The sequence below is a fragment of the Malus domestica genome, chromosome 04 (assembly GCF_042453785.1).
Source record: "Malus domestica chromosome 04, GDT2T_hap1".
NCBI lineage: Eukaryota > Viridiplantae > Streptophyta > Magnoliopsida > Rosales > Rosaceae > Malus > Malus domestica.
In genome coordinates, this window is record NC_091664.1 from 10157158 (window position 1) to 10229246 (window position 72089).

The 72089-nt window shown below is 36.1% G+C and overlaps 2 protein-coding genes and 1 long non-coding RNA gene across 3 annotated transcripts; 1 reads left to right on the forward strand and 2 right to left on the reverse strand.

Annotated features, from left to right (window-relative positions):
• Positions 1-7709: 7709 nt before the first annotated feature.
• LOC139195142 (uncharacterized) lies at positions 7710-9052 on the reverse strand. Its single transcript, XR_011579776.1, has 2 exons — positions 8550-9052; positions 7710-8421 (listed from the first exon to the last, which is right to left on the reverse strand). It is a non-coding gene; the product is annotated as an uncharacterized lncRNA (long non-coding RNA).
• A 17184-nt stretch (positions 9053-26236) lies between these two features.
• Positions 26237-36432, forward strand: LOC103437193 (kinesin-like protein KIN-UA). Its single transcript, XM_008375652.4, has 19 exons — positions 26237-26447; positions 27287-27387; positions 27478-27600; positions 28773-28958; positions 29058-29279; positions 29417-29573; positions 29890-30039; positions 31101-31189; positions 31420-31623; positions 31853-31999; positions 32581-32712; positions 32803-32934; positions 33293-33428; positions 33532-33624; positions 34435-34560; positions 34659-34784; positions 35420-35563; positions 35783-35911; positions 35997-36432. Exons 1-19 carry the CDS (start codon positions 26237-26239, stop codon positions 36155-36157), a joined length of 2769 nt encoding a protein of 922 aa, XP_008373874.2. The 3' UTR covers positions 36158-36432.
• Positions 36433-44430: 7998 nt separating this feature from the next.
• Positions 44431-46175, reverse strand: LOC103437192 (AT-hook motif nuclear-localized protein 24). The gene is made up of 2 exons (XM_070820485.1): positions 45898-46175; positions 44431-45690 (listed from the first exon to the last, which is right to left on the reverse strand). The coding sequence occupies exon 2, from the start codon at positions 45634-45636 to the stop codon at positions 44704-44706; it is 933 nt and encodes a 310-aa protein (XP_070676586.1). The 5' UTR covers positions 45637-45690; positions 45898-46175; the 3' UTR covers positions 44431-44703.
• Between the last annotated feature and the right edge of the window lie 25914 nt (positions 46176-72089).

Sequence of the window (72089 nt, forward strand, 5' to 3'; positions counted from 1 at the left end):
AGCAATACCAAACAAGCCCCTTACTCTACTTCCCAAACCCCACTTCCCCTCACAAGCCCCTTTTCCCTCCACGCCCGAAACCTCCAACCCAACCACCAAATTCCCTCCATTACCCGAAAAACTTGGTGGGTCTACTCGGGGCGGGTCTGACCCTGACCCTGACCCTTGTCCAAGCCGCCTCAGCTTCTGAGCTGCTGCCCTTGAATGAACCCTCCAATGCCCTCTCGTTGCCCACCTGGGCCATTCACGTGTCCAGCGTCGTCGAATGGTGAGAGAGAGTCATCATGTTCTACTTTTGCAAATGGGGTTTTGTGAATTTGTTTTAATATTTGCCTTTTGTTGTTAAATTTGGTTGGATATTTCACACTAGTGGTTTGTTGCTTTGGTAATTTGAATTTGGTTTGTTTGGTTGCAAGGATAACAGCAATGACGTTGGTGTGGCAGTACGGGGAGAAGTCCGGGTTCGAATCTTGGAAAGGGCTGTCGTGGGGATGGTGAGTTTTGAGTGCAGTCTTTCAAATTCTCGCGATGAATTTCGGTTCGAAATTGGTTGGTTTCGTGATCAACGGTCGAATTGATTAAACCAGAGAGCAGATTTTGTGTCTGTTAAACTTAGTTATCATGAATAATGTGGAACCTAATACTCCATTAACCTACTTTAAGAGATTGTTCCCTTTGTTTCCACTAGTTTTTCGGCTGAAAATCATACTAGTCGCATCAAATAACTAATCTTTTTCAAACATAAGCGGGGAGATTTAGTAAAAGTGGGGAGATGAATATCTCTGCCTATTGTCGAATATCCTACCATTCCACTCCATCCCCACAATCCGAATAGAGGCCCGAATTGCAGAAAACCATCTTGTTTTCCCAAATCTCCACAAACTCAGCAAGAAGTAACAGTTTATACCCAACGTTAGGAACAATCTACTCAAAAATTTACTAGTGAAGAACCAACGTAAACACATATGCTCAGCTGACTCTTCCTCGTCTTTACACAACACACTCTACTGAGGAGATAAGCAAAAGCACAGGGCTTCCACTTTTTCAGAGCATAGCACATGTATTGGTATTATCATGAGCCAGCAAGCAAGATTTGAACTTAATGGGTCACCAGTTTTCCAGATAATTTTATTGATTTGTCCTTTGTGCTTCACTTGTGTAGTTACCAATACTGGGTAAATGTCTCCAATATATCTTCGTGATGGCATATCCATGAGTTGACTATAAGGTCAAAAACTGTACTACGGAATGGTAGATTTCTGTTACCATGGTACTTCTGTGTTAACCATTGTTTTCCTGGAAAAAAAAAAATATCTCCTTAATGCTCATCTAACTTGAATAAATATCGTCCTTGAATTTCTTATTTTGTTAAGTTACTTGGAAGTTAGAATATAAGGGCACTAACAAACAAGCTCACAAGTTACGACTTAAGTTGGCAGCCTCATGTCTAACTAACCGACTTTACAATTCAAACGGATTAGGGTCTCATATTTTAGAACTTGGCTTTCAACATGGTGTTGATATCATATTTAGTCTTAAGTTAAAAGTTTAATTTCCAAGTTACTATATATCCCTTAAGAAAGAAACTGGGGGTTGGGGGCTGGCTGGTTGAGGAGCTTTATGTAGAGCTTGCTTTGGTGTTTTACAACTATTCAAATGTCTACTGCCTCAGTTTAACTTTTAGTTTATTGGTGTAGGTTCCCCTGCTTGGTGGAGCACTATGTGCATGCACATGGCATTTCTTTTATAACTCCGAGTCTCTTGAGGTAAGAAGGGTGGCCTTTTTTCAATGTTATTTTTTTCTCTTTTTAAATTGGACATTTTAAGAGGCAGGAAAATGAAATGGTTCAAACAAAAAACAATTTATTGATCATGATTGTAAATTGCAACAACCAGTCACTAGATTCTTATGAATTTGTCCCTTCAATTACAACAGGAACTGAGTTTTTAGGCAAAATACCTACAGTGACTTTGTTCCTCCTCCTCAATGAGTTGTAGGTATTGGTGGCCCTTCAAGCAGCTCTGACAGTTATAGGCAATGCCACAATGTGTATTGCTGCATATCGTATTTACAGATCATCCGAACGCTCCAAGAATCTTTGAAATTTGTATATATGGAAACACAAATCTCATTCCTACAAGGTAATATATCTCCTTGTCAGACCAGTGAAGTTGACATGTTAAGAAAGAAGGTATTGATCTTTATGTGTGTGCAGGTATCTGGAAGCAGAATTACCGAAGCTTCACTTAAGTGATGGTAGAAACTTAAGCATTGATTTGATGTCATTGTCATTTGGAAGCTTTCATTCAAATTGTTGAAAGGAGTCCGACGGTCAGGTGCCCCCATGTTTCGAACGGTAGCTTTAGTTCTTCAAATTGGTTTGATGATCTATATCCTTTTCCTGATTTGTGAGTTTTTCAACCAAGTGAATTTACTGAAAACTTCGTTGTACAATAGCCATTGCGTTGCTTGCACCTGAATTAGTGAATTAATACACTCTTTGCATTTTTTATGCGTAGAATTTTATTCCTCGTTCTGTTTCCTTTATGCTTCGCTTGTCTACCTATGATTTCTTTGACCGATATGATCCAAAACTGAGAAAGCTGAACATTTTTGAAGCTTTTTAATGTTATTTACACTAGTTGAACCGCTTCCTAATCCCTCTGTAGCTAGCTCCATAAAGACAATGCCAGTATTCTCATCACTAGTTGAACCTCTTGCTAATCTTATTCAAATTCACTCTGGAGGTAATGCAAGTTATGACACTGTTTATTTAGTCCGAACCTATGCGAAAATTTTTTCATTTTTCAGGTTGTATGCTAATTCTCTCATCATAAACGATGGGAATTTTCTTGATTCAAATACTGATAAGATAGCTTAGATGTATTATTAATTTGTCATCCTTTTCAAATGAAAGCTAGAAGTCAATTTTATGGTATGGTACAGCTTCCAAATTGCTTTGAATTGTGGCATAGTAAAACCCATTAACTTGCCGGTCCTTTCGAAAGCTACATGTCCTTTTTATGTGATGCCGCAATGTCTCCAACTTGCTTTAAACTTGTGGCCTAAAGTATCACACAGCATTACTCTGTGTATGTTCTTCCTCTTTGCAGTACATGTCAATAAAGATGACCTATCCATATCTCTCTGGCTTCGCACTGTGTTCTCACTAGTGAAAGCAATCCCTATTTAAGAGAGGAGAAGGTCCGGGGTTTACAGCTTTAATGTTGCTGAAAGAAATAAAACTTGGAAAATCAATAGTATCACATTGGGCTTGTGTTTGATTTCCGACACGCTCCGCTTGTAGTTCAAGTAAGTAAGAGTATTGGCAGTCCACCCTTTAGCGGGCCAAGAAGACTCGCATAAGCATTTCAGCCTCCCTTTGGCCACCATCGTGCGATTCACCAGGCCAAGAATAGAACCTAAGACGTGCCGTGTGAAATACGTTCCCAACCACTAGGGCACTCTGTGATGGTTTAGATCTTCTATTTCTAGTCTTAGTCATTCATTCTCGTTTTATTCAATGTTGCATAATATTGAGAATTTTTCATATTAAAAATATTGAATATTATACACCCCATATACGTACGTATATAACTAGGCCACATGAGTTGTTTGCTACTCACCCTATTTACAGATCTGTGATTGACTGGGGTGACTTAATAATTAGAGTCTATTGAAAGCAACATTGATGTCATGCCAACAATTCATGTGACTTTCTGGGTGAGCAACTCAACTCTCCCAGTGGCATAACTAATATACTACGTGCATTACTTAACCATATGTTCATGATCACATGCCCTAAATTTTAAGCCTTTAAATTGATCAGCCCAACATAATTTAAGTCAGTTGGTTAAGGTAGTGTACTAGTACTTTGCATCTAAATTCAAATTTTTCCTGCATAAATTAGAGTAGTTTAGAATATCTCTAGTTGAAAATAAAATAGAGAGAAAAATGATGAGCCCTCAACCATCTTAATCAGCACATGAATCAAGATGTGGGAAAGAGATACAAAAGGCTGCCTTGTACCTGAGGTGGTGGAGCAACTGGGAATATGGCTATACATGTTGCTTTGGTGATGAGATGTTTCACCATACTAAGAATATAAGTAATGTATCTTTCTCCCTTTTAGAACTAAAAAGAAAGATATGAACATATATATCACTTTAAAGTTATGCCAAGAACATTGAAATCATGTCATAAGTCTGAAAGATTCGACTAATCAATGTGTGTATTATAGCCATGCATGATTATTTCATTGGGACCATTTAGTGGTGCATGTTAGTCTCTAGGATTGTGACCCTTTACATGTCATTACCACAATTTTATTGGCGTATTAATATTGTTTATGTTGTCAAACAATTTAGCGTGTTATGTTACGATATTGGCAATCTAATAATTCTAAACCACACAACACATGTAATGCAGGTTTCTTTCAAACGTGTAATCCAAGTTAGGCAATTTGACATGCATGACATACTTTTTTTTTTGATAAAATACAATATGATTTAATTAAAAGCTAAGAATAGGCTAGCAAGGGATGGAGAGATCCTCCTCAATTAAATCACGAATCATTGAGGGGGTTTCATCAAACCAAGTACAACCACCTCCGTAGAGGGCAAAACGAGCAAGCCTATGGGCAACAAAGTTAGCTTGATGACGAACGTTGTACGCGGTAGCTTCAGTGACCAAGAGCAATAAGGATATGGTGTCTTCAATGATAGGTTCGATAGTAGACACATTCAAAGAAGACTCCTTTAAAGCAGAAATGATCTGAAGTGAATCACTTTCCAACGAAATGCTTTGTACACCCCTTTCGATCGCCATCAAAAGACCCTCTCTAATTGCAAGTGCTTCAATGTGAATAGGAGAGAAGATGTCCCCAAATCTCCTACTCGTAGCAGCCACAAAAGTTCCATTTGAATCCCAGAATATCAACCCTACACCGCCCAGATTAGTTTCCTTGCACCAGGCACCATCCACATTAAGTTTGAGCCTTCCAGGTGGAGGACAAGACCATTTCTGAATGGGAGCATGCCTTTGGGCAGAGGTGGCCTGAAGTTGATCCTAAGGTATTCCTGTCACCAATCAATGGCGCGTCTCACAACAACACTTGGAGAGGGAGAGGTTGCCTCACCCCAAAATAACTTCTCTAGTGGCACAAATGCTACGCCACGCATAGGAAGCATTAGGTCGAACACTGCCTCAAGGAAGGAGGAGTGAGGGAAATAATAGGCTCCTGGATGATCCTCCACCCTTTTTTGGCCAGAAGTGCAAGATTAAAAGCGTATAAATTACGAAACCCGAGCTCCCCCCCCCCCCCCCTCTTTTTTGAGCAAACACAGATTATCCCAAGCCGCCCAATGGATTTTCCTAGAGTTCTTAGACTCATTCCACCAATAAGAAGAAAATAATTGGTGCAGTTCGTCACATAAATACTAGGGCAATAGATTGCAGCTCATGGAATAAAGCGGGATCGATTGCGCCACCACTTTGACTAGCAATTCCTTTGTCGCTGCAGTGATAGTTTTACCTTTCCATCCCTGCAGTTTCTTCCATAGACTATCCTTGATATGACTAAAACATGCCCCTCTATTTTGATCGACGAAAGTAGAGAGCCCCAAGTACTTCTCGTGTCGATCCACTCTTACAACCCCAAGCAGCGCAGCTAGGTACTCCTGATCAGATCGCTTTCCTGATTTGTGAGCTTGTCAACCAAGTGAATTTACTGGAAACTTGGTTGTACAATAGCCACACGGTTTCTTGCAACTGAATTAGTGAATAATAATACAATCTTTGCGTATATTATGCATCGAATTTTATTTGTCATTCTGTTTCGTTTATGATTCGCTCTTCTACCTGTGATTGCTTTAACTGATATGATCCAAAACGGAGAAAGCTGAACTTTTTTGAAGCTTTTTAATGTTATTTACACTAGTTGAACCGCTTCATCAATCCCGCTATAGCTAGCTCCTTAAGGACAATCTCAGTATTCTCGCCACTAGTTGAACCTCTTGTTAATCTTGTTCCAATTCGCTCTGGAGGCAATGCAAGTTCTGACAGTGTTTATTTAGTCCGAACCTAGGCAAAAAATTTATCATTTTTCAGATTATATGCTCGTGCTCTCTTAATAAACGATCGGAGTTTTCTTGATTCAAATACTGATAAGATAGCTTAGATGTAGTATTTACTTGCCATCCTTTTCAAATGAAAGCTAGAAGTCAATTTTATGGTATGGTACAGCTTCCAAATTTCTTTGAACCGTGGCATAGTAAAACCCATTAATTTGCCGGTCCTTTCCAAAGCTAGATGTCCTTTTTATGTTATGGTGCAATGTCTCCAAATTACTTTAAACTTGTGGCCTAAAATATCACACAGCATTACTCTGTGTATGTTCTTCCTCTTTGCAGTACATGTCAATAAAGATGACCTATCCAAATCTCTCTGCCTTTGCACTGTTTTCTCACTAGTGAAAGCAATCCCTATTTAAGAGAGAGGAGGTGGTCTGGGGTTTACAGCTTTAAAGTTGCTCTGACTAAAAGTTGCTGAAAGAAATAAAACTTAGAAAATCAATAATACCACTTTGGGCTTGTGTTTGATTTTCGACATGCTCCGTTTGTAGTTCAAGTGGTTAAAAGTATTTGATTGTGTTATTAGGTCATATGTCCATTTCCAGCTCCTCCCTGGATATGGGTCATAATAAGAGGGTGTGGCTTCAATGCTGTGTATCATAGGTGTGGCTTCATTGGTACAGGTGTCTTAGCTGTTTAGCTCTTCTATCTCTATTTTTTTTTCCTGAAATGGAAACAGCTAGTGGCTTTGTCACGGCAATCCACCCTTCCGGGGGCCATGAAGACTCAAAGAAGCATTTCAGCCTCCCCCTGAGCACTATCGTGCAATTCACCAAGCCAGGAACCAAACCCATTACGTGCCAGGTGGAATATGTCTCCAATCACTGGACCACCCCGTGATGATTTAGATCTTCTATTTCTAATTTTAATCGTTCATTCTCATATCATTCAATGCTACATAGTATTGAAGAAATTTTCATATTAAAAATATTGAATATTACACACCCCATAAACATACGTATATAACTTGGTCACATGAGTTGTTTGCTACTCACCATAAATACAGATCTGTGATTGACTGGGGTGACTTAATAATTAAGAGTATATTGAAAGCAACATTGATGTCATGCCAACAATTCATGTGATTTTTGGGTGAGCAACTCAACTCTCCAAGAGGCATAAACTAGTATACTGTGTGCTTTTATTTTCAATCACATGTTCATGAACACATGCCCCAAATTTTAAGCTTTTAAATTGATCAGCCCAACATAATCTAGATCATCTAGTCAAGGTAGTGTACTCGTTTTTTACATCTAAATTTGATCTTCTCCCGCATAAATTAAAGTAATTTAGAATACCTCTTGTTGAAAATAAAAGAGAGAAAAATAAAGAGCCCTCAACCATCTTAATCAATACATGAATGAAGGTGTGGGAAAGAGATACAAATGCGGTGGTGGAACAACTAGCTAAGGCCATCTCCAACCGAGGGCTGGCCAGATGGCTCGTTTTAGACCTCTGGCTCTCCAAGATTTTCCAAGATATTAATATTTTAATGAACAGTACAGGGTCATATTTGTCTCCGTCTCCAACCGAGGGCCAGATGGCTCGTTTTAGCCCTGTCACAAAAAACCGTCTCCTACCGAGGGTCAAAGGGCTAAACATAATTTATTATTTAAATTTAAAAACTACAACTTAAATTTAAAAACTACAACTTATATTTAAAAACTACAACTAAAATTTAAAAATGACAAATTAAATTTAAAAACTACAACAACTTAAATTTAATATCCATAATCATTATTATCTTCATCATCCACCATCGTAGGAGTATAGTCTGTCACAAACAACTACCGTCAGCTCATAATTTCTTTTTTTTTTCCTATTAAAATAGGCCTTACTCATTGGAGTGTAATTTGAAGTGTTCCTTTCCATATTCTTATCATCCATCTCTTCTTGTATTTGCTTGGCCCGTTCTTCATGCCTACACTTCCTTTCTTCCGCCTCAAGGGAATTTTGCTCCGCCAATAATCGCAATGAGGCCGCCACTTCATGTTGAGCGGCGTAATCATCATTTGCCTTGCCCTTTTCCCTCAACCTTCGGGCCTTGTTTCGTCCCATAGCCCTAGATAAAGAACTTTCGGACAGAGTCGGATTTTCTACCCTTGTTTGTTGAATGGTAGGAGATCCATCTTCATTCATATCTATAGATGGGGATGCAACTCCCAAAGGATCCACTCTATGTTGAGGTGGATCTTCAAATAACATCAACCCTTTACAAATTTCCCAACAATTGTGAAACTGAAAGGGTTTGGAGCTGCCCTCCATATACAATTCCTCCACTTGACGTACCTAGAAAATATAATTACAAAAATTTTAAGAAATTAATTCATGAAATTAAATATAATATAATGACATATAATTACAAAAATTATATGTAATATAATTAAACATTTAAAATAAACTGTGAAAACACTAACTTCGTCATAGTAATTGGCGCCGCTTTCATGTCTACTTGCGGCTGCTAATAGTGCTTGATGCCATTTATTCAAACTTGGATGAAGATGTTTCTTCCATCTTGAAGAACAACTTTCATGGTTTCGAGTATTCGGTGGAATGGTGTCTTCGTAGAACTCTAAGTATTTTTTGGACACACGAGTCCAAACACCTTCACTTGTTTGAGAAATCCCCCTCACACTATCTTCTGAGACCCATCTATATAAGCCTTGCAAAGAGCTTCATCTTCTTTTCAGGTCCAAGCCGTACCTTTCATTGCAGATGAGACCATTTTTTTTAAAAAAAAAAAAAAGAAGAAGGAAATATTGAAGGAAATTATTGAAAAAATATTGAAGGAAATTATTGAAAAATTGAAACAAATATTATAGATGAAGGAAATATTGGAAAATATATTGAAGGAAATATTCAGAAATATATTGAAGGAAACATTGAAAAATATTGAAGAAGGAAATATTGCAAATGAAGTGAATAATTGAAAGAACTTCATCATATTTATAGAAGAAAAGAAATGTTTAAATTGAAAAATAAAGAGGTATTCATCAATTTCCCCCCTGAACTTGTGACTATTGGCCAATTCCCCCCCTCAACTTTAATTTTGGCCAATTTCCCCCCTCAACTCTCATAATTAGTCAATTTCCCCCCTTAACTTTAATTTGGCCAATTTCCCCCCTCAACTCTCATAATTTGTCAATTTGCACCCTACTGTTAATTTTTTAATTTGTGTAAGAAACTAAATAAGATGTATGTTAATCATTTTCCTATGTCTTTATCCTATTACAAATAGATTAAAATTTAGAATTTTACAATTTATCATAGATAGTATTATTAGTCATAATAAATCAGTATGAAGTAATTTTATTTGATTTTTTACTATACAAAATTGATAACGAAAATTATTGATGTGTACATTTTTGTATGTGAATACAATTTTCTTTATAAAAGTGAAAGCTAAGTTCAAGTAAATTGCGGAGAATTGAGCTTTAGTGCAAAAATGGCTAGTCAATTCATAATTTTCGACTCCTGATTAAGAATAACCCATTTTATTGAAATAGGTTTGATTCATGAGTTTAGGATTATTATTTCTTCTTCTACATGCTTTAAACCCAATTCATAACTTTTTCTTATAATCAACCCATATCACATACTAATTGTATTATGTTTTTGTACATTTTACCCTATATTATGCAGGTGAGTTTATGTTAATTTTAGTACTTTGTTGGAAGTTATTAGAAAGATTGAAAGAAAAAAAAAAGAATAGATGGAAAATTAAAAAAAATTAACAGAAGGGGGCAAATTGACTAATTATGATAGTTGAGGGGGGAAATTGGCCAAATTAAAGTTGATGGGGGAAATTGACTAATTATGAGAGTTGAGGGGGGAAATTGGCCAAAATTAAAGTTGAGGGGAGAAATTGGCCAATGTTCACAAGTTTAGGGGGGGAATTGATGAATACCTCAAAAATAAATAAAAAATAAACCCCACGGCTAGCTGAGTCAGCTAGCCGTTATATTCAAAAAAATTCAAACTATTAGTGTCGGTTATAACCGACACTAATAGTAAATAAAAAAAAAATTTGCCTATGAATACCTATTACTGTCGGTTATAACCGACAGTATTAAAAAATCCTTCTTTAATGCTGTCAATTATAACCAACAACAATAGGAAAACTAAAAAAAAAAAATAGCCAACCCTTTGGCCCTTTGAAATTTCGTGGGGCCCTCCCAAATTCTCAAGCCCTCTGGCCTAGCCCTCGGTTGGAGACAATTTTAGGGCTATTTTCGGCCCTCTGGCCCTCTGGACCCTTAGGTTGGAGATGGCCTAACAATATCCTCTCTCTTTTCCTCTCTTTCTTACATAACGAGTTTTGATTAGGGATAAGAAACGGTTATGGCGGACAGGTAACCGTGGTTATTTACCCATAACCGTTTATGCTTATACCCGCATAACTGTTTATCTGTTGGGTAATTGTATAAACGGTTATACCCATACCCATAATCGTTTATAAGCGGTTAACCATACCCATAACCATGTACCCATTTAACCATAACCATTTACCCATTTAACCATAATCATTTACCCATTTATCTTTTTTTTTTTTTACCCATTTACCCCCTTTTCACTCATCTACATGTTTTTTTTTTAACAACTTGAAAATTACAAAAGAAAAATTTGTCATAATTTTCGTTTTCTGACAATTAAACACCGTTATAGGTACATTTTAGCAGCATTTCCTTATTTTAATCATTTAAGTACTCATACAATTCCAATAATTGAAATAATAGTTTACGAACGATATTTTTCTGCTACACCCAAACAAGTATTTAATTATAATCCATATGATTACAAAGTAAAACTTCTAAAAACAAAAAGTTGTCATTATAAACCATATGGATGCCCGTTATAATTGCAGGTAGTTCATTTGATCATCCTCCTTTCAATGTGTTTTAAATTTCCTCTAAGTTTTTGAAAGACCAATTCTTTTATACAGATACAGAGTGTTTTATTCGAACAATTATCTGTTTTCTTCCTCTCATGCAAAACAAAAAAAGCCCAATTTAATTTCCGTTGCAGGTTCAAGAGAATATTATTGAAGCAAAGTAACCCTTGAAAGAATTTTTTTCAATAGAAATAGAGTACCTGGTGAATCAGGACCGAAGGATACCCGTTATAATCGCAGGTAATACCCAAAACTGTCCATTTAAATTTCACGGATAAACGGTTATACACTTAACCGTTTGTTTATCTAAACGGTTACCCATAACCATAACCGTGAACTTTAAATGAACCCATGGGTATTTTGTCCATCCCTAGTTCTGATATGGCTACAAATGTTGCTTTGGTGATGAAACGTTTCATCGAACTAAGAATATAATTACTTTATCTTTTTCCCCAAGGCCCTTCCCCTTTTAGACCAAAAAAGAAAGGTATGAAACATATACATAACTTTAATATTATGCCGAGAAGCTTGAACTCTTGTCATAACTCTGAAAAATTCGACTATTCGATGTGTGTATGCAGGATTATTTCCTTGGACCATTTAGTGGTGCATGTTGGTCTCTGGGATTATGACTTTTGCATGTCATTGCCACAATTTTATTGATGCATTAATAATGTATGTATTATCAGATAATTTAGCGTGTTATGTTACGATATTGGCAACCTAATGATTCTAAACCACTCATGTACTGTATGTAGGTTTCTTTCAAATGTGCAATCCAAGTTAGGCAAGTTGACATGCATGATATACTAGACTATGCAGTTAGAGAAAATATATTTCAATTGAATTTGTTTATATTCATTTATGTAGTGGCTTACATGATACAATCATCTGTGAACCAATGTAGTAAATAATCCACATTAGTATAATTTAGAATATATATTTTAAGAGAATGGATCCCCAGTTTTTATTTTGGGATGTGATATCCACACTCATTTTTATTTCTTCCACACCTTTTTAGTTTTCGGCTGTCGGATCGGAAGAATTGAAGAAGATCAACGGATATAAATTAACAAGAGGTGTGTGAGAAGTTCCGCACACCCCTTTATTTATTTATTATTATTTTTTATAATGGAATTAGTTGTGGGGTCTAAACGATATCGAACTTCAAAGTAACTCCACACCTAGCAATCCCCCTAGGGTATTGGGCAATCCAACCCCCCAACCCCCAAAAATATGGTGAAGCCCTTCCCAATAAGGTCATCTCTAATGGAGAGGTTAAAGGTCCAAAAGCCCAAAAAGGGCATGATTTGTCTAAAAATTCATCGTCAACTGATGATTGAGCTATAATTCTATGGAGCTCACCAAACCATTATTGGGCCAAATGGCCACCAGGCTAACCAAATGTAGCCCCTCTCTTAGCGCTTTTTTTTTCAGGCCCAGTTCCTCAGTTGCAATTTGTCACGCCTCGACCCGCGAATAAGGACTATTCATGAGCTAAGATGTGAGCCATATCTTAGCTATAGAAATAAATTCTATAACCAAGACATGATAAAAAAAAAATTAATACTTATAACTAACATACAATACATCTTATAACGAAATTTTACATAAAAAATGCATAAGTCTACTACTACATGAAATTTATTAAATACACAGCCGAATAAAAATTTGCAATGATCACTGGTTCACAGATTAGTTCTCAAAATGAAATAGGTATGTACCAAATAATAATGAAAATGTGACAATTCTTGCAAATGCATAAAGTATATACAAATGAGGTGCATGAATGCACTCACTCCCTTCTAATCCCGCCAACGCATACCTAAGGCACCCAAGCCTGCACATCTCATACCATGCTTATACCACTTAGCTCCGAATACCTTAGAATATGAGTTAACTCCCGTTCATCCTTTAAACACAACTTTGAGAATTAAATTCTCAATTTTCACTTTATTATATAGGCACTTCCCCTGACGCCCAATTGTATATTCAAGCCACTCTCTCGACGCTTGACATATACAAGATTTTATTATTTTATATTCAAGGCATTCTCCAGTCCTTAAATATCTGCACAAGTCAAACACTTAATACAAGTGAGCACTTGACACACACACAACTCTTTTTCTTGCATGGATGCTTATGTATATGTATAGTAATATGGATATCAATAATCCCATGTTCTATAACAAACAATCTGCAAAACTAATAAAAAATAGTTAGTAGCCAAAATTGTATTATGTTATCAATAATAAAGTGTTGATAACACACAATAATATAATTGAGAAATAGTACTTTACCATTTTACTCCATCTCTCTCTAGGTGATATTGATGCATAACCCTATTTGGGTTACATAGAGCAATTATGTTGAAACATAGCTTGCTCGGTTGTACTAGTCTTAATCACGACATTGTCTTCGTCCGCCATGATTCCCATTGGTGAGCTTGACGGGCCAAGGCAACGTTGTCATTGCTGTTTGGTGGTAGCGTTCGAACACCGGTGAGGAGATGGAGAAAAACGGTTGATTGCCTTGATCAATTTGGTGTGAAATTATGGTTGCCTCCAAATTAAAAATCCAGCTTTCTATGAATAATAGTTTATGTAACTGAATTTGATTTGGGGTTCATGTGAGGGAGGAAATATAGATTCATGGTGATTATTGGGATTTCATTTCTTTGGCTTTAGGTTTTCTGGGGAGATTTCCATTGTTGGTTGAAGGTGTTTTTCATGGTAATGATCTCAAAATATAAGTACACAAACACATGATTTAAGTGGTTTGCCAATTTGGCTACGTCCACTAGGATTGTGTTTGTATTTGTGGTTCACTAAAAATGAGATTTACAAAATACAAAGAAAGTAGCTTGAAAAGCCATTACATAATCTACACAAATTGGATAATAAAGGAGGGATATGAGAAAAGGAGGACTTTCTTCTTTGCTGTCGTGGTGCTGTTCTTTCTCTTCTCTTCTCATTCATTTATATAGAACAGAATCATATCAAGGATGCTACTATGTTAAAGATCTTCAAACACGTCTACACTTGCATTTCAAATCCACATGTTCTCACTGCATTGGAACATTTGGAAGTTTGATAGAGTTGCATTTGAGTGAGAATATTGCCTAAATAATTAAGATTCCTTTAGATTGATGAGTAAGCACTTATTTGGGCTCACTAAGTTTCAATGGACTAGATTGGACTACTTATTAGTGTAGTCCAGTGTTTGTTTCGCATGGGGATTAAGTTTAATGGGATTAGCCGGTACTCGCTTTGACTAACCTCTTCGCTAAAAGTTTTTAGCGAGAACCCCCAATTCTCACGGGATTGCTAAGCCCGTCTTTGAGAGCGTTGCTCGCTCCTCATTCTTGGTCGTCTTTCTCGTCGGTCTTCCTTCTCGCTCATCCTACTCCCTCGTCTTGCTCGTCCTCATCTAGTAAATTCCAAATCCGACGACCTATGTCTATGATTTTGTTTTGTAGATTGTGAAATTATTATTGGGTTCTGATCGATTTTGTTGTTTTGGGTTCAAAATCTATGACATTATTAATGGATTCTGATTGAATCCTCGTATAATCCTTTTATTTATGATATACCTTCTTATAATTTGAAGAAATCAAAATCAGTTATGATTTCAATGTTCGATCTTTTGATCTACCTTTATTTTCTATATATTGAGTGAATTCTCCAGCCCCTTTGCCTATTTGGACAGTCTAGTTTGAGATGATATAGTAGTTGATAGCTGTGAGTGCATCAGTCATTTTTAATGTCCACTGGGATTGCAATTTTGTTGTAGCTTTGTATAATCGTGATACAATATGATGCTTTTACCATTGTCATTGCATAAGTTTCATCTGGTCCCATAAGGTCACAGGGTTAACCTAGTTGTTTGGTTGATGTTTGCGAGAAAATGGTGTTATCCTTGTTGTTCATAAATAATTTTTAATTTTGATCAGAAAGATTGTCAATTTTTGTGGATAATTTTAGTTTTTTTTCTTCAATTTTATGGTTTTGAGCACAGTATCAGCATCCTTTCCTTTCACCATATAGTATATACTTGTGGCACAAGAGAAGTACCAAGTATCGTGTAGGTCCTTACCGATGCTTGTTCCCTCAGCTAACACAACTATATATATATATATATATTTGGTGGTGAGGATTTACTTCTATGAGGTATTTTGTTATCTAATTTCTTCAAAGTGGTGGTGTTACTAGGTTTGCCAGATCCTCATGGATGAATCCACTAGTTACAGCATGATTATAGTTTTCTATTGAGTAGAATCATCATTTCTAGGTGTAGGGCCTTTTTGAGCTTTGATTGTGAAAGAGGAAAATTTCCTCTGTAACTTGTTAGAAATGGTCTAGTTGTGATTATGACTATGTATTGTATCTAACACTTGTGACTTTTACTTGTTCGTTCACACTTCATTTTGTTATTTTATTGTGTTGGATTGGCAGTCCATTTTTTACTGGTACCATGCATGTAGAGGCTTTCTTATTGGTAATGTAAGTAGGAATTGGTATGCTGAGGTTGGGGCTCTTGTCTTGTTTCGTTATGTGTCTAAAATTCGTGAGTGAGTGTGAGATGAGTCAGTGGGTGTGAAATGGCTAGCCATTCATGTTTGATCTTGGTTTTCAACACCTCTAGGCATTCGAACTCAGATTTCTATCTTTAAGTATATGCATTCTTTAGATGATTACTTAAAACCAACTTAGTGAAAAGGATTCAATGTTAATGGTTGATCTCATTTTCTTTTAAACAGTTTAATTCGAATTTGATTTAATGAGGAAATAACGTTTTTGAGCATTTCGTCTCTTGACTTCCTAAGGTTAATGGTTTCTTGTTATCAGACATACTAGAAAGGTCGACATATAAAAGATAAATACAATAAGGGTCATCAACGGTTTAGAAACTTTCCCAATACTGGACAATCTCAGTGTTGACTTGTTGTGAAGTGACCTAGAACAAGACAATGATCGGTACTCTTGTGTTCGCATGGGGTAAGCTTTTGTTTGTGCCTTTTGATATTGTTAGGAAATAGAAAGGAATTAGAAATATGCAAATTAAAAAGGAATATATTCTATTGAATAAGTTTACAACTAAATGAATCCAAAGCCTTTGCTCTAAAAATATTGTGCTATTGTTGAGACCCCTACTGATTCTATTGATGGAGTTTCAGTTACATATATTCACATAAAGCAATATACTTCAGACTAGGACAACATGAAGTTTTGCATCTTTGTTTATTTCTTTGAGTTTACTTCTTTTGATATAGTTGCCTTGTTTCATGCTTACTTCTTTTGTCTAAAGCTTAATTATGATGTCCAGTGGAAGTGTTAAGCTTTCTAGGCATGTGCTTTCACCTTCTATGTATGTAACAAAGACTTTTGTTGGTATACATGGAAAGGAGACTCATTAGCATTCCTGAATTTTGTGAGACGGGAGTTGTTGTTGTGTTAAACTTGGAGAATCTTGAATGCCATACACTCAGTTTTGGGACTCAATTTAGCTCATAACAACAAGACTTCCGAAGACATCCTTTAACAACATTTGTGTATGAAGATTATTGTATTTATTTCTTATTGTAAACATTTGCTTGTAGAATATCTTATATATGTTCTACACATAGCCTTTGGTGTAATATTTATTGTATTTATTTTCAAGTAGGCCTTGGAGTTTCAAACATTGGATGTAAATTTTATCAACTAATACAATTTTTCACGACGTGGTATTCAACATTATTTAGGCATTAGATTTCTTTAGTTGAAAAAAATAAGATCCATTTTTCACTTATTTATATTATTCTGTTTCTTAGTCCAACACTGCATCAAACGCTTCACTAAGTTAGTCCAGCTTAGTCTATTCTAAGCCAGTCCAGCTTAGTCTCTGAAGCTAGTCTAGTCTGAGATAGTCCAGTGCAACAAACACACCCCTAATACCTCTAAGTGTTGCCACCAACATGCAAATAGACTAACATATACAGGCTATAAACTCCACCTTTTCACCTTAATTATTAGTTTCTATTAATAACTAACTTCCACCTCATCCTTGGGAGAAAAATGAATCAAGCAAAAACTACTCAATTAGTCCTTCCTCAAGCTCTCGGCTCTTTATAAGAAAAATATCAAACTCTACTGACAAAATTCCCACCTCTCACTCTCTAGTAATTAGGTACATTTGTCCAATGATCTTAAACCAAAATAAAGGAAATACAATTACAGACGGATACAACACTTTTGTAATATAGAAATAATACGTATACATACACTTTAGTTTTTTTTTTAATACAGGATATTACACAATGATTAATTCAAACTCAACGACTATATTTGAAAACGTCCAAAGGTAGTTTAACTAAAATAACTAAAAAATTTGAAGTAAAAACTTAAAACTAATAAATTATTGAGGGGGCTATATTTAGCCCCTTGGGTTAGAGATGGTATATGAGTATGACCAAACACTGTTTATTTAAAAATAATTTTTTAGAGGGCTATTATTCTGAATGGGGCTATATTTAGCCATTTTGATTGGAGATAGCCTAACCTGGGTTCCAAGGGAGTCCAACATACACCCCCAGGCCCTAATCGCCTGGCCCAGTGATTGGATGGAGTGACATCAGGCTAACGTCACGATGACATCAACCACGATTTTGATTTTTTTTTTTTTTTTTTTTTTTTTTTTTTTGCCAGGTGCACCCAATTCACATGAGAGGAAGGGCACGTCCCCCACTAGGATTTCAAGGGTTCCACATGTAGGCGCACTAAGTGGCTCCGAATTAGGGTCTACGTGCCGTTGGAAATCTGAATGGTAAAAAAAAATTGAAGCCAACCCTAACGGATATATGACCTGACACACTCTGGACTGTTGAATTTCAATTTTTTAGTAATCCAACGGTCCAGATTGATTAAGTTAATGAAAATTATAACCAATTATAATTATAAAAAAAATTATTTAGTGTGTTTTTGTAAGTTTATTTGTTAAAAGTCTACTCGAAAATCTATCATGGCGTGACAAAATTAGTTAAAAATCCTATCAGAAATTAAAAATAATTTTATTATTTTATAAAGTAAAAATAATATTTTAATATGAATTGCTTGGGCTATTCAGTTTAGGAATGGAGATGCACTTGGACAGTTATTGTTCACTAAGGGTAGTAATTACCTTGCTCAATAGCCTGTGGGGTAATAGCTTATGATATATTTTTTGGGTGGAGTTGCTCTTAACGATGTGAATTGTCTATTTTTTGAGTTGCATCTCATAGATCATCCTTGCAAAATATTAGCCAAATCGAAAATATTTGAGGCATCTAATTGAGTTCAAAGAAATTAACGAGGGTCTGAGAGATATTGAAATTTCACATGACAATTAAATGGGCAAATGGTTTCGGATTGAACTGAATTTTTGTAAGGATGATCCATGAATCAAGAAGATTTACAACATAGGCAAGTCAGATCGTTGAAGTTCGATGTGCAATGGCTCCCATAACTAATTCTCATTTTTTTTCTAAAAATGGCGATCCCTTCATATGAAGGGCCTGGCTAAATATATGACTTGTTAAGGCATCTCCTATGTAGAGGGCTAAAGGTCCAAAAACCAAAAAATGACCTGATTTGTCTGAAAATTCATCTCCAACCAATGATTAGGCTATAATTATATGGTGTCCACCAAGTTATTATTTGGTTAAATGGGCATTAGGCTAGCCAAATGTAGCCCCCCTCTTAGCTCTTTTTTGAGGCTCAGCTCCTCAATTGAAATAATTGATTCAAATTCAACGGATAGAATTGAAAACATCAAACGGTAGTTTAACTAAATTCACCAATAACTTTAAAGTATAAACTTAAATAAATTACAACGGGGCTATGTTTAGCCCCGAGATGGTATATGAGTATGGTCTGATACTGTTCATTTAAAAATAATTTTTTGTAGGGCTATAATTCTAGGTAGGTCTATGTTTAGCCATTTCGGTTGGAGATGACCTTAAAGTTTATTGAAAGCAACATTGATGTCATGCCAACAATTCATGTGAATTTCTGGGTGAGCAACTCAACCATCCAAGAGGCATGAACTAATATACTATGTGAGTAAACCACATGTTCATGATCGCATGCCCTAAGTTTAAATTGATCAACCCAACGTAATTTAGGTAAGCTGCTCATGGAAGTGTGCTTGTTTCTCGCATCTAAATTTAATCTTATCCCCTATAAATTAGAGTAATTTAAAATATCTCTCATTGAAAATAAAAGAGAGAGAACAATGATGAGCCCTTAACCATCTTAATCAGTACATGAATGAAGATGTGGGAAAGAGATACAAAAGGCTGCCTTGTACCTCGGTGGTGGAGCAACTAAATATGGCTATACATGTTGCTTTGGTGATGAAATGTTTCATCAAGCTAAGAATAGAATTACTTTATCTTTTTCCCTAAGGCCCCCTACCCTTTTAGAACTCAAAATAAAGATATGAAACATATATATGACTTTAAAATTATGCCAAGAACATTGAACTCATGTCACAACTCTGAAAAATTCGACTAGTCAATGTGTGGTTACTTCCATGGACCATTTAGTGGTGCATGTTGGTGTGTAGGATTGTGACTCTTTACCTGCCATTGCCACAATTTTATTGATGCATTTATAGTGTTTGTGTTGTCAGACAATTTAGCGTATTATGTTATGATATAGTCAATCTAATGATTCTAAACCGCACATGTAATGTAGATTCTTTTCAATTGTTTAACCATGTTAGGAAATTTGACATGCATGACATACTAGACTCATGTTAGGAAATTTGACATGCATGACATACTAGACTATGTAGTTAGAGAAAATATACTTCAACTTATTTTATTTATCTAAACTATCTACCTCAACTATCTATTAATAAAACATTTTTTGTCAACCAAAAGAGGGTGAAAAGACTATTTAGTCCTTTTTTGTCAACCAAAAGAGGGTGAAAAGACTATTTAGTCCTTTTTTGTCAACCAAAAGAGGGTGAAAAGACTATTTAGTCTTTTATTACAACAAAAAGTTTGGGCAGTAATGTAATTTCAAAAAAAAATTTGTTGTTTTTATGTAAGCCTCACCTACATGTGATTTTAGTATATATCTAATATTTAAAAATAAAAAACAAAAACTTCTCTCCCCACTCCCACTTCCATGTTCTCTCTCCCTCTATTGTCCCATTTTTTTTTTAAATAAATAAATTCAAGCATACAAAGTGTGTAGACATATGCTAGTATTCATTTATGTAATGACTTCCTTATTGCAATCATTTGTGAACCAATGTATTAAATAACAATCCACATTATACTAATTCAGGATATATATTTTAAGGGAAGGGATCCTGATTATTATTTTTTAAAATGGAGATTAGTTGCAGGGTTCAAACAACATTGAACTTCAACGATGCAAACCGTATACTTTTCAAGTTACACCTCATAGATCATCCTTACAAAATATTAGCCAAATCGAAAATATTTGAGGCATCTAATTGCGTTCAAAGAAATTGACGAACACTATGGTCTAAGAAACATTGAAATTTCATCGTGACAATTGAATGGGCAAATGGTTTCAGATTGAATACTCGGGGGACTCAAATGTAATTATGTAATAAATGAAGGGGCAAATATGTAATAAGTGAGGAGCCCTTATTCTATAAAAGGACTCCTCACTCTCCTCATTAGGGGAGGTGAAGGTTTAGGCCATGGGAAGAGAGAAAACATCTTAGAGAGGGCAAACACAGACAACAGGCTAGAGAGCACACTGTCTCTAGCCTTCTTGTATATTCACCATTTAGAGTAAAACAATATCAACATCAATGTGGACGTAGCCCAAACATTGGGGTGAACCACGATACATCTTTGTGTTCTTGGGCATTTGCATGATTCACAGTCGGATTTACGTTGTTTTAAGACCTTCCGGTTTTGTGCATCAACAATATTAATTATTATATATATATATATATTTATACATATATTATATATATTATTCTTTTATAATTGATGCTAGTAGTTTCTAATTCATGCTTTGCAACTTGGAATGCCCTACACCTTGCATATTTTTCATGTTTTGTTTGATATTCATTTGGATTTTATTATTGCTGCTGCCATGACTGATGATTTCAGAAGACTTGATTCTTTTGTCTCTCAACAAATTGCAAAAAGGGTTTAATTAATTTGAATTTTGACTCTGATAAAAACAATCAAACATGCCAGTGTTCGATTAAATGGTAGTGTGAATGAAATGACATTCCTAGTTCATGAATGTGTTCTTGAATTATATATTTGAAGAACAATTCATAATTTCATATTTCAATTTGGGATTCCCGATTTGTCCCGAAATCTTGAAAAAATTTCGGGATTCTTGAAAATTTGGTTTGGGATTGGTCTTCAAATTCCCGTCCCAAAAAATTTCGGTTTGGGATTTGGGATACTAGTTTCGGTATGGTATCCCATACCGAACCACCCCTACTTGTTTCCCATGTTTTCATTATATTCCAATAATTCATAATATATATGTCATTCTAGTTTGTAGTTTATGATGAAATTATATATATTTTAAGTATAAATAGACACTTATTTAGACAAAATATAATAGATTTGATTAAATCCGCCTAGTCTGCCTAAGCGCTAAGCCTCAGCCCATCACCCGACTAGTGCTTAACGTCTTTTAGAACCTTGTCACATTATATCACTAAAGAAATGATTCAGCAGACTCATTTTCTTCCCATGCATATTCTTTTTTTTTATTTTTTTTTGTTATCAAATTATTCTTACATACCCCTGTTTGTTTCTAAGTTTGAATTGAACGAAAAAAGAAAAAAAATCAATAGACAAAAAATAAATAAAAATGTGCAAAAGAAGAAAAGGAGTGTGTGTAATAATTTTCCTTATCACCAAAATGGTTTTATTTTATTCTTCAATATATGACTTAGTTTAATTTTTTTTTTCTTTTGTTTTAATTTAGAAAAGGCTTCATCTCTTCTTGGTATTTTCCCTTTATAGTAGCATTAACCTTGGAAGTCATCATCCGATTAAAGTGCAGTTCTGTGTCACGAAAGCTCGACCAAATATGGAGCTGCAAACTAATTGATTGGTAGAGCAAAGCTCATGCGTTAAAATCAACTTCAGACCACTTGAAATATACACTTTATCATTGAAGCTTGACATCTCATAAATAGCCTGCAAAATTAACTCGCATACAAAATTAAATATCTTTTATTTTGTACTGTTCTTAAAGGTAGCTGAAATGGGATGTTTACTTCACCAGAAACCATAAGGTTATGTGAGTCCAACACAAAATTCGGAAGAGAAGTGTTAACAACTTTCTCATTTAGACATTCTTAGTTCTCATTCTCATCATACAATGTTGTATGATGATTGGAACAGTTTGCTTTCTAGGTTGCTCTTTAAAGATCATATGTGCAAAAAATTAAGTAAATTCGAAATAGTTTAACCATCTAATGGTTAATCAATAAATAAGCAAACCATGTTTCTCACTTAAACGTTGATATTGTGACAACGTTAATCAAATGGTTAAATGATTTCTGATTTGGGTCTTTGCAGGGTTAATCTATATAGGGCGATCTAAAAAGTAAGTTTCGATCATCAAACAACATTGTAGAATGAAAAGGAGAGGTGAACCAAAAAAGTAGAATGAGAAGATTCAAGCGAGAAGGTTGCTAGTATCCTCTATTTATTATTATTTTTTTGAACAAAAGATATTATTTACATTAAGGGATTGAGGAATAGGTTAAACCACATAATGGGCTAGCAATGTGGTTCAAATTTGCATTTGGCGAGAATTGAAACCTCTCACTTATAAAAGAAAATGAATACCATTAGACCATAGTACTAAGTGGCTGCTTCAAATTAGAGCTCTAATTAGAGGGAATGTCATTCCTAGTTAATAAGGGATGGGTTTCCTAAGATTTAAGATGAAACGTAAAGTTTATTTTGTACAAGGTTATTTCAATAATCAATTTTTTTGTTATTCTATCGATTCATGTTAGTTAATATACACTTTAAATTGAAATCTCTATTTCCATTTCATCACTCCAATTCCTTCGTAACTCAATTCCTGCTCATTTGGATTCCTTCTTATTCCGATTCAAAGTCATTGCTAGTTAGAGGATGACAATTTCTTCACTGCTCCCACCACTTACATCATTCCATCATTGATCTTCAAAGAAAGTAAGAAAAATGAACTTCACTTTGTAGATATGTGTGTGAAATGAGGGGATTCTATCACTGTCAATGGGACCATTTTATTTTTCTCCTTTTGCAAAAGCATAACTTTATAAAACTCAAGGGTGCATGAAAGTTGGATTCTTTATTAAAAAAAAAAAAGGACAATGTTCAAATGGTTAATGCACTTTTTGGCACCATTGAATTTGAAAATTTGTTCATGATTGTACATTTCAAGGATTGATTGCTTTCCTCTCACTTGGGCTATTTTTTATGCAAAACTTATATTTCTCTTCCTTCTTCTTTGCTCATTCATCGATCCTTCATCATTTTGCTAATCGGTGTTCCTACTCTTTGTATTCAAGTAAGTTTTTCAAACTTTTGGCGCTAATATGAAACAACAAATGATATTAAGAAGTGATTTTATTAGTGTGCCTATTGAATCTTGGTTTAAGAATTCTACAATCAATCATGTGTCTTGTGGATGCAACGGGTTCGCTCATAGATTTGCTTGGTTCGAGGAACCTTTGATGTAATTTAAGATAAGATGTTTTGTTTGATAACAAATCTATTGTTTAATCATTGGTGTGTGGTATACACTTCTTCGACTATGCTCAAAGCTCTGAAAAAGTTGTAATATGACCACATTATGCACCATCTCCTCTCATACGGTTACATTACATGAATGCATATTGTATTTGCGTCAAAATAAGTTTCTGGATTTGTGTATAAAAAGTTTGGAAAATGAGAGTAAAACAATCAATTTTTGCACCATATCGGTTTGAGGCAGGTAACAATTTGATATCTGTTTTTTGAAAATTGACACTTTTATTTGTGATTGATATGACTTCTTGCAAGCAAAAGATGGGTTGATTGAGTGTAATGTTGGAAAAATAAAGTTAAGTTAATTGATATGATTTCTTGCAAGCAAAAGATGGGTTGATTGATTGTAATGTTGGAAAAATAAAGTTAGACTAATGAAGGGTCAATACTCTAAGAATTTGTACACGTAGTAAATTGTTAAATTCCAAAAGACATGAGTCAAAATATGGTTGATGTGAAACAAAAGGGGTGCAAGGGATAGCCGTCCCTTTAATTAGCTATCACTAGCAATTGGCACACATGTGCGATGATGTGAGGAGTTGAAATGATGGTTATAAGTTTTTCACTCAAACGTGAAATATATATATATATATATTTTTTTTTTTGTGCAAAATATACATACTTACCACTCTATCCTTATTTTATTAGTTCTAATTTTCTTTATTGTGATATGAAAATGGTACAACCAGAATTTAAAAGAAAGGTTGAAATGTAGCTTTTTCTTAATTATTAGTATAGAAATATAAAGAGGGTGTTCCAGCAAGAAAAATTATAATATGAAATCTAGTGGGTGTTGGTAGGGTTTTTTTTTTTTTTTTTTTTTTTTTTTTTTTTTGGGTTAAAGGAGAGTTTTATTACCACAAAACACAACTTACAACATGGGCCCAGAAACTTCCACAACCATCACCCCCTCGGAAACAGGTCTTGCAGCTGCTTCCCATTCTCCATCCAGTAGCGCCTCCCCTGATGGCACCTCCAACCCCGCAATTGCTCAACAACCGGAGCACAACCACAAACTAGGAATAATCAGCAACCAAGTGAACGGAGCCGATTATCGAAAGGAAGTTCGTGGATACCCAGGAACAACATTGTCGGAACCGACAGACAACCCGGAGAAAGTGGCGGTGGTTGTAACACCCGAGCCGGTGAAGACATCGGAGCTCTACACACAATCTCCCAAAGAAACATGTCTAACGAACGGATCAAGGGTGAACAGAGAAGAGGTTTACCTTCAAGAGAAAAGGAACTGGGAAGGCCAAAGTGAAAACTGGGGAGAGATAGCAGTAGAGGCAGAGAGAGAAGAAGGAGAAGAAAAAAGGGAACACACGGCAACCGACCCCAGCCAAAGCTAGGGTCGGTGCCACCGGAAAAATCCAAGATCGAAAGACTCACAGTCAGTGAGAAACACTCTCAAGACAGAGAGAACGAACTCTCACCAAGGAGATAATTCGGCTATTTTAGTCAGTTCAGTGATAAGTAGTAGATGCACAACTTGGTTCAAAGGGTGTTTTTATTCTTTCATCTTAAACTCCAACTGTAATGACTAGAAGCTATTTTGAATGTATTTTTAAAACAACAATGTTAGAGAAATTAAATTTGTAGGTTAAATTTTGTGAACTAAATGACATGAAAGTTGATGATTGGATTATTATTTAATCGTTGATAAACGTGCTCATTTTCTATTGATGACATTTTATTTGGTTTGTTAATTTAATTTATAAATTTAATCTCCCTAACCTTACTCTTTTAAAATTACTGAAAATACTTGTGGTAAAAATATTTTTAAAAATAATTATTAGTAAAAATACAAATAAACTCTAAAAAAATACTTAAAATACTTCGTAGCATTTCTTGTATTTAAAATTTAAAAATATTTATTTTAAAAACACGCTTAAACGAGCTCTTAATACTTGACCTTCCCATCACTCTCCCTTTTTTTCACAAGTAAACCAGATCAAATACGCTCTCTCTCTCTCTAAAACCCCTCTCTCCCCCTCCCCCCACTCACTGTCCCCAGTACGCTTCGATTGAGGAAGCAAAAGCAAATCAAAAGGGAAAAATCCCCGGATTTATCTGACTCACATCCCGCACGATTTAGCTCCACTACCACTTGAAAAAAACACTCACTAAAACTACTACTAATCTCCCACAAAAACTGCATTCTTCAAACTTCAAATTTGAAAACTAGCACCTGGGTTTCTCCGGGAACTGTTCAAATTTGAAAACTGGCACCTGGGCTTCTTCTGGGAATTGTTCAAATTTGAAACTGGCACCTGGGCTTCTTCTGGGAATTGTTCAAATTTGAAACTGGCACTTGGGTTTTTCTGGATTTTTTTTTCCTGGGATTTCAAAGATAGCACATTTTTTTGTGTTCCTGCCCTGCCCATTTGTGAGCTGAAAGATCCATTTTTGAAGTTTCGTGGATTACAATGGCGGCGTCGGGCGGGTATAATTACCGAGATGGCGGTCAGAGGGGAGCTTTGAGGGTGGATAGGCCTCTCTCTGTAAATTCCAACCCCAAGTCTTCTGTCAAATCCAAGTCTTTGCCTGGTTCTGGGCCCCGCCGGAACAGCACCGGCTCCACCGGCGGCGGCGGCGGTTCTGCTGGAGCTGCTGCTGCTAAAAATGATAATACAGGAGGTGAGGAATTTTGGGTTCCGGTGCATTTTGTGGTTTGAGATATTGAGGAACTTATTTCATGTTTTTTATTGTAGTGGTTTTGATAGGTATTGTGTGTGAAAAATATGTCATTTAATTATGCACTAGTTAGATATGTGTTAAGGAAATTAGATTTGGGGCTTTTTTGGCTAGTACTGGCAACCTGTATTTGCATACCTATACAAGCAGGAAAAGTAGTTCCACAAAGTTAAAAAAATAAAGTTGCCGAATTCGAAATTTCACTTTCTGAGGATGGATAATTTTTCTACATTTTTGGAGCCAAATTCTTTTCAAATTAGGGAGCATTTGTCGACCAAAAAATAAAGGGAGCATTTGATTGTTTTTTAATAAATTGGGGCAGACTAAGTTATGCAATCATGTAATAGTATGTCTGTACAAATGGTATTCCACATGAATCAAGTATACAGAAATACTTTGGTGATTGAAAAAATGAGAAATAAATTATGTGGTCTTGTGTGGATTCTATTTTGTGCATGCTTTATGTGTAGAAAGCTCAAGCCTTTTTATGGTCCTTTATAATTAAGTTGTAAATTCATTTTAAATGCTAGGTTAGTGGGAGATTTCACCTGTAAAGTTTTGCCGTTGTTGGTGAAACTTAATCGTTCTTTTCTTTTGTTATTGTAAATGCTAATCAGCAAACTCCTCCATCCCTACTAGCATTACTTTTCCCAAATTGTAATTTTTGTTAATCAAAAGAGGTTCCTAGTATGAATTCCTTTTCCTTTCCCATACTTTAATAATATATATTCTGAGTTCATAGTTGTTCATTACTTCATTTGACCTTCTTTTATTGGGTTTAGTTCTTGGAAGAGTCCGAGTAGCTGTAAGATTGCGACCACATAATGATGAGGAAATGGTTGCAGATGCTGATTTTGCGGACTGCGTAGAATTGCAACCAGAGGTATCCTGCTTGTACCTAATTTAGTTACATCTTACTATCTTACTGTTGTTTTATGGTCACGGAAATTAAATCTGTTTTGCTCTATTTCAGCTAAAAAGGTTGAAACTTCGGAAGAACAATTGGGACACAGATACTTATGAATTCGATGAAGTGCTCACTGAGTTTGCATCCCAAAAGCGTGTTTATGAAGTAGTGGCAAAGCCTGTGGTTGAGGTGCATATGCGTAAAACATTAGTTTCCTTCTTATAGTCATTTAAAGCTCTATTTTTTCCACTTTCAAACTGTACTTTTGGAAGTTTATTAATATCGGGAAAATTTTTGCTAGACATTTACTCTGTTCCAAGGGTCCACATAATCTGCAACATGCATCTTACCGAAAGTTTTTCTTCTTCATCTACTTATGTTTTGAATCGCACCATGTTTCAATGACTGTCTACTTTTAGTTGTCGCTGCTAGATTTTTTCGTTGGAAAATATTATGCTTTTGCAGTTAAGAATATTATACTCTACTTGTAACTGGTAGAATTTAACGTAACAAAATTTTATGTTGGAAACTATACCTCCCAACCCTTAGAGATTGGAGTTAAGAATTTGCATAAGCTTGTTTTTTTTTTTTTTTTTGTTTGTTTGTTTGTTTAGGCATGCTTGAGTTGAATTCGTACAATGACGATAATGGAATTTGTTCTCTTAAAGAAACCGAATTATACTAGGAGAAACTCAAAGGTAGCACCAAAGTGCCACTTGACTGCGTGCATTAGATATAATCAAAGTGTCTCTTAAGTTTTGGGATATCATGGGCATATATGTAGGTCTAGACAACAATTCCTAACTTGTGGCTAGCTCATTTGGGTGCGTATCCATGTCGTCACACATGCTATCAGAGGGGACTGAGCCTATTGGTTCATGCGGTTTTGAAGCTTTTTAGGGCTGTAGACTGTACACGAATTGGTCATCTTGTGTGGGATTTTAGCCTGCTTTGTCTTAGTATGTAATGGGTTTCTCCCTTAGCAAGGACACCAGCTAAGGACTAAAGGGGGAAATTTGTGCTCTAAATGTCAATTGGCCGTCAGTTGGGAAAATTTCAAGTATGTATGCAGGTCTAAATAACCAAAATTACCAATTTTTGCTAGACATTTTGGGTAAGGATTTGTGGTCTTACAACTTACAACTATTGTCCCAAAAATCTTAAATTTATCGGTTGTGAGGCAATAAATACTTTATATCTTAACACTCCTTTCATATGTTGGAAATGTATAAGCATTTTTATGTTTATATATCTATATTTATAAATATACCTATTCATACTATTAAGAAGCTCCTGTTTTGCTTCTATGTTTTGTGGAAGTTCCTTCAAGTGACATGCCATCTTGTAATTTCCTTCACCAGAGTGTTTTGGACGGTTACAATGGAACGGTCATGGCATATGGCCAGACCGGTACAGGGAAAACATATACTCTTGGACGACTTGGAGAGGAAGACACTGCTGCTCGTGGAATTATGGTTCGTGCTATGGAGGATATTTTAGCAGATGTATCTCTGGAGTCTGATTCTTTGTCCGTCTCGTATTTGCAGGTAGTTTTCCTCTGAATCTGGTATTAATGATAGGCTTATATATCAGTATTATTGTTGGTTTAAAGATTTCTCATACTGGTTCTTTATGCATGTATGCAGCTTTACATGGAAACCATACAGGACCTACTTGATCCTGCGAACGATAACATTTCGATTGTGGAAGACCCAAAGACTGGTGATGTTTCAGTACCAGGGGCTAGCCTAGTCGAAATCAGGGACCAGCAGAGTTTTGTAGAACTACTAAGATTAGGGGAAGCTCACCGCTTTGCTACAAATACAAAATTAAATACTGAATCTTCCCGTAGTCATGCTATTCTGATGGTAAGTAATTTGTTTTTCCTGTTGTTCTATGCTTATGTTTGTGAAAGTGAATGGAATCCATTGTAGATTGTATTATTGATTCTGTTTTAGCATTAAGAGATATGTTTCTCAAAGAAATGGGATATCAAGTGCTACAGGTAAACGTAAAGAAGTCTGTCAAGGGAAGAGATTCGGCTCTTTCAAGCCAAAATGGGAACAATTCTCACGTGGTTAAAAGTCTAAAGGCTCCTGTTGTTCGAAAGAGCAAGTTGGTTGTGGTGGATCTTGCTGGTTCAGAGCGCATTGACAAATCAGGTTGGGGCATGTTATGAATGGAGATAAAAACTGTTTCCCAACTTATGCTTGACTGACTATTCCTTATTTTCTTCCCTAATACAGTATTTTGTTCTTGAGAACTGATAAACCTCGTTTTAAATCCTGAACTAATTATCTCAGAAAATTTAGTCCTTTCTTTCCATAAGCTTAGGGTTTCTATATCAGCCATTATTCAGGAATGGGGTATTATGGTAGAGGTGCAGCTGCCTTACATACTCATTTTTCTCTATCGTAAGCATTTTGTTTATCATGGCGGGGTCTGATTTTGGTTGTTTGTTAATCTTTCATATGGCAGGAAGTGAAGGACATACACTAGAAGAAGCCAAATCAATTAATCTCTCCTTAAGTGCACTGGGAAAGTGTATTAATGCATTGGCAGAGAATAGTTCACATGTTCCAGTCCGAGATTCAAAACTCACAAGATTGCTTAGGGATTCATTTGGAGGTAACATGCGTTAAAATTTGCATTTATCTTTTTCTTGTTACACATTAAATTTTAGGAGGAAAGTATAGCAGTGGGCCCTAGACTAAAAATCTGTATCCATTGATCCTTGAACTCGTCAAAACTTTGAGCTATGGTCATTTTCATCAACTTTGTTATAACTTCCATCAGAGTGAGTCATGTGCGTGGCACGTGAGCTTGAATTAAGGGGCAAATAAGGAAAACCAAATTTTTCTACCCAAGTTAAAACACTAGTGATCAAAATTTAGCAAAACTCAAATAAAAAAACTTCAATTCCAGAGCAAAGTTCAAAACAAAATCATGTGAAATCAAAAGGGGCGGAGATGAAATTAAGTTTAACTCCACAGCAATAACAACAGAAGTGGCAAGAGAGAAGCATTGGAGCCTCTCTGCAGAGTCCAGTGACGCCGACCACTCCCTCTCTTCTACAAGTCTTTGAATTGGTCAATTCTGCCGCTTTCCTGTTGACTTCACCTTGTGGGCTACCCAACTGTTTGGCAGGTCCGCCGTCTTGGCCGTCCAGCAGCTTCTGATTGACTGAATTTTGTGATTCCTTTTTGTTTTTCATCCTCTGGAGGTTCCATTTGAGCTTACTCAGGTGAGGGAGCTTAAAGGAGTGTCTGATCCTTTCGATTTGGTTTTCCTTAGCTGCACGTTTTCAGGACCAATGGCCACAGATTTTTAGTTTAGGGACCATTGCTATAATTGAGTTAAAGTTTATGGACCATTGCTACAATTTCTTCTAAATCTTAGTAGAATATGCTATCTTCATTCAGGTGTTTGCATTTAGATTTTTTGCATGGGTATCTCTCGAGTATGATTCTGGACCTTCTCAAATAGTTGGTGACGTCTTTTTTTTTAATAGATTAAAGGACACGCAATAAATTAAAAGACATTTTTCTGTCATAGATGAATAAATAAATAATAAGTAAAATGTTGCATCGTTCTATGCTAATTTTTTAAATACTAAAAAAAACCCTTACATGAAGCAGGATTTGCAGTGCATCTTTCTTTTGACATTACTAACCTGTAAATTCCAACAGGCACAGCAAGAACTTCACTGGTTATTACTATTGGTCCATCCCCACGTCATCGAGGAGAGACAGCTAGCACCATCATGTTTGGACAGCGGGTGGGTTTCTAAGTCACTTCCTTGTTTCTTTATCCTTTGAATTTTCCTCTCTGGACGAGATGGTAACTTAGTATAGTCATAATAGGTAAATTTCTGCCAAATAGTTGGTTTTATCTGTATGACCAAATATCACTGGCAGCGAAAAAAAAATCATGGAAATACTTTGCGCAAAATATATGTCTTATGCATATCTGTTATTTGGAAGATGCTGAAACTCTTTTCCTACGTAGGCTATGAAAGTGGAAAATATGTTGAAATTGAAGGAAGAATTTGACTACAAAAGTTTGGCCAGGAGGCTAGATATACAATTAGACAAAATCATTGCAGAACATGAAAGGCAGCAGAAAGTATTTGAGGATGAGATGGAAAGAATAAGCATACAAGCACAAAATCGGATCTCAGATGTTGAAAGGAACTATGCAGACGCACTAGAGGTAAATTTTTGTAAAGCTAGTTGCCTTTCATACAGTATACACTTTAACATGTTTTAGCCAAAGAATGTTTTTGCAAATGAAAATATAGCTGGTGATATTTGTTTGCAAAGCAAAAAGAAAGAGTTTATTGTATTGTCTTGTCAGCCAGCCTTGAGCGTACTGGTGCTCATTTTTTTTTTCCCCAAAGAATGTAAAGACTTTATTTAAATCCATGTTTTTTCCCTAGTAGAAGGAAAGATTGAAATATCAGAAAGACTATATGGAATCAATAAAGAAGCTTGAAGAGCAGTTGGTGATTACTCAGAAAAAGCATGGCAGTGAAAAAATCACAAATGGACACGAGGACAATGGCTCTAACGTGACGTCAAGCAAGGAGGTACTATGGTCTAAACTCTAGAAAACAATGATATATATGTTTTGCATTTATTGTCATATAATTAAATCATTAATGTTGAACATCATGCCCCAACAATTTTTTCTTAAAAAACAGGCAACAACAAAGCCTTATCCCACTAAGTTGGGTCGGCTATATGAATCCTAGAACGCCACAACACTCGGTTTTGTGCCATGTCTTCCGTTAGATCCAAGTAGTCCGTGTCTTTTTCTAGAGTCTCTTTCCAAGTCTTCCTAGGTCTTCCTCTACCTCTTTGGCCTTGAGCCTCTATCTTGTAATCACATCTTCTAACTGGAGCATCTGTAGGTGTTCGTTTGACATGTCCCTTAAAAAACAGATCATACAACATATTTACACAGGACTTGCATGCTATCCATTATGTATATCATGGTCGTTTGCTTCTTTTAACCTGTCAAATTGTAGCACAAAGTTGTCTTAATAGTGCTCCCTTGATTTTAGTTGATATTATCTCACCTGCCCCTGCCAAATTGATTTTTTTTTTTGCTCTCTTTTTCCTCTACGTATTGTGTGTTGAAGAGTATTAACAGTTTTATTGTACATAGAGTTGCAGGCTGCATGTTGAGGAAATTGACGACCTAACAAAGTTGCTCCAGAAAGAGACCATGCTTAGGAAGGCTGCTGAAGAGGAAGTGCAAAATCTTAAAAGTCAATTGACTCAGTGGAAAAGGTCAGAGGTGCGTTATCACTGACATAATAATTTTATCTCATATAGTCAGTCTTTGACATCTTTTTGGTGTTACATAGAAATTATTTTGATGTTCTAGGCAGCTGGAAACTCCGAGATCTTAAAACTTCGTAAGATGTTGGAAGATGAGGAACATCAGAAAGAGAAACTTGAAGGAGAAATAGCAAGACTACACAGTCAATTGTTGCAACTAAGTTTTGAAGCTGATGAGGTACGCTGCACTTAAAATTATCAAGTATTTTATGAATCTGAAATTTTGAGATGTCAACTCTTACAATGATAGTGATGCTGTGAGCTGTTAATTTTTTAAACTGAATTAGAACTCTCGGCATATGAGGAGGCCCAATGGATCCCTCTGCCCATTTACTTCTGCACATGTCTATTTCATTTTGCATCAAATGGGCCCATTTCATGCAAGTATCACTCAAGTTAGGCAACATCTCATTAGAGGAGTTTGTCCAACAAATGAAATAGACAACATCTCACTACAAAAGAATATCCAACAAATGGGCCTATCTCATGATGAATCATGAAATATTCCTGGATTTCTAATGGATATGCTTTTGTAGACAAGTCAACAACTAGACAGGAGTGGGCCGGGAAAAATTGGTGGTCTTGAGTCCCTTATGACTCAAGTTAGGCAACCGCAGCTTAAAGATTCAGGAAATGGGGAGAAAGCCTCGATAGCAAAACTCTTTGAACAAGGTTACTGTTCCTAAGCAACTTATTCTCTCTTCACGGTAGATTTTTTTTTTAAGTGCATCCATCTTTCCTCTTGTTTATTACTAACAAAAGGCAATATTATCAGTGGGATTGCATAAGATCTTGTCGTTGCTTGAAGCAGAAGATAATGATGTGCGGATTCATGCTGTTAAAGTTGTAGCAAATCTTGCTGCTGAAGGTGACCATTTTTTGTCTTCCTTACACAGATACTGTAGTATCACATGCTTATTAGTTTTTCAAACCATTCCTGATCTTCATTTATAATTATTTGCGTATACTTGGAAAATATGGTTGGGTGTTAGCTGCGGAACAATGCTTCATATTGAGGCTATACAGTTCTTTCTTTTTTTAGTTTCTATTGTTTGTTGTGTTTTGTTTAGAATCAGTGGCAAGTGCAAAGGAAATTATATGATACTTCATGAAATAATTGTGCAAAGAAAAAAAAATGCATAAAATAATATAAGGGAATTAATGCTTGGATCAGGAATCCAATTTTCAGTCCTGTATTGATAGAAGATCCTCTTATGTTAATTTAAAAGAAAAGTATGGTAAGCTACCAAGAGGGTGTATGAAAAGCTTGGATGAGATAGGGATCTCCTTTCACGTGGTAACATTTGATTTCGTACATTCTTTATCTATATTTGTACTGATTGCATATTGTATACAATTTATCTCCTTGTCTTTTGGTCGACATGTCTCCACCGATTCCTTCTAGTTGAGCCCTTCGGTCTGTCATTATACCTCGAGAAGTAGAAAGAATTACAACCCCCATTCCGCCTAAAATTCTAGGAATTCGTTGATAGTTAAAATATATTCGTAGACCGGGTCGACTGATCCGTTTTCTCCCTTGTGATATGATTCGCGTGGGTAAGGATTGTCATGTTGAATAAAGCTCTACCTACATATCTGATGTTTCCACTTCATAATATCAAAAATTTTAGTGCTCACTGCATCAGCAAGCAATAACAGGTGTTCTCCTAATATTCAGAAACAAATCAGGAGAGAATAGTAGAAGCTGGTGGTCTTACATCCTTGTTGATGCTACTTGAAAACTCTGAGGATGAAACCATACATAGAGTTGCTGCTGGTGCAATCGCAAATCTAGCGATGAATGGTATAAACTTGAAGTCCACGTTCATAATTACAATATTGGCTGAGAAAGTCGCCACTCTCTAATTTGCACTTTAATTCTTCTTTGGTGTTTTAAATCAGAAACCAACCAGGAGCTGATAATGACTCAAGGGGGAATTAGTTTGTTATCTATGACAGCAGCCCACGGTAAAGATCCCCAAACCCTTCGAATGGTTGCTGGTGCCATTGCTAATCTATGTGGAAACGGTAAACTTTCTGACCTCTTAATCTTCAATTCCTTAATGATATCCTTAATCACACCAAATAAGCCCATCAAGTTGCTAAAATACCTAAAGTAATCATATGTTTTAATGCATCACTAATTCACTAAGGGTCCGTTTGGGTGAAGGTCTGGTTTTGGAAATCCCAAATCCTATCCACTTTGTTTGGATACAATTTTGAAAGGGTCCTGAAAAGCCTGGGATTAAATTGGAGCTTTGGAAGGGTCTTTCCCAAACAAGGAACCTAAAAACCCCTTCATTTGCTACTCCCAACATTAGTAAATTCCTTGGTCCACCAAAACCCCCATCCAAACGGACCATAAGTGCTTGTGGTTGGGTTAGTCAGATTAACTCAAATAAGTAAAGGACTCATGAGAAGATTGATGTAGTAGTTAAGGCTTAACTTTTAAGAGGTTATAATTACATCAAACTTCATCCAAACTAGGTATTTGGATTGTGGCAAGTCCATCTGGTACGAAAGGTGTATTGAGTTCGGAAATGCAGTTTTTACAATTGCATTAGTTCCTTTTTGAAGTGCTTGTAGTGGCGTCATGAAATAAAAGTTTAATACAAGTTAGTCTACTCTGCTGTTACTGACAAAAATGAAATTGCATTGCTCAGATAAATTACAGAATAAGCTACGGGGTGAAGGTGGCATCAAGGCGTTGCTAGGAATGGTCAGATGTGGACATCCTGATGTTCTTGCACAAGTTGCTCGAGGAATAGCAAACTTTGCAAAATGCGAGTCTAGAGCATCTACACAAGGTAAAGAGGCTATGTGTTCATGGAAAAGTTATTCCTGTGCGTGTCTTAGAAAAGTATTCTGTGCTTAGTTTCAATCACAGGTTATCACTGTCCAGCATTACTTAATAAATTTGTTTTCATCTTTTGATAAAAAATTGTTTTATGAAGAATTCATGAAAGCATATATAGTTTAATCATGTGGACATAGTTAAAGTGGTTATTACCATTATTTCATTATAGGTACCAAGACTGGAAAGTCTCTTCTGATTGAAGATGGCGCGCTTGCATGGATTGTGCAGAATGCTAGCAATGACGCCTCACCAATCAAACGCCACATTGAACTTGCACTCTGTCACTTAGCGCAACATGGTAAGCTTTCCACTTCCCCAATCACTATGAAACAAACTAATCTTCTTTCAGAACGTTTGCTCACGCTGTTTAGTTTCTTTTTCAGAAGTGAATGCTAAAGACATGATCACTAGTGGTGCCCTGTGGGAGCTGGTCCGCATTTCTCGAGATTGTTCACACGAAGACATAAGAAATCTTGCATATCGAACACTAACTTCGAGCCCTACCTTCCAAGCTGAACTGCGGCGGCTACGGATTGATAACTGAAAAATCATGGCATTATGGAAACAATGTGAAGGTGTGGGAGATGCAGCAACAAGTACCTGCGTGTATTAATCTCAAAATGCAGCGGCAACAAGCATGAACACTTCGGCCAGTTAATAGTCCGAATATTTAGTTAATTACACACAAAACTCTAATTTGTGGATCCATTTATTGTCTATTAGTTCATGTTTCAGCCGGACATCCCACTGTGGCTTCTAACTAGTTTGTATATTGATTTGTGTATGAAACAAATTGGAAATAGAAACTAACTTCTTTTATGTTTGCGGGAGGTAAATGATTTCCGCTTTGTTTCTTGATTTTTCTTTAATTCATTCATTCAAGACCAGAATTTTTTTTTTTTTTTTATCAAATGATATTATCTACACTAAGAGGGGAGATCATGATATAGTTTCATAATGAGTTAGTAATAATATGGTTCAAACCTGTCTTCTGTGAGAATCGAACTTAAAACTTCTCACTTATAAGTAAAGAAGAATACCATTAAATTGTAAAATTAAGTGATTCAAGACCAAAAATAATTAGATGAGTAGAAAAAATAATGTACGAAAATCATTTCTCCTAAATTGGTGCACTTTCATACACGACAGACGGCCCCTCACCTCCAAATATATAGATAAAATGGAATAAAATAAAATGGATATTCGGTAATAAGGACAAACAAAAGATTACCTTTTGTATTCATGTGTACAATCTCGTATCGACAATTCCAAAAGACACTTTCGAGGAGTAAGGTTGCTCAGTTGCAACAAAAAAACTGCCAAATATAAGAGAGTTCATACGGAGTACGATTATATCTCATCATTTTTTTTCCTCTCTTTCTCTTCTCTTTTATTTGAATGATCACGATTACGTCATGTCGACATTTTATTTTAAATTTTTTTATAGAAAAAGTAAGACAATGAAAAGTGTGAGAAGAGGAAACGGAAGAGGAGAGAAATATGAGGGGAAAATCCTACTCCGTTTTATGTGGCGCATAGAAATGACACATTTCTTTCTTGAGACTTGTGACATACCCAGTGTTATTGTTATATTGAAAAATTACTAATTGAACTTTTAGAGGTATCTTAGTACTTTGTAATTGCACCAAAACAATTGCTGTAATTGACCGAACATATCATCGGTGGCTTCACTTGATCGTGCATGCAAGTTAAGACTGCATGCAATATTTTTTGTTTTATACAAAAATTCATGCAAGTTAAGATTCTTTTAAATTAAAGATGTTGTGGTCTAAGTTCAACTGAAAAAGAGAGACAGAGAAAAGATAGGTGTAGGGAAAATTTTTGTGTCTTTTTGCGTTTATTGTGTTTTTATTTATAGTAAACATAATGGGCTTACTTGCTCTGCAAGTAACAAGGCCTAAGATCTTCTAGATTACATAGGAAACCTAAATACAATATACTAGGATTTATACAATTACACATGCGGTATAATTCTTACTACAATAATTCTAGATATGAATAAATGATGTTGTGATGAATTAGCACTTAGGTCTCGTTTGGTAACTCGAACTGTACTGACTATTTCCATTGGATAGACTAATCTTTGCACTAATAGTATTGACTAAATAATCGAGCTTTTGGTGAAGTATCGGAATAAAAACTAACTATTTAATCTTGTGTTTGATACTGTACTGAATAAGAGGTCTTTGATGTTAATTTTAAGAGAAAATTGATGATAAAATGTTAGAGTAAAATTGGCAGTTCCTAAACAAAACGTTGAGTCTGTAATCTTAGACTAGTGCTTGTTTTCAGTTGTAATTATTTTAGTCTAAGTTTGTCTCACGTGCTCTCGATCACAAAATGGCAAGCGTTTCAGAGACATCCGGTCAAGTAAGTTTGGCATGCATATGAATTCACATGATATAAGTTTTTGTTCAATAGGTTGTTTAGTTTTCAAGTTTAACGATTGAGATATGGGTTTTACATGTTAATTAATTTGGTACGAGTTGGTTTAGCTTAAAGGCCCACATACTAATATAAGATTTATTTGGAGTCAGATGCTATGTAGTTAAAACGAGGATAAATTCAAATGGTTTTGTTTTTATTTTTATCTCATCTATTTAGAGTTTAAAATCATGTTGAAGTCTCCTACTGCAACTTATATATATATGAGATCACATTAGGGTTTTGGTGGTGCTGGCGCATAAGCACACACGGGATTAAACAGAACATATATAATGCCGAGTGCAGCACAATAGGTTTTTGGGGTTTTGGGCGCATCTTGAATTAAAGTAGGTCCTGTGGTTTTCTTTATGGCACCGCATATGCATGAGATGAGTTTAGGGTTTTTCTCGGTGGCTGCCGCATAACAGAGACCAGTTAACAGAGCAGAGCATCAGCACCGAGTCAATATGTTTTTATGTTTTGATTGCCGCATGCTTTAGATCAGTTTAGGGTTTTTCATGCTGCTGCCGCATATGCATGAAAATTGGGTTTCTTAAATAAAAGCATCTAAAGGCAGCAGCCTTGGGTTTTGAGCAGAACGAATTGTTTTCTTATTGCTGCTATCTTGTGGTTTCAACAGCATGCGTTCTTAAAGTGAAGATATTATTTTCATGCTGCTTTCATTATTTAAGTTTTTAATTGAATGTCAATTATAAAAATGTGCCTTGTGATTTTCATAATTGATTGTTTTTTCAAATAAGCACTTCATCATATAAACATTCTGCATGATTGAGTTAGTATCTTGCAAAGTTCGAAGAAAAGGTGATTGACGATCGCGTTAGTGTCGTGCCACTTCAACTCGAAGACTGAAGAGAGATTGAGTAGCAAAGTGCGGAGACAAAACTGCCTACTAGTATGACTGTCTAGTTGATGAGTTTTGTAAGTCTTTCTATACTCATTTCTCTTAGTGTTTGTCTTGGCTTGGGAGCCCAAGGATTTTCCCAGTGGTGGGTTTTGTCTCATTAAATCCTACATCCTGTGTGCACATTTTATTTATCTTTATAATTGCATATGTGTAGGATAGTTTATATGTGATGTGAATGTGGAATTAATTTGAAAACTGAAAATTAAATTGAAAATTGAATTGGATTTTTAAATTCGAACTTATTCACCCCCCTCTAGGTTAAACTAGGACCTATCCTAGAACTTAAAAGAAAAGGAGAAAAAACATAACCATTAATAGAAAGAGAGAACGAGAAAGGAAACACAACCCTCAAAAGCATGGAATTCCAAACAACTACGTTCCAAGATCCCCCAAAGAGCCAAACCCAAATAACAAAAACGCAAAGTAACAAACTAGATTACCAAAAACACCAAAACGCCATAAAACTCAAATCTGATGAAAACTCACACCTTGATTAAAACCCAAAAGAGCAAAAAGTTCAGATACCTGTGAAAGAAGCAAGCTTCTTATCCAAAATCAAAACTTTGTTTTAAAGTTGGAAATCTACAGTAAAAAAGACCTAATTTCTTGTTGATGGAGAAAAACCAAAAGCCAGCGACATATTATAAATTTGTGATGTCAATAAAAAGAGAGAGATAGAGCACAATACAGAGAGAGAGAGCGCGCGCGAAAGAACAGATGATGAAGATGAAGAAGATGATGATGACCCAACGGAAGGCAGCGAGAAGATGACTTCACAAACAGTGTTGCACAGAAGCAGATTCGCCAGAAGGGAATGGCGAAACAGTCACACTCCCATTATTTTCAGTGAACCTTAAACCCAAAAAAGTCCCGTACTTCCTTCTTGGATTTCGCGAAATTTTTCGATGATCCTTCGTCTTTGAATTTTGAATCAGAGTCTGATTTTGGAGAAAAGGATTAGTTGATAAACTCATAATTCATTAATGAATCTTCTTGAGCAGTGTGGTTCATATTGTAATTGGATTGCTCATGTTCATTTTCATAGAGTCAAGTTCATAAATTCATCATATTCTCTTATTCAAAACTCTTCATAACGTTGCGAGGACTCCCACATTTTATTTGCTCGCACATGCGAGCGAAATCTTCATTGGTTTTGATCTATAAAACATTGTGGTTTTCGAAGTCGCTGCCACTGTCTAAAATTTGATCTCCCATTGCTTCCGCTAATTTTAGGGTTTAAATTTAAAATGTGTCTTCTTCGTCCTCACTCTACCGGTTTGCGAGTTGGGAGTTGCCTGAGTTTCGTTTACCAGCAATAATGGAGGTGTTGGTTTTGGGTTGTTGGGTGTAAGGATAAAATCTACTACTCTCTGTTGGTTGTAAAGGCAAATTTTCGTTTCCATTTTCTTTTGTAAAGGCAGTTTTGGAAGTTTGATTGACACATTTTGTTAGTTAGGTTAGGTGTAGAGATACATCTTATGAGTTAAAATAAAAATTTCCTACAAGTTAGCAGGTGTGAAGTCTATAAAACAAGTGGGGCAGGATATATTAATCTTGTGACTGTTTAACACATAAGTGCACCAAATAACTGACTCGGTATTATTCCTATCCGGTGCTTTAAGTGCCAAATAAGGTTTTAGATAATATATATTTTTTTTCAATTTTTGATACCGCTCAAATAATTAAGTAAAGAATTGCATGGATTGGTTGAAATGATGCTCTCAAGAACTGCTAAACCAAAATCTGGCAACAATAACATCTATTTTGAATCTTTCATGTTGCAGATTGTGATATATTGGGGAGAAAAGCAAGTGATGGATCGGTTCACTTAAATTTTCGACCACATAGGCATCAAATAATTGTGGGAACAAATTGGTGAGAAGCAACTCTAGAATAGAGGAACTTTATACATAAAATGGAAAAAAGAAAAATATGTCATTTGATGACTCCCGAACGACAATTGTGCCTGTTCATATGTAAAAATTCGTGAGGTTGTAGTTGCACTTAGGTTAGGTATACGGAGAAAAGGATGATAAGTTTTCTTTGTTAAGAAAAAGAAGGTGAATGATACGTGTAACACTGGAGAAGCTAAGGGATTTCAGTGGCAAGTTCTAGACACTTCTCTCCCTCATGAGAGACCTTCCCTCTGTCTGAGGGCGATTCTCACCCTTTCGTGTGAGTGGTTTTCGTTCGTTTCTCGTTTGTAGCCGCCGATCCTGGTTGCAGCTGGGATCTGTGGGAGCTCTTCTGTTTTTGCTTTCGTCTCCCTCTCTTCTCCCCTCCGATGCTTCTTTTCCCTGCTTTCTGGTTCGCTTTTCCCTTTTCTCCTCCCACTGCTATCTCTCCTCCTCCTTCCTCTAATTTCCGATCTTTGGTCCAGTTTCGCCGCGTGTTGCGCCTTGTTGAGTCGGTGAGATCAGATCTGGTGCTTGCACTGGGTAGGGTGTTCTGAACACCCCCACCTTCTCTTTGTTGTTTGCCTTGGTTGGCAATGTTGCTCGTGGATTTCCACGCGCTTCTTTCTCTTTGCTGCAGGTTGTTGTTGATTTGTGGCTGTGTTTGGACTGAAGATTGGAATTGGTTGCTGGGTTTGCTGAGACACGACTCGGTTGGGAGATGAGATTTGGGCGTTGGTCGCGGCGGTGGTTACAGCGGGGGTTGCAGCGGTGTTCTCGTTTTCTGTTTTCTTCGGATCCAACTTTTGGTTGGGCTTGTTTTGGTGTGTTTGGTTAACCCCGTTTTGCTTTGTATATCTGTTTTGGGCCTTGGTTGTAAGTTTCTGTTGTTGCAATAAATCTTTCACCATGTTTTGGCATGGTGTTCTTCAAAAAAAACACTAGAGAAGCTACAAAGGCATAAGGAGGTGTGGCCGCACCTTTGGTCATCTGAAATTGATCTTAAGAGCGAGAATTCACCCCGATTTCTCTGAAGCTACATAGAATGTTTCCACTGCGCTTGGCTTTTTTTTTTTAGAACACCCAAGCCAAAACGATGTTGTTTTGGACATGAGGAAAAAAACGAAGTGAAAGTTGAAACAATGTCGTTTCGTTAAAAAAAGATATAACATAATAGGGGATCACTTCGATCGTCCCCCATTATACATAGAGTAGGATTCTCTCCCCTCCTATTCGCATCCCCTTCTTTCCACTTCTCTCACAAATTGCTTTTTGTCTTCTTCTAGCTATTAAAAAATTAACACAAAATGTTGACGTGACTTTACCGTAACCATTCAAATAGGAAAGGAGGGAAGGAGAGTGAGACTAGGAGGGGAGATAATCCTACTCCATTATACACACTCCAGACAACTCGAGACAAAAAGAAGGCAGAAGCTCTGCCATTGGCCCATTGGAAGCAGCAGCCAGCACAGCAGTAAGACATCGCCGCACAGCCACGCATTATCTCCCCCCACGGGTCGTCGCCTTCCACGTTATCGTTAGCCACCAGGCTCACCACCGTCAATTTTGAGGTAAATTCTTAATTTTTTATGTACTATGAAATCTTGTTGTGAACTTATACTTTAAATGATCGATTCTAAGCTTAATTATTGTAAAGATCGTAGATATTACCTATAAAAAGATCCTTGTCAACCTAAAACCTTTTTAATGCCAACAAAAGTTATGAGGAAGGACAATCAATGTCTTATCACTCTTTGGTTTGATTTATTTGAGTGGTTGAAGTATATATTACAATAAAAGATGCTGCATTTTGGTTCCCTGTCATAGCCACCAAAATAAATTGCAAGTAACTAAGGACCAAAGCTTTCGAACAGACTTGGAAAATGATGAGACTAAAGAACCATAAAAAAACATCTTCAATGGATTGCCAAGGAGCATAAGGCTCGCCAAAAAGAAAGAAAATTCATTTTCACAAATTAAGCAACAATTAGAGAACAATGCAGAATAAGATGGTCAAAAGATTCCTCAGCAATGTGACAAAGAACGCAATATGAATCTGAAGCCACTTCCCGACGTTGCACTAAATCATCAGTTAATAATCGCTCATGACAAGCTTTTCAATCTACTAAACCCTAACGTGGTTGAACTCAAATAAGAGTAGTGTTTAACAAGAGATCATGTTGGCTCTTGAAAAGTAATCAATCATGCATAGAGTAACTTAAAAATTAACTAATTAAGTGAACTCCAACAATGTACAAGGCTAGTAATTTCTCTTACTTAACAGTACTGTTACACGGTTAATGATCAGAGAAATGACTTATGCTCACCATTTTCTCCTTCTATAAACTCTTGTTTATGTACATTCGCTATTCTCCTTTAATTTATCAATCTAATGCCCAAGATAAACAAAGTTGTGCATAATGAGTAAAGAGGTGTGTGAAAATTCTCAATAATTATTCATGAGTTTTGAGTAGGTGAAGGTATAATAATTGAGGTTTTGTTTACAGTTAGATAAAATAACATGTTAATTAAACTACATTAGTGTTTTTTAATTAGAATCTGTTGTTGGCTCAACACATGTTGCAAGGTAACAACAGTATGATAAAGAAAATTAGAAGTTAAAAGTAACTAGAAGAAGCAGCCGACTCCAACAAAGAATGGACAAGTCTAGTAAGCTTCTAAAGGTTGGGGAAAAGCAAGAGCAAAGTTGTAAGAGAGCAAGTTCGACGAGTACAGGTAGCCATTAGCTGCAGCTGCCTGCCCAATACTTATTCTCTGAACCCGAGAGAGAGAGAGAGAGAGAGAGAGAGAGCTAGTTGTGGGCGTTTAATGGAAGAGTGGTGTTGTTGAGTTTACCTCGAAAAAGAGCTTGCAGTGCACGTGTAAACCAGTACCAAAATATTTTCATGTCTCCATATCCCTAAATATTTTTGATAAAATCTCTCTCTGTCTCTCTCTCTAAAACAAAGGAAAGAAGAAACACATGGAAACTCTAATGAACCCATACCTCCTTGCTTCTCCTTCTCTTATGTACTTAGCCATTCCTTTCAAATATCAGAGTTTTAAACCCTAAACAATAGTACTTCAATTGCTAAGTAAATACAGGTTTAGTAATATTTTCTCTTTACTTTGTTAAAAAATATTTTAAGTTCGAATTCTCTACCCAAATAAAAGAAAGCAAACAAATTAACTATCAGAAATAATTTCTCTCTCTCTCTCTCGCTCTCTATATATATATATATATATATATATATATATATCAGTATATAGCTATAGTAATTATGATCAGATCTCACAAAACCACATAAAATATAGGTTAACAAAGAAGAGGATCCATGAACATGTTTGAACTTAATTGTTGATACAAAAATAAGTACTAAAAGATACGCGGAAGGGTTTGGTTTGAACAGCCCTTTGTTAGTCATGGTAGAAAAGATTAATCAAATTAACAAGCCAGCTTGAAAACAGATTGTTCTTCTTGGATGTTGTTTCTCTTCATATTAAACAAGCTCTGGCAGTAGTACATTTCACAAATAAAAAACTCACCAAGAATAATCCATGAAATATACAATCATTCAATCAAACATGTAAAACATATGGTACGTGATCTACTCATCGAATATTAATTAATGCTAAAACAAAACTCAAAAAAAAGAAGGAAAACATACTAAAAATCTGAAATGCTGATCGACTACAAACCCAAATTCTTCTATCCACATAGCTACTACCTAGCTACATAGTCGGTGATGACACATCTGGTAACATGTAGTTGATGATGACAAAGTGAATTAGCTCTCATGATGATCCAATAGGATGGTCCGGTGGTTAGAATGGCGGGCGGCCAGTAGCCCAGTACGCTGCCTCGGCTGGCAATTGCATAGAATTCAGGAGATTGGGAGGCAACCCATGAAAAAGAGGCGGATTTGAGTTCGCTGCTTCAGCCATAAGTTGTTGCTGCTGCTGCTGCTGCTGTTGTTGCTGGTTCTGATGACCAACTCCGCTCGGAGACCCAAGACTTCCACCTCCTCCGCCTTGCATCGGTAGTTGACCCTCGTCTTCCTCCAGTGGAAGCCGCTCATATGCCGCGTTGCTAAACGAAGCTGCCATGATAACAACCGGGCCAGATGCAATTAGCGTCCCCACAACGCTTCCCCCTACTACTTGCCCTTGCCCTCCTGCCAGATATATAGTTAAACCAGTTGCGGCAGGCGGGGCTGGAGGAGGCAGAAAGGACCCTGCTAGTGACAAGATCTCAAATCGACCGTGCAAGGTCACTATAGACCCTGGGGAGGCGGGCTGCCTGAGGGTCACATTCGTGACAGTGCCGGTCCCGCTCATAATGCAGACGCCTCTCTGGCGCCTGCGAGCAAAGGTGGCGACACTCTCCACTATGTCGCACCCGTCGGCAATCTCCATGACGTGGGTGCGGAGCGCATTGGCGCTGTCCCGGGTGATGATGATGGGGGGCTTAGGCTTGTTCTTGGATCCAGCAGGTCTTCCTCGGGGCCTTCTCGTCATTTCTGATCCGTCACCACCGGACATGGTAACATTGAGCTCTTTGCCTAATTCGCCTCCATTGCCACCGCTGTCATTGTTGTCGATATCCCGCTCTCTCTTCTGTCCCTTGTTAAGGCCGCTGCTTCCGGTTTGCTCGTCTTCAGAATTCTGTTGCTGGTGGTGGAACTGAGGATGCTGCTGCTGGTGATGCAGGTGGAAATCTCTTGTATGGAAGGGAGGGGGAAGAGAATGGGTGTCCATATCTTTATGCTTAAATTTTCAGTACTTAGAAAACAAAACAACCTTATTCTTTCCCTAAAAAACAAAGAACCCAATAAAGTAGCAAGAAATTGAGGATAGAAATGAGTGCTAGCTAGCTAGCTAGAGCTAGAGTTAAAAGGTTTGTGTTGATCAGTAGACAAATTCAAAAGGAGAGAGATAAAGTGGGATGAGGAGCTAGCAAAGAAAAGGAAAAGGAAGACTTGGGGTGTGTCTCTTTTAGGGTTGCTTTTAATTGTTTACCTTGTTTAGTGAACCAGGATTGAGCAGAAAGGAGGAGGGAGTTGCTGAGCAGATTTGTGGTGCCACCAACAAAACTGGAGCTGAAATAGGCATGATATTGCTTCTTCAGCCTTGGCTGTTGAAGGTACAGCGAAATTAAGGTTAGGTTTAATTTTGTTTGTTGAGGATTTGGGAGAGAAGAGAAGCGAGGAGGAAGAGATGAGGAGGAGAGAAAATAGGTATGGGATGGTGGGGGTGGTCTTGGTCTTTGAAGGATCGTGAGTAGAGTGTTGGGTTAGGGTTAGATTCAGATGAGAAATAGAGAGGGGGATGGATATGGGTTTGGTTTCGGTAAGAGTAAGACTCTACTACTGCGTGCCTATGGGCGGTGGAATGGTCCCCACACCCCCTGTTTCTCTCTCTAAAAAACTCTCTCTCTCTCTCTAAAAATTGGATTGAATTAAGGACAAAGCTTGGCTCTCAAAGATTTGTAAGAGTATACTTCACAAAGCATTACGTGGTTATCTTACATAACTTTGTGTTTATAATTGAACCTGTACGAATTATAATCCAAGGATTATCTTTGTAAAAAATTAATGAAAATTAATGTCGTTTAGTTAATTACTTGTAGTAAATGTTCAGAGTTGTCCCACATCAGTGAGGGACAAGGTTTGTTATATTCATTTTTTGTAATGATGGTTTTATGTAGTGATGATGGTTTTACATAGTGATTTATAAGATTAATGATTTAGAAGATGTTTTTGTGGATTTAATCCTCTGTTTTAATTCCTAAATTTGTAATTCACCGTCAATTTGTACTATAAACTTTTATTTGACCAATTAATCTCTGAACTTTATAACATATAGCTATTAACTTCTTACCATGCGTCAAATTTTCAAATTCATTATTTCGTTCATATTTATCACGTGAACATCATGTAAGCCAGTTAAGAGAGTAAAGACGTTATTTTATATCTCTCTCAGATGACTCGTTGTTATACAAAAGTCAATATTTAGACTTTTCTTGAAGTTAAAAATCGTATTTACTCTTGACTGAGGGAAAATTGGGATCATGTGGCAAGAACTTGAATAATTTGTACAAAATTTTATTTAACATTTGTCGCATAGAAGTTCAAGCTAAAACTTAGAAGGTAAATTGACCAAAACTTAGATGACTAATTAGCTGAAATAGAAGTTCAAGCTAAAACTTAGAAAGTAAATTGACCAAAAACTCTAAAACAAAATTAGGTAAACGTTTTACATTAAAAAAAATGTTAAATCACACTTTAGTCATTGTAATAAAAGTTAATAAATTAAAAACGTAGAGAACCAGCTGCCATACATGGGACCATTCTGTCTCCAAGTCTCTCTTGTTCTATTTAATCACATTGAACACCATCGAATCAACTAATGTTGTCAATGGCGCTGGTGTAATTCGAAGAGGAGGCAAGCATATGCAGCTGGCACACTAAAATTGGGCTCTCGTGTGTTTACATTAGCACGAGAGAGAGAGAGAGAGGGCGTGCTTCAATTTTCCATGACCCACATGCACCATGGGTCTGTAAATTCTATCTTTATCTTCTATAACGTTTGAACCTTAACGTTGGGGTCCATTGTCCACTTGCTTTTGTAACATGACAAGTGTCTATTCCCCCGCTGCTTTCGGGTCTCTTTCTTTAAAACTTCATCTTCCTTTCTTGGATGTCTAATACATGAGAGAGACCTTCATGTGTTCTTGTTTCATTTATCGATTGTGTCTTTCTCACACTTTACATGATTTTTTTATTATCTCCGTTTACTACACTAGTTACGTGATAAAACTGATATATCGTGTAATATTAGAGCGATCACATAAAACTTGATTTATGCGTTAAGTATAAAAGAATCATAATAATAGTCTAATGAGTGAACTTCATTTGCCACAGTAGATGAGGGACATGAAGAATCGAGCTTAGTATCTTATAATACAAGGAAAGAAAAGGAATATTTTTTGTGGTATCTCATTTGTTTTTAGATAATGTACGTAACATCATTTGTCACCTCAATGCACATAAAAGATTAAGGAGAACTTCTAACCTTTTGATATGATTCTTAATTTGTACTTAGGTGAGTGTGCCTTTATTAGGTTATGTTTTCAATCTTTTGAGTAAGACCTTGAGATGGTTTCCCTTGGCCGGGGTGTGTACTTGCGTTTGGGTTAGGGTAATATTAACTATACAAGTATCCCACTAAAACATAAAAGAAGCAAAACCATACAGTACTTACTTAGCTATACGTGTTTCTCCATAAGCTACTTTACAATAGTGGAGTTTAGAATCTCATGCATGTTTAAAGAAGATGTTCAACCTTAAATCTAAATATTGAAACAACAAGAAAGGAAAAACAATAGTTTGATACCGTTGTTTAACTAGAAAGATGGGCCCCTTCATAATATTATAGATAATTGACGCTTATGTAACTCCAACATCATAAATTGAAGGTTTGATTGGTTAGAATAGGAGTCCCCCCAAGACACACTCATAGTCATGCGTGTAAGAAGACCTATTTGTCAAAATCTCTCCTAAATTTATATTTCACTGTCAGTTTTACCTTTCATGAACTTTAATTTTAAGCAAGTACCCTCGTAAATTTTTTTTTATAGCTCAATCCCCCACTATTGTTAAATCTCACCACATTTCATCCATAATTTCGTTAGTTTAAAGGCATCTACCCGGTTGTAACCCCCTCCCCACCCACTCCCAACCTCGAACCACCAGCCATCCAAATTCCAGATCAAATTCAAAAAAAATATTTAAAAGGATAATTGACTGAAATTAAACTTCAGAGAGTAAACTGGCACTTGGTTACAAGTTGAAAGGAGCATAAAGAAATAGCCGAACATTGAGAAAGTTGCTTTTGAGGCACTATGATGGCCTTTCATTTTCAAGGTTTTTGTAGTGCAGAAAAAAGGTAGAATGACCAAGAAAAAATATATATGATTACTAATTGTTTGAAGAATTAAACCAATAAGCACATTCCTATTTTTATTTGAGCAATGGAGTTCTCAACTAATGAAGTGATTCTTGATAAGGACCTTAGAAATATGATCGGCAGCTTATGTTTACGTGTTTGAATATGTATGGTTATAGGGGTCACTCATGGTAACCCATATATGTCCATGAAGTAAAAATAGAAAAAGTGTTACTTATACTCATCTTGTGAAACTGGTTACCAATTTAAGTTAAAATTGAAATTTTCATCTAAGTTTCATCTTAAAGTTCACATTGAACTCACATTCATAGTTGATAATTCATCTTGTGAGTATTTTTTTTCCCTCTCAGAATTTAGAGAAAATCAAGATTTTGATAACATTTTGGACTACACCACGTGAGTATAATTTCCCACATTTTTCACTACATTGGTTACCTTGGGACATCCCTACGACCACATGCATGATATGTATAATTTGGCCTTTTATGTTTATATAGTCAAAGCAATGACATACGCTATCTTAAGTCAAACACTAATCATCCAATATTTTTAAGCAGGATTATGTAATTTGTAAGTAAATCTCATAAATTTCCTGCGTTTGCTTAGCTTTTCAAGCTTTGTTGGTTTTCTTTTAACCATTACTTTAATCATGTGCTTGCTCTACATTGACTAATACTCGCATGTCATGCCTCCAAATCGATCATCCCATATAATACACTTCTTAAGGGTTCACGTCTTTTAGCACTCCATGTCACACTGATATCATCTTCAATTTAATCAGAGTCACAATTAGAGTATGATAGCTTAACTTAAAAGTCCCAGTGCAACTTATGTATATACCTTAATGTTGAATAATCACTAACGGGATGTGGGGGCAATTGTATTTGATCTATATTATTCTTAAAAAGTTACATTCCACTACTTTTAATCAATTTATTAGAGTATATTACATGGCACATAACATACATAATCCACAATATGTTTATGTTTTTGCATATAAAAACTATCCAAATGTTTATAAATAACATAAGCAATAAATCCTAAGTAGCTAATCTGCCAATAGATCAATAATAGACAAAGAACGGTCAAATATATAACATTTTTCTTGATATATATATAAGAGAGAGAGAGAGAGAAATTAAGTTATCCAAAACTAAACTAAAAGACCAAATCTAGTAAACCTATTTGAATATATAGCTAGGGTATAGCATTCGAGACAACAGCACATATGGAGGGACAGGGTGTGAAGGGTAAGGGTTGGTTGGTGTAGGGAAACAAATAGCAAAATAGCAAAAATATAGGTTTTAGCTATAGGCAGCATGGTTTGACCGCATAATCCAGAGTGTTGGGGGCGTGGGAGTGAGAGCAAAAGACACGTGGGTGGCGCTGACAGACAGCAGAAAGAGCCACTGCACGAGCGCCGGAGAGTTTGCTGCCACCACTGCAGCAGCCTGCACTGCACACACAAACTTCAACTCGATCTTCCATGCATGTGTATATATGATTCCATCTGTATATCTTCAATCGATCTCATCCATCGCCATTGATCCACCACAACAAAAGTTGAAACTACTTCCAACACGCAATACCAGTTACTGTTTTTTCTTCCTTCATTCTTTCTTTCTTTGTTATTTGCCTTTGATCACAAACAAAAGAAACAAAGAAACAAAATTAAGAGGCTCGTCACCCACTCTGCCCTTCTCGCATGCACTCTTTGAACGCAAACCCACGTAGCAAAAGATGCTCTTTGTCGGTCTCTACCTCTCTTTGTGGACCCCACAAACCCTTTGATCGATCTTCAACTTTCATTTCCCTCCAAACCCTCCAAAATCCAAAACATGTCAAATAAATAAACTTTTTTAAAAGTCTTTTAAAATTCTTAGACCATCTCTAATTTTAGGTTAAAACCAACAATTTTTAATCTAGAAAATTTAGGTTTTAATCAAGAAGTAGTTTTTTTACTCCAACTCTTCTCGGTTAAATTTTTAGCCTGAGATTATTAAAGAATGAATTTAGGATAATATTTTTTTAAAGTAACTTAAAAAAAATTATGTAGACTATTCTAATTTAATTTTATGATAATTTTAACCTAAAAATATTTAGATTTTGATAAATATTGAAAAATCACTAAACTGACATCATGAAACTCGTGGAATACTTGAAAGAATATGAAACACATGAAATAATTTTTTTAAATTATTTTAGTGTTGGATTTAAATTAGGACCGTTAGATCTTTTTTATTACCATTGAATTTGATATTGTTAGATCTTAGTTGTTGGATTCAATGAATTTATAAATATAAAACAAACAAAAAATCTACATATATGGTGGACCAGCGCACTAACCTAGGGGGATTCTGGCCTAAATTTGCCTCAAAAATGAGTTTTCGGTTAAAACAAACATATTTGACCCAAGGGTTCGAGCAAGTTGAAGTAGGTTTAGAATCTAAAATTTGAGTTTTACTCCAAGTGTTGAAGTAGGTCTAATTGATTACACCTAGATTCTAAAGGCTTTTAAAATATTTCTAAATTCTTATTTGACTACACCCCTTAAGACACCCAAGTATGTCTAATTGATCACGCCTAGATTCTAAAGGCTTTTAAAATCTTTCCAAATTCTTATATGACTACACCCCCTAAGACACCCAAGTTGCTCCACACCATATGTCAATATATAACCATGTACCACAATAGTTGTTCAAGTTGTTGCTATAATACAAATATATACATATAGAAATATGTTCTTATGTCACCGTCTTAACGACATAATGTTGTTAGACTGTAAAACTAAATTACTTAGAAATTTAATATTTGAAAGTTTAATTTAGATTTATAATGGGACAATATAAACATATGTCTCACAACTATTTTGTGCTAAGAAAACATATAATTATCGTTATACGATTACTTGGTTAGTTAATCATCTTGAGCTGGTTTTTATAGGACCACCCAAAGGATAGTACAAGTCACGACAAAACAATTAGCGAAACATTGCTAATTATGGGGATTAGATTATATGAAATTGTTTTAATTTGTGACAATTAAGTCGCATAATTGCTAGGAATATTATTTTGCAAGGGCCGGTAGCTATATCCTTTTGAAGATTTTTTTTTTTTTTGAACAAATGATATTATCTACACTAAATGAGAAGGAAGGGTGAGCTTAGCCTCATAATCAAATTCGCCTTTGGTGAGAATCGAACCTAAGACCTCTCATTTACAAGTGAAGAAGAATACCACTAGATCGTCGTACTATATGGCTCTTTTGAAGAAGTTTTAATGTTGGTTTCTTCGACACTTACAATGTTTTGGGCGTCCATGCCTCAAATATGGCATATCACATCAATAATCAACTAACAACTTCAATTAGCAGGTAGCTGCCGCCACACATATATTATCACATTATTTCATAATTGATAGGCACCCACAATGAAAGTTTGATGCATAATCCTAACATAGCCGGATCTTGTTTCTCCTATTCTTTTTTTTTTTTTTTTCAAATAGTTGACCATTTAAACTTCATGATTGTAATGAGCAATCCATATCACGGCTACTACATAATAAGAGAAATATTGGCCCAACGGCATGAACATTGCCATTTGACTTTGAAGTTAAGAGCTTAAATAGGAACTTAGTGAAACATATGTATGATTAATTAATACTAAGAACTCCTACCATCAAGGTCTTACACCGTATGTACGCGACTACAATGTATTGGTATTAATTTACTTTAACGATGGTGGATATATGCGTGGACTATAGTGAAAATTACCTTTTACTAGTATTGACTATTATCACCCCACTATATATTAAGATGAAGAGAGCGGGCTAAGCCTTACAATAAGATTGCTATACTAATGTGGTTTAGCTTCGCTTTTGGTGAAAATTGAACTTAATACCTCTCACTTATAAATGAAGAGAAATACCACTAGACCATTGTACTAAGTGGCAAATTTACATGTTATGCATGTGAGAAGATAGTAAACGGAAGGATAGGGGTAGAGTGGTAAAAGAAATATATATGGGTAATTTTAAAAAGTTGTTTTAGAACTTCAATCCTTAAAAAAGATTGAAATTTAATTAAAATTTATTGTTTGTTATAAACTTATTATTTAAGTGTGCTTGTGTAAATCCTAGATTAGATTTGATTCTAATCTTCCCTATTAGGACTTGTATTCCTTGGAGGAGAAGGATTTCTTCCCTCCCTTATTACTATAAATAAAGGCAATGCGCAGGGGGAATAACACATCCTCTACACAACCCTACAAACACATCTCTCTATTCTTTATCTGTGTCGCCGACCCTCTCTAGCTCCCTTGTCAGTTAAATATAGGCCACAACACGTTATCAGCACGCTCCTGCCGCTCCGCTTAGGAATCTAACATGGAAGTTTTCTGCATCAAACCAGTTCATTAATATCATCACGCAATCAAGTTCTTTCAAAACGACGATTTTTATCTCGATATTTTTGCATCCCTAATAGCATGAACATTCACCATAATGCATGACCTAACTTTAGGTTTTTCGAATTTTAGATTCTACATAAATTGTGTATGTAGTATATTCATAATTATTGAATTATGTGAATTTGATATTACCATGAATTGCATCAAATATATGTCCATGCATTAAATTATTTGTATGAATATGCATTGAATTAATTTGGAAATTAAAAAATTATTAAAATATGAATTAAGGCTTCGTAATAAGCCCTTTCCACCATGTGAGCCGTGGCTGGCAAGTCACCAAGCTATCGAGCCACGAGCCTTAGACCTGCAGCCTGAGTGGCTGAGCCGAGCCACGATACCATAGAACCAGAGTCAAGGGTGGCTCCTAGTTTTGAAACCCAGAAAAACCCGACGCCTTCAACGGCGTCTCCACCATCACAGGCAGGCCTATAACCCAACCTTGACCTTGGGTCACCGTCACGACGGCCTAAAGCTCGTCCACCGATGAAGATTTACCGAAATTCCTTCGAACCTCGTCGAATTTTTTTTTTCAAAATTCCAATTTGAATTTCTAGGGTTTTCTTTGTTGAAACGTTGAGATTTCAAAATCTTTGTTCGTAATCATGGTCAAAAACTCCCAAAAAGGCTACATTCGAGTCTTCCAGTCCAAGATTTGGCCACCTGCAGTGGCAGGATCGGTCATCTTCTCTGGCGACAACCTCTAGCTCTGCTAAGACTTCTTGGTCCAAGCCCAATACTAGTTTTTGGGCCTTGACTCGGACTGAAAGAAGAAAAAAAAAGGTTTTTTTTTTCTTTTGGGCTCACTACTACAAGCCCAACCCCTCATCTCAGCCCACTCGTGGCACTAGCCTAATTGGGCCTTGGTGTCCCCGTGTCCCCATGTCCCCGCTGCAATGGAACCTAGCCCACGTGGTTGTTGTGAATTTCTTGCGCTGCGACACATTGCATCCCAGCTTCGTTGGTGCATCCGTACTCCCCACCGCGCATGATTGACGCCCTCTTTTAGGCCTTTGCCATCTAGGCTTGCGCCTGCAGCCCAACTCTGTGCATATGAGCTTATTACCAATTTTTCTTAGCCCATCCGTCGGCTTTGGTACATATTTTGGACCTCAAGGTTTAATTGTTTATTTTTTTAGACAATTTGGGTTTTATAATTTTTCACCTGCACTTTAATTTTTGGCCCGAAGTCCAAATAATTAATTCAATTATAATTGTAGATCTAAAGTTCTATTTGCATATTTTCTTGTTGCATATTTCTGTATATATATTTGTGTTTGTATGCAGGAACATATGAACCTGAAGTTCATAATTATTTCGAAACATGAAGTTTCTAGAAACATGCCTTGTTTGAAAACTTAAAGTTTTCTTTAAAAACATCACCCATGAAAACCCGAAGTTTTTTTCATGAAAATTTAAACCAATCCATGCATACTAGAACTTGAATGTTCTACTCCTATGTGAATAGATTTATTGTTTTCTTCATTACACTAACCACATCTTGTCCATTTATTTTGTGATAGGAAAATGTCGAATTTGAACAAACTCTACTTCACCGCTTTAGAGGTCTCTAGAAGGAATCACCTTAAGTGGGTCCCCTCACCGCAAAGAATTTACGTGCTCCTGCCATTGAAGATGAGACAGACAACCTAATTGGCGAAGTTGAGAAAGCCCCTGCTATGATCTTCATCCGAAGACATATTCATGATGCACTACAAATCGAGTACCTTGTTGAGGAAGATCCACGAGCACTTTGGGTTGCTTTGGCTCATTGATTTGATCACTTAAATGATATCTTCTTGCCTGAAGCAAAACATGACTGTCAGCATTTGCACTTCCAAGACTTTAAGTCTATGAATGAATATAATTTTGAAGTTTGTCGAATCCGATCACTTATCAAGTTTTGTAACAAGAACTTGGCCGAAGAGGATCTCCTGGAGAATAGCTATTCGACATTCTCTGCTACTAATATTGTCCTGCAACAACAATATAGGGCCTAGAAGTTTACTAAGTTTTCGGATTTGATTTCTGTTTTACTTCTCACTGAAAAGCAGAATCAGTTGTTGATGAAAAATCATCAAGCTCGACCTACTCGGGCAACTATTGTTCCTGAACCACACTGTAACACGAACTAATGCCTAAAATGCCAATATACGCGTGGTATAGGGGCGGCCAGAAGCCACCCCGTCAAGGTCAACAAAGCCGAGGCACACCTAAAGCAGGAAACCGAGCCCAGAAGCGCCCTAACCTCTCTCCTAATGCCCTAAACTTCAAGAATATGGGCAAAACACCTAAAACCATGGATGAGGACATGTGCTACTGCTTTGGTTCAAACGACTATTAGTCCCATGTTTGCCATGCTCCCTAGAAGGTTGTAGCTGAATATCATTCTCGTCGTAAGAAGTTTGAATCAAACTTTATGCAAGTGGATGAACCGGAGAGTATCAAGATGGAGGTTTCTGACTTTCAAGAGGCTGTTACCCCTATGGAAGATTAGAATCTTAGACAAAAACTATTTGTTTTAGTTTACTTTGGAACAATGGGGCCTAATTCCATTATGTGGCCGAACCCCCTCTTGTTTTTTGGTTTTATTTTCTACATTTTGCCCTTTATGTTTGGATTATTTGGTGGTGATTTATTTTTGGATATTAAGTTTTTTAATTAATTACTACCCTTGAATACTTAAATTATTTTGAATGGATATTTGTTTTTAGAACTTTTATGCATGTGACCAATTCAAATTAATTTTTATTTCTAGGTATGACTAGTGGGAAAGTTAGTTGTCTGGCAAATAGTGCAACCATGCACACCGTTTTGCGTGAACGCATATATTTCTCTAACTTCATATCTAAGAATGCACCTCTGACAACCCTTTGAGGCCCATCGAACCTGATCGAAGGATACGGTAAGGCACGTATAACGTTGTCCAATGGTACAATCTTGACCATTGATGATGCACTTTATTCTTCGCATTCCAGAAGAGCGTTGTTGAGTTTCAAGGACATTAGAGATAAGAATTACTACGCTGAAACCTGTGAAGAAAACAAAGTTGAATTTATGTGCATCATTTCCTACGAATATGGCTAGAAGCGTATTTTAGAGAAGATGGAGCGTATCTCGGGTGGTTTGTATACTATAACCATATGCCCTATAGAGAGCCATTATGTGGCTGGCCTTACCTCAGGGACCGCACATGAAATTACACTTTAGCATGATCATTTGGGACACCCTGGATGAATAGCGATGCACCATATTGTCAAATCATCACACATGCATCCAATAACTCAAAGTTTAGGTTTGATTCAAGGAATCGCATGTCAAACCTGTTATATGGGAAAACTTATTATTAAGCCTTCTTATGACAAGATTCGCTCGAATCCTCATATTTTTCTACAAAGGATTCAGGGGGACATTTGTGGACTGATTCACTTTCTCAGCGGACCATTTAGAAATTTTATGTCTTTGGTTGACGCTTTCACTTGTTGGTCACACGTGTGCTTGTTGTCCACAAGGAATGCTGCATTCTCCAAACTGTTGGCTCAGGTTATCAAGTTCAGGGCTCACCACCCTGATTATCCAATCAAATTTATTCAACTGGATAATGCTGGAGAATTCACATCTAAAAATTTTGATGACTATTGCATGTCGATTAGGGTTGAAGTTGAACATCCAGTACCTTACGTTCACACCTAGAACGGCCTGGCAGAGGCATTCATTAAGCTCTTACAAATGATTGCTCGATCGTTAGTCATACATACCAAATTCTTGATCGTTGCTTAGGGTTATGCAATATTACACACAGCCATGTTGGTCCTCCTGAAGCCTGTTGCAACACAACCATATAGCGCATTTCAATTGGTTACCAGATATAAACTCGACATATTGCGTATGCACGTTTTTTGTTATTCGGTCTATGTGCCGATTTCACCACCTTGACGTACAAAAATGGGGCCTCAGCAAAGGATGAGAATCTATGTGCCAATTTTGCCGCTCTTACGTACAAAAATGGGGCCTCAGAAAAGGATGGGAATCTATGTCGGATATGATTCTCCTTCAATTATTTGTTACTTAAAACCTTTGATAGGCGATTTATTTACCACTCGTTTCACGAATTGTCACTTCTATGAGACAGTCTTCTAGTCGTTAGGGGGAGATAAAAGCGTTAACATTCTTGAAGAACAACGCGAATTATCGTGGACGACTCCCACTTTGTCTCATTTAGATCCCTGCATTGCTCAGTCTGAAATTGAAGTGCAGCCTATATTAGATCTTGAGAGCATAGCTCAAAGCATGCCAGATGCTTTCACCGATCTAGCGTTAGTGACAAGATCACATATTCTAGCTGCAAATGTGTCTGCAAAGGTGGATGTACCAAATGTATAACAGACTTCTCTCCTGGAGGCCCGAGACATTATTTTGGCCGATCACATACATTAGAGACTAGCCAATCATCTGCCTATACACAGAAACGTGGCAGACCATTTTGTTCAAAAGATTCACACCCCTGAAAGAGAAAACCCACGACATAGACCCTTGAAGAGCTTACCGTGAATCCGACTATCACATACTCATTCTATCTAACTCATAAGGGAATTCTGGATTACAGAAGTGTCATTGAAGAGACGAATCCACCTCCCAAGAATTGTAAGATTTCGGTCTATTATGCTAGCTTAGATGATGTTTGGTGTAGAAATGAGATGATCATCAACTATGAATTAGCATATGCAGGAGCTACTGAGTTCATGTTGAGCGATGACATTGAACCCCGTTCCATTGATGAATGTCGACGTAGAACCGATTGGTCAAAATAGAAACAAGCAATCCAAGTCGAACTTGATTCACTTGCGAAACGTAAGGTGTTTGGACTTGTAGATCCTGCTTCTCCACATGTGAAGCCCGTTGGTTACAAGTGGGTTTTCGTTCGGAAGCGTAATGAGAAAAACAAAATTGTGCATTACAAAGCTCATCTTGTTACGCAAGGCTTCTCACAACGCCCCGGGATTGACTATGATGAAACTTATTCACTCGTTATGGATGTGATTACTTTTCGCTACTTTATCAGTTTGGTAGTTTCCGAAAAATTGGGTATGCAGCTAATAGATGTAGTAACTGCGTATCTTTATAGGGATCTTGATACATAAATTTATATGAAAGTTCCCAAATGACTTACATTGACTAGATCAAATATTTCCAAACCCCGAAACACACTCTCAGTTCAGTTGAGGCATTCACTCTATGATTTGAAGCAATCATTCTAGAATAATGTGGTATAACCGTTTGAGTAAGTATTTGAATAGTAAGGGATATGTGAAAACAAACTATGCCCTTGTGTGTTCATTAAGAAGTCACATTCCAGTTTTACGATTGCTGCAATTTATGTCAATGAAATGAACCTCATTAGAACTCCTAAATAGCTCGAGAGAACTGCCGCGCACCTTAAGTAAAAAATTGAGATGAAAGATCTAAGAAAGACTCAATACTGTCTCGGTCTCGAGATAGAGCACCGTTCAGATGAAATCTTAGTACATCAATCGAACTACACCCAGAAGGTGTTGCGCTGCTTTAACGAAAATGAAGCGAAAACTTTGAGTATTTCTATGGTCATTCGATTGCTAGATGCAAAACAAGATCTCTTTCGTCCGAAAGATGGTGATGAAGAGATTTTGGAGCCTGAAGTTCCGTATCTAAGTACGATAAGCGCTTTATTGTACTTAGCTCAATGCATTAGACTCGACATCTCCTTAGCTGTTAATCTTTTGGCAAGATATAGTAATGCATTAACATGCAGACATTAGACTGATGTTAAAGACATCTTCCGCTACCTCAAGGGTACAATGGATCTTGGCTTGTTCTATCCCTACGAATCTTTGAGTGATGTCGTACCCCTTATCTCGAGTCTATTCTCACTTTGTTGGTTATGCTAACGTAGGATACTTATCTGATCCGCACAAGGTGCTTTCTCAAATGGGGTATGTCTTTACCTTTGAAGGCACCACAATTTCTTGGAGGTCAACTATACAAACCTTAGTTGCCACTTCGTCTAACCATGCTGAAATTCTCGCCTTACATGAAGCAACTCAGAAATGCTTTTGGTTGAGAGCAGTCATAGGCCATATTCGAAGCTCATGCGATATTTACCCCGTCGTTGACATCCCGATGACGATCTATGAAGACAATGCAGCATGCATCGAATAGCTCAAGAAGGGTTACATCAAATAAGACAACACAAAGCACATTGCGCCGAAGTTATTTTTCTCACATCAACAGCAAGAGCATCAGAAGATTAAAGTCATGCAAATCTGTTCACAAGACAATCTGGCCAACCTCTTCACCAAATCAGTACCGAAGGCGACGTTTCAGAAGCTTATTCAAGGAATTGGCATGTGTAAACTTTTTAAGTTGTAAAATTGTTATTTCTTTTTGGAATTATGTCAAACTCAGGGAGAGTATCCAGAAGTATACTTGCTTGATCTTAATGTACTTTTTTCCCTACGATTATGAGCATTTTTCCCACTGAGTTTTTGCTACTTAACGAGGTCTTGACGAGGCACCCACCTTTGGTTGATCATATCCCTGATGACGTCCCGTAGACGTTTCATTTGACTTTGCATTTCTCACGTATTTTTCCTTAGCTTATGGGTTTTGTCCGTACTCGGGTTTTACCATAGTCATTGGGTTTTTTGTGAGACTTACTTCCTTATGCAAGCTCCTACCTTACTTGAAACTAGCATGTTCCCAGAATCAGTGTCGACAAGTTGACTTCCTCAACTTTACATGATGCCAAATCTACTTAAGTATTTACACACTTAAGGGGGAGTGTTATAAACTTCTTATATAAGTGTGATTGTATAAATCCTAGATTAGATTTGATTCTAGTTATTCTTTCCTATTAGGACTTGTATTCCTTGGAGGAGAATGATTTCTTCCCTCCCTTATTACTATAAATAAAGGCACTGCATAGGAGGAATAACACATCCTCGACACAATCATACAAACACATCTCTCTCTATTATCTTTATGTGCCGCCGACCCTCTCTCCCTTGTTAGTTAAATATAGGCCACAACAATGTTAGATTACATATTTGATTATAATCCTTTGATGTGTACGTTAATTCAAATTCGTCTTCTGTTTTAATATTTAATGTGTATTTTATTAAATGTCTCCCATTAAATATATGAATTTATTAATATATACATTTTATGACACACACCGTCCCAGAATGTCTACTAGGACTTCGAATCGAGCTATGCTGGCCGACGTCTGGAAGGTGACAAAGCCATAAAGTGTGATGATGTGTAAAATGTGAATAAATTTAATCCTAAAAGTGCCTAAGTACACGAGTGCGCGGTGAGCGGGTATGAACCCATTTCATATGTGATTACAAAGCATAAGTAAAGTACATTAAGGTAAGATAAGGGTTATACCATCATAGGAAGTCACCTGTACTGGGATATGCCACGAATCCTCGTCGATACAAAAACTTTGCTACTTGGAGGGGCTCAAAACAGAAAATGTGAGTGGGCGAAAACAAAGCTTTTCAAAAACCATTTCTCTTTCCAAAAATAATAACCCCTCACTGTAAAACCCATATTGTTTCCTAGAAAATAATAATATATACATATATAGAGATCATGCTCGAGAGTAATGAAAATCAAGTGTATGCCATGTCAAGTATCTCATAAATGCAATAGGTAAGCCAAGTAGAATAAATCAATGTAAAATGATGTGCCAGCCGGAGTCACCTAACGTGACCTGTATGGCTGAGCCTATATCTCACAAATCAATTCCTGCACACGAGTCGGAACCATCTAAGGTGGTCTATACGACAAGCTGGGTGTAAATAAATACGCTCATGTGCAACGATCACGTGAAGGCTATGCGAAATATCACAAGTCACCTACAAGTCGGAACCACCTAATATGGTATGTACGACAGGCTAGCACCTGCCTTGGATCCAAGGTGAGCGTGTGGTGCGGGAGGTGAACAATCACGTGAAGGCTAGGCCCTGGCCTCAGGCGGAGCACTAACACCGGGGTGCAGGATAATGAGCACTAAATGCATGTAACCATAACCATTCTCAATGCAATCACTATCATCAATATGTACTCACCTGAAGTTTACCTGTGTGTCCGCATCATCATGCAATAACATGCATATATATACTAATGCATATACCAAAGCGTAATGCAATTGACATGGCATTTAAAAACCTAAATCCATTTAAAACAATTTCTGGGAAAATGGAAAACATATATACGCATATATATAGAAAACCAAAGGCCCACTCACCTGGAGTCCACCTTAAAATTCCCTAGCACGAACATCGAGGCGTCACGAACGATTGGCGCCTAGAACAATTATCAAAGCACATCTCAGAATTCTTATCAATAAAACATGTAACTTGAGTAAAACACATCCCTAAGGATGTTCTTGAATGACTTGAGACCTATTGACCAAAAGTCAACCGTCCATTAAAGATCGACAGTAAGGTTTACAACCCTACGCAACTCGATCCGGAAGATCCAAACCTCAGATTTCCAATTAGTCACTTCCAAATATCCACGTTATGCTTCTAAAATATCATCCTAAAATTTCATTATGATCAAATGGTTGGATCTTCGCCAATTGCAAATTCAAGTGGCGGTCAACGTTTTATTTATGAACTTACAAATCCAATTCGGGAAGATCCGTATGTCAGATTCCCGATCCGTAAGCTCCTATGATCCTCAAATATTACATGCTATAACATATTAAAGTCTAGTGACGATCCAATGATCGGATCGTCGATTCATATTTTTACGAAGTAACGTATCTTAATCAAACTAAGTTCACAATAATCAAATCACATCATACGGATAACAAATCTAAGATCAAGATATCGATTTAACATAAAATAGCATCAGCGGTCCACTGACTACGCGCCGCCGCCGGTGGCGGTTGGCCGCCCCGACTCACTAGAAAATTCAACTATTTCTAAAAATTCTCAAATTTTATAAAAATACAGATATCAATAAGTGGAGCAACTTTCATACCTGTGACTAAGGCCAATTTGGCCGGGAAAAGCCCTAATTTCATGAAAACCTGTCGGCACCCTAGAAATGGGTGGTTCTTGATTCGACTCCAAACAAGCTCCGACGCCCAAACCAATGAATGGGCTTTGTTTCTGAGGTTGAGGAGAGTCTATTGGTGGTGATGGTTGATGGAGTTAACTTCGGATTTGATGGATTTCCATCTTGAAACCGACGTACCCACCGGTGCATTTCTTCCCAAATTCGAATCCAATCTCCTCAAATTTAATGTAGAAATGGTAAAGGAAAGGTCAATATGAGGATTGTGAGTGGTGGTTCGGCTCAATTCGTTGGAAAAACGATGAATTTCGTCGGAGAAACCTATGTGTCGTAACTGGGTTCGCGGGTTGCATGGGTCAAGGGTGATTTTGTGCTTCTCGTTTCTATCCCTTCCCCTCCTTTCTTTTGCTTCCTATTGGTTCTCCTCACATCACTCATCTTCTCATTTGTCTCACCTTTCCCTCATTTCTCTCCTTTATACTCCATTTGCACCGACCATCCTTTGTTCCTTTTAATCTAGGCCACACACGTGGCATGCCAGATTTTGCTCCAAAAATGTGAAATTTTCTAGATATTAACTAATTTACTAAAATGCCCCCAACTTTAAACGTTAATAACTTCTTCATTATAACTCCAAATTGCGTTCCGTTTTCGCCCATGAGTCCGTAGCGACGAGTACTATGAGGATATGCTAAGAAAACGAACCTTACATGACATGACAAGATGGTAAAAAAAATCAACACTTTGTCTCGAAGGGCATTTTCGTAAACTCACTTATTAAAATTATAAAAATCATAATTTTTAGGGACGGGCTGTTACATTTTAATTTATTAATTTTATTTAAACTTTCTGTAATATATCCTTATAAAAGTCATTAAATGAGAAAACACTAAAAATATAGTGCACACATAAGAAAAATATGTAAATACATAAGTGTATTGAAAATAATATTAAAATTAATTGATAAACCTAGCAATATGCATTTATCGAAATATATTATAAGGAATCAATGTATGAAAATGTCTATACTCATATGTATTGTATTGAATTAATGTACATAAATGTCAACTAGTTAATAGACTTCGTACTTGCACCCGAGATTTCTTGTTCGAATCTCCCTCTCATAATTTAATATAGATTTCCTATCTTTTCAAAAAAAAAAAAATCCATTTAATATTTGTGTTATTTTATAAAGATTCACTTCGAGTCACAGAGAATAATATTGGAGCATATATAGAGAGGGTTGAAAAAAATCCCCAAATCAAACAAGAGGTTGGTTTGAAAGTCTTTCTAACTGAAGAAATCTCCCATAACAACATCGAAAGTTACCGCTGGGCTAATCTAATAGAAAAAAATTAATCCTGTTTCGAGCTAGCTAACAGCCTAACAAGAGTTACATGACCAGTCGGTCGGTAGTTTGCTTTTCACATGCACCGACAGTTTTACAACGTACCGTAATCAATTGAAAACACTAGCCTGTCTTACTCTTGACCTTAATCACTAAAAAAGAACGTACGGTAGTTTCTTCCAACAACCGCAGACACCCCTCCTAAATTTGACTTGAAAGTTAGATGTTTTTGCAAAGGCTGTACATATGGGATGCATCCTCATTTCAAGGCTTTCGATGTGAAGTTGGCAACGTTAAGTTCACGGGAAATGAATAAATTTAAAAACTATGACGACATGCGCTGGAATAGAGACATCTTCTAATTAGTGAAGACAACTATCACTAAATCTAATCTTAGTTGGCTGAAGTGTTTATGCAAGTCTTTTTGGTTCTAAAAAAATGAACTATTGTGGTAAAACCACCAATTTATCTTTTTTTGGTATAAAAAATCTAGTTAGTTTTGCTTTTAAGTTTGCAAACGTAAGTATAACCAAAGTTTAATTTTGTGGTTTCCTAAACGATATATAATTAATGTACAAGTCTTGATCAGTTAGTGGAGAGACTTTTCAAAATACCAGGAACACGGACGGTATGTCATATATTTATTGCACAAGTGGAGAAAAGTCAGTTAGATAGTTTCGACACATGAATCTGAAGAACTACAGATGCTCCAGTTAAAAGTTGTGATTATAAGATGGAATCTCAAAACAAAAGGATAGAGAAAGACCTAGGAAGACTTTGAAAGAAACTATAAGAAAAGATATGGAGTACTTAGAGCTAACAGAAGACTTGGTGCAAAACTAAGCGCAATAACATTCTAGGATTCATACAACCGACACCACTTAATGAGATAATGTTTGGTTGTTGTTGTTGAAGTGTCCCTCTACTTTATAAATTACATATGACTTATGTGTTCGTGTTCTGAACATAGTGAAAACTCTCTCCAGAAAAATCTCTCCAGTTAGTGACATGGAAGTTGGAAGTTGAGGTCTTCAAGAAAGGCAGGCTCTTATCTTGAGGAAACTAGTGGATGATGGTGATGATGAATGAGAAATTGAGATAAACTACAAAACAGAAAGGAAATAAAGTGTTAATTAGTTAATTAGAGTGTGTCACAGCCTTGTTGCTAGGGACTTAAATCATATTTTATTTAGCTAAATGTTAAGTGCATTCCAATAAACAAAACAACCCCACCACCATCGATCCCTTAATAAATAATTATATCTACAAACCAAGTCCATGAAATGGGCACATAATTAAACCCTAACCCCCATGTGAAAGGCATCAATGAATGCCTCGAATCTGGCTTCTGGCATGGCTTCTTTCTGCTTTGCTTTCTCTCTCACCACAACAAGCTTCCCTATATTTCCGGTTCGAGGCTGCTGGCTGGTTGCGACCCATCTTCTTATTCTCCAGGGAAGACCAACAACAGAGCTTCACATGTGGATGTGGCCATGTGGGTTTCTTTATTTCATAAAATTGGTTAAAAAGCATAGATAGATGGTGAGTTGATGATGATCAACTAATTAATTATGCTCATTATTTTAATTAGAGATTAATTAATTAATTTACCTTGAAAACGACAAATTAAGGCAGCCAGCCACGTGATGGATGGAAATTTGCTGTAAGGAATCTTTCTGGTCATGCATCGCGTCAACTGCTTAATTGGAATTATCAACATTAGTTAATTAACCATTAATCAACCACTTGTTAGTTAGCATTGCGTCAACACCCTCCTAATTCAATTTACACAAACTATTAATCCTTATACCTTTAAACTCAATGACACTTTCAAATTAGTTCTAGTAGGAATAGGTATAGCTACCTTGCATTGATAAATGGTACATCTAGTGATGAAATCCAAATCCAACCAATGAAATATCCATAATTTACGATATCCTCATTTGAAATCTACTTGGAATTCAGTCCTCTGATATCTTAATTAGTTACAAGGATTGAACGTAATTTAATTATTTGGCAGCCATAGAAGTGATTAGGTTTTTGTCAATATACCATAGAACTTGTTGATTAATTAAGACATGTTCTCACACATGGAATATGTTCGTGCTGTGTACCGTTAACAATTTCTTATTTCTATTGTTTTATTTGCTTGGCTTTCTGCCGACTTTTATGAAATCTCTCTATTTCTCGAGTTTCTACTCAAAACAAAAACATAATACTAAATACTAAATACGTGCTCTAATGTATGCCAATGACCTAATTTTAGTTGCATGCATGGAATATGGACTAAACAATTTTGTAAGCCAGGCAAAGTTTGTTGGGCAAAGGGCATTACTTGATGTGCAATTAACATAGATATTAGTTAATACTCAATAGGGTTCAAACTTTCCCAAAAAACTGTTTGTATAATTAACTCATCATCTCCTAGAATTCAGTTCCGAAGTAACTGATGAAAGTGGCAATTGTTTTCTACAGGGAATTCTGGTAAAGTGATTTCATATTTGTTGACAATTAACTGATGCAATGAGAATTGTTATATATATATATATATATATATATATATATATATATATATATATATATAGTGCATGATTAATTTTAATAAGAGATAACTTGGAAATTGAACTTTACGATTTTTTAATATATTGAACTAAACAAGTAGTTTAGAAATTCTAAAACTAAAAAGTATGCTTGTTTCTTTTTAACTTGAATTAATATGGGAGAAATTTGTCTTCATCAGTGTACGGATTGGTAATCTAAATAATGAAAACAAAACTTATATAAGATAACTTTGAGACAATGCTTACATGGTTTCTTAACTTTTAAATTTCCATTGTTTATAATATTTATAACAACTAAAAGTGCTTTCTTTTGATTGTTTTCCAATATATTTTAGCTAGTTGACAATCTGAAATGATTTACTTAGACACACTTATCAAATCTGTGTACTTTCAATATATCTAAGTGTAATGCTAGATATCTTTTTATAGTTTCTTCTGGTGTAATTTTTGTTGGGATAGTACTTGTTTTGTGTATATGGATCATTGTCATGTTTGTAAAGTTGAGTTTTTTAAATGGAATAAATTAACAAAGAAAAATTGTACAGATTTTATTGGATAAATAATATTATCCTTATGTCTCTTGTTGTATAAAATCAAAACAAGCATGATTTACAAGTATGTTTTGTTCCTAAGCAACAATTGTTTACAAATTGATGTTTTGGAAAATATGGCACTTTATAGCTCAATCATATCTAATTTATTGGACCCACTTCCACAATTTGTGTAAAGAGATTATAAATAAATGTAAATAGTTTTTTCCAATTTAAATTCAATATATTTAGAGTCATATTAAGCATACTTGAAAATATACATATATACTTTTAAATATTTGTAATTAATTAAAAATCAATGGTAAATCTTAGTAAAGGATCTTTCTTACAAATGGCAAACTATGTTAGGATTTTCACAACAGACATTTACTCGTGACAAAATACAATGTTACATTGCAAGATTTTTCCTTAGATAAATCAGGTGTTAGTGGTTTTTCTTGTGCATGAGAGATAAACTTCAGATCGCCTGACCCATAAACAGCTCTGGTATCATGGCCTAGCCCAAATGTATGTCCCTACCCACACCAACCAAGCCCAGAAGTTGACATATAATGGGCACAAAGTGAGCCATAGCAAGCCCAAATTTCTTAATTTTTCCTTTACTTTGTTCTTAGGGGTATTGTTTAAGAAAAAAAAATTTTCCAATAGGAATAAGAATTAAATTTTGTATTTTAAAGAGCTGTCAATGAAATTAAATAATAGTAAGTGGTAGGGACCCTAGTAGAGAGAAAAAATATTTTTACTGACCTTAGGAGAATTGTTTCTATTGCATTTTTATTAGAAATGAAATGACAATTGACCTATGCCAAAATATGAAATTATTTAAAATTAAACTAAATTTTTTTTAAAATTTTTTATGAGGAGTTGTCATTACTTGTACAAAAATTGGTAAATACATGTTAGTGAGTCCATGGTATATGTGCCAGTATATAGATTTGCTAGTTGGAAGAGATTTAGAATAAAATTATTTAATTTTTATCATTAATATACCGTTTTTATTTGTTGATGGAGAAAAATATGTCATTGATACAAGCGGAATAAGCATAATTGGATTATCGGCAATAGCTAAGTATATTGTTTTATTGTTGCATAGAAAGAAGTGGCAGATGTGTGGCACCATTTTTGACAGTTGTTTGTAGGGCCTATTCTATAATGTATTTCAATCTTTTGAACTGTTATCTTTTAGAACATCATATATAGATTATTTTTACAAAAATTAAACAAATCCAAAACTATTAAGACATTCATTTGTAGTGAAAAAAAAAATGGACAGATACGGTTCTGCAAAGAAACCATAAACCCTTAATCCAATTATCATACATTTTTTAGATTTGGGTGATATTTGATAGACATGACCTTTGATGGAAGACCTAAAAAACAGATGATTCGGATCGTTAAAATAAATTAGAAAGTGGACCAACTAAAATGTGTGTAAAAAATTATATAAAAAAAGTGGTGTCTGTTGCAATCCTACTAGATTAGGAATGTGATTGTGTAAATCCTAGTAGATAAGGGAATGTATCTTATATTCCTATTAGGAGTTGATTACCTATTAAATGTTGTAATCCTAAAGGGAAAGTGATAGGAGCATATTTATGCGACTTAGTTAGCTTGTTCTTGTGCATTTATGTTGTTATTTCTTAGTCAATTATGTATTTTAAGCTATTTTCGTGTGTTTGTAGGTTCAAATAACAAAGTTAGCAACAAAGTGCTATTTAGAGCATTTTTGGGCCAAGATTGGATAGTGCAAGCATGTAGACATGATGATGGACGTTTTTGAAGATTTGAAGGCTAGAAATCAGCATGTGTATGTGCAAGTGTGTTGACCTACAACTCCAAACATCCACCCACTACACCCATTACATCCACTAATTACCAAACACTCATCCACTACACCCATTACATTCACTCATTACCAAACATCCATCCACTATACCCATTACATCCACTCATTACCAAACACTCATCCACTACACCCATTACATCCACTCATTACCAAACATCCATCCACTACACCCATTACATCCACTCATTACCAAACACTCACCCACTACACCCATTACATCCACTCATTACCAGAACATACACCACTACCACCTTAATTAGATGGTGGTCCTCTCCCTAGCCTATAAATACATCCACCCTTCACCATAACAAAAGGGAGGGAGAAAAAGATCCATCAAAAGACACTACATTCACATCTCACAACTCCATACACTTACACTTTCATTCCTTGGCCGAGATAACACAATCCACCCATCCACCCATCCACCATTCACCATAACTCACCTATATCCATCCACCACCATAATTTACCACTCATCCATCAAACCACACCTTGTGCCGCAACAAAGAGAAGAATGAGGACCCTTGGACGTGTTTGCCATTCAAGTTGGATTGTTGGAGCGTTTTTAGGTGTTTTCATTCTTTTGTTTTCAATGTCTAAATTTGTTTATCTTTGCTTTGTGAGTATGAGGAACTAAACCCCCCTTAGCTAGGGGGGATTTTGAAACCATGTTCATGCTTGCAATATGATTTGATTACCTTCAGTTGTGATTTCATAAGTTGTGAATTCAATTTGTTTAACTGCTTGATTGATAACTTATTCCTGTATGTTTATTAAGAGTGCACACTTAGTTTGCATGCATGAATATGATGCTAGAGTATAAGGGAGTTTCACCTAATAGTTACAAACTTATATTCACAAGTAGTGGAGGTCGCTTATAAACGATCGCGTTAAATAAATTCTTGGCAGGAGTTTCATGCTCATCATAGTAACGAATGCCTCGTCAATACTTATAGTTTTCATAATGCTTAATGATCTTTGATTGTATCTTTATTGTGTTGTTCACGTAAAGAACTTTTGAAGAATGCTTGAATTGTTGTATGCGCTTTCCCATCTAATTCAATAACTTAAGGAGAACTTGAAGGTTAATTTAAGCGGACTTAATTAACCTGGGGTGTTGAGTTTCATGATTGATCGAAAGAACAACTGAAAATTGGTTTATGTGCAAGTATGTCATGTGTGGAGAAGAACCTCCTAGCTAGCCTTCCATCCATTCAATTTACTCAAATTCGTGCAGATTTCATTAGTTCTTTAATTTACTTGTTTTGTTTTCAAATTCATCAAAACCAAAACCCCCTTTACTTTAAAGTGTTTTATTAGTCAAAATCTGTTTTGATTTGTGTTTTTAGGTGTCCCAAAAGTGTGTTAGAGTCCAAATATGCCCAATTTGTGTTTTTAGGCAGACTTGAGTGTTTTTAGCTTGTTTTGAGTTCTTTGAGTTTGTTTTGAATTCTTTGAGTTTGTTTTGAATTCTTTGAGTCTAGTTTAGTGTTTTTAACTTTGTTTATATGTTTTTAAGTCAGTTTAGAGGTTATTAGCAAGCCCTCCTAATCTCCGGTCCAGAACGATCCCTACTTACATTCTTTACTACAATTGATACAAGAGGGTTTAATTTGTATGTTAAGTAAATTTTCGTATCAGAAAGGTTTTTACTTATCCTACTACTATAAATAAAGGCACAATGGGATGATACAAACACACCTCACAATTAAATATCTCTCTCTTCTCTCTATTGTTGCCGCACCTTTCTCTCTCCTTATGGCCTCCATAATCGTTTAGTAAATTATGCCTAGATCACATTATCAGCACGCTCTTGACTCTGCGCTAAACCGAGTCTATTCTTCAATCAAGGGAGTATTACGTTTTTAATTATTCTTTTTATGATTAATTAATTATTTTATTGAATTGATCTACAAGCTATGGATTTAATTTAATTTTTCTGTGTTAAACGTGATACAACGCATTGGAGATGTAATTCCGGCTTTATGAGAAGGATCTTCTACAACTTCAAAGGCTTTTTTAGTTTTTTGCCAATCAGGTATGCTTAAAATAAAGTAAGATATTTGAAACGACCTTGAAGGTTGAAAACATTCCCCATGATGCATGAACCCCTCTATGTTTATATTTTCCTTCCGATATATATTGTATATGTTTATATAATAGTGATTTTATAATTGCATATGCATGAACATATATATATATATATATATATATATATATATATATATATATATATATATATATATGTTCATGCATATGCAATTATAAAATCACTATGTGGAATTTGTGAGTTAAAGAATCAAAATTAATTTAGAAGTAATTAGGGTTTTTCAACCCTAGATTCGAAAAAAAAAATAACAACAAAATTGGGTAATTTCTTGTGGCACCACCATGTGACAGACCTTAGGACATTGATTTGGACCTTGCGCAGCCCTCTGGGCTTGCTGCCTTCCCTCAAAATTCCACCAGGCCTCAACCTAGGATGACAATCATGCGGGCCTGCAGCCCGGGACCAAACTTGACCCAACCCACATGCCAGAAGCATGCTAGACCTTGTCACTGACATGAGCCTGAAGCCCTGGCTCGACTGTAGCAATTTTTCTGCTTGTTGGACAGGTCCACAACCACAGCTCGTAGCACCACAAACCAATCCTGAAGATTGGGTTTCCTCACAACACTCGTAAGCCAACCTTTAGGCTGGGCTTGCTCCCGCATTGCTATAGGCCTAAAACGCCAGCAGAACTACTGCTGGGCTTCTTTCCCTCAGCTCGTGGCCTGTTGCCACGCATTGGGCTGCTTCTTGCAGCCAACCCAAGCCCAATAAACCCGATAGGGCCTTGCCTACTCACGGCTCTCATGCCCACCGTGTTTGGGATATGATTTTTCGAACCCAATGCTAAATTTTGGCATTCTAAATAATTTTAACCCGAATGTTATAATTATATTTGCTTCCACGATTGACCCCGAATGGTCTCGATTTATTGAATTAATTAAAAGTGACATGCAGTCCATTAATCTGATAATTAATTCAAAATTATTGGCCTGAAGCCCACTTTTGGATATTAACAATTCAATAAATTATTTCATTTCTTTGAACCGTTAACTCACTTTCGTAGTCCCAAAGCACTCACACTTGAGTTCCTGAAGCAACCCAAATCCACTACACTTAGTTGTATATTGTCTTTTGTGTTGTTACGGGAACCTCTCTTTTATGAACTAAACGTTGATAAACTAAATTGAACTTGTAGTTTCAAATTTAGTGCCTTTGAAACCCAAAGTTTTCATAAAACAATACACCCATAAAAACACGACGTTTTTCATGAAAACCATGTCTTAGAACTCGAATGTTCTAACTTTGATGCTTATGGATGATTCATTGCCATAGCAACAATCACAATCTTGT

Coding starts and splice junctions, on each gene's coding strand:
- LOC103437193 (XM_008375652.4), top strand. CDS start 26,237: ATGGCGGCGTCGGGCGGGTATAATTACCGAGATGGCGGTCAGAGGGGA. Junction 32,935..33,292: donor TAAGTTTTGAAGCTGATGAG/GTACGCTGCACT, acceptor ATGCTTTTGTAG/ACAAGTCAACAACTAGACAG. Junction 33,429..33,531: donor AGCAAAACTCTTTGAACAAG/GTTACTGTTCCT, acceptor CAATATTATCAG/TGGGATTGCATAAGATCTTG.
- LOC103437192 (XM_070820485.1), bottom strand. CDS start 45,636: ATGGACACCCATTCTCTTCCCCCTCCCTTCCATACAAGAGATTTCCAC.